The following is a 72,089-nucleotide window of genomic DNA, read 5'->3' as shown; positions in this document are numbered from 1 at the left end:
CTTACTGACAATATTCGTTTGAATGCGTGACTTCAAAAACTTGGAATACAAAAATTCAACTTTGGGAACCACTGAAATGTTGGGTATCACTAAATGAGAACAGTCATGGGTAGATATTTCAAGAGTGATCCAATAGGAGTTATTTGAGACCACAAGCACCCCTCTACCCCCTTTTGGTTAGGATTTATTGGCCAAAACAGATGACAACGGAGGTGCTCAAATAAATTTTCATCATTTTACCGAAAAGGTAAAAATACGCATTTTTTGAAAAGACATACCTAAATCCCTGAAAATGGTCGATTTTTGTTTTTTCAAAATTCACCAAAAATCGAAAAATTAATTTCCAAACCTAAAATTTTTGTCATGTGAAGGTTTCAGATTATGCTCTTTCTGAAAATCGCAATCCTGTTCAAATCGAAGGGGCATCACGAGCCGTTCCAGCTGATAAGGCGCAAAATAGTATGAAACAAATTAAGTACATATTTCATCATATGCACCTATCATATTTATCAATTCAATCATAATTTCTGAAACTTACTCGACCAAAACTCGGCAAAAAACTGCAATTTTTACCTCGAATCGCAGCAGACTGATGTTTTCGTGAACTTTGAGAACACATCTCGATATATATAGATTGGCTGCGATGCGGCTATCAAACGTCTCATACATATAGATAAAAGCGCGCTAAAATTTAATATCGGTTCGAGTACGAGCGTAGCAGAAAATGACGAAGTATTTTCCATTTATAACGCGGCGCTAGGTGTTTGCGTAAATAATGTAGACAAACGTGCGAAAACTGCAGGCTCGATTTTTATTCCAACTGTAACGCCGCAACCATTTGTAAACTCAAACACTTTTCGCAATTGCTTTCTTAAATTGTCAAATTTCGTACACATTTCCACCATATACCAGTACCAAGTAGGATAAGTAAGCGAGGTCTCTAGCACAAGGTGATGAAGAAAATACGACGACGACTACGAGTTGTGCCTCATCCACCAACGAGAGGGTTTGTATGTGTTGTGAGCTGCGAGAGAGAGAGTTCTAATCTTCTAATGTCGTTGGGGTAAAAGTTAAACGTAGTAAAAAAAAGCAAGGAAAAGGAAAAACACGACGACAAATAAGGAAAAATATACACCTTTCAACTGGACTCGTTATTTGCTCTTATAAATAAATCAGAACAAGCTTATTCTAACGAAGGAAAGGCAGACATCAAGACGAACGAAAGTATAGAAGAAAAAAGCGCAAAAGAAGAAAAAAAAAGGCACTGAGAAAAATACATAGAGAAAGAGAGAGGAAGAGGCATAAGCTCCGTTTTACTCTTGATTTATTTGTTCCAGAGAATTTCTCTATTCGAGACGAAATATTCAAATAAGCTTAATACCATCGTACTTATCTTTTTACCTTGATCCCCATGTATTCTCGGAGTCACCTTATTTTTCAGTGTTGCTTCCATCGTCGTCTCTCGTACACGTATAAAAAGCTTCAATTTTTTTCAGTTTGCATATGTTATATGCTACGCGAAGCAGAGAAGCAGAGACAGAGAGAGAGAGAGAGACGCATAATTCATGTATCGAATACAAATCATACCTATGTGTAGACCTACTACTGTATACTGCACATCGTAAAGTATGGAGATTTACACGAGGTTTGTTCTACTCTCGATGCATATTATCGATGAGAAGTCGAAGTTATAGCACGGATTTGGTGATACAGAAGGTGGTAGTGTTGGCAAAATAGGTAGGTAAACCACACCTGATGTGTATAATTATCGATGCATGGTGACTTGCACAGAAGACTAAACAAAGTCTCGGATTTATGGACGCTGCGTGACTAAATGACGAGAAAAATCTAAACTCAACTCGATAGCAAAAAAAATATACTATTCGACGAACGTCGTTTCGTATCTACGAAGCAGTCCTCATTGTCAGTGTAACCAAATACCTACGTTTAATTTTAAAAATACGCCGCCATCGTCGTCATCGAGTAGGTACCTAGTCTAGAGTGACTTTTTAAAGGCTATCGTGCACTTGTACGCATATTTTATCTTTTATAGGTACAGGTATACAGTAGATAGGTATCGAGCTCGTCGGATTCGCATTACAGTGAAAAAGAGAAGAGCAAAAATGCTGCTCTTTGTGAAGGGAAAACTGATGAATTTCGGTGTAAACTGATAATATACTTGGGGGGTTCTTTTGAAAGTTGACCTTTTTATTATTACTTTTCGCTGGATGCTAATATTTTTGTCTCGAATGGTGATATACGACGATGCGACTAGGATTAATGGAAATTTCATGTGCTTTTTTTTATCGTCCTCTGTGTCGTAATGTCGAAGCTGATATACTCCGGTGACGAAGGTCGTAATAGCATGTATGAAAATCTGCACTGCAATAATCGAATGACTCCGTAACAATGAAAATTTTATACAAGTATATCTCGATGGTTTTATTTTCATTTTCAGTTCACGTATAGTTTTCCATCTCTGTGTACCTACCTATCTACCTATGTGCAGGAATTATTAATAATTATAACTTTTTCGAGATACGATACGATAAATTGTTACCTAATCGATTACCATAATAGGTAAATAATTTGTACCGTCGCGAATATTGTAATTTGAAGAAATAACAAATGATCGAATAATATGTATTCGTTTTGTAAGTTCAACGACACGAACGACGACGAAGACGATGCCATTTGCTAAATGTACGAAAAAGTGTAGGTAGGTAAAGATATCTTTACCCTTAAATATCCTATGAAGTTAATTTCTCACCGATCAATCTATCTAGAGGGATGCCTTGTCTTGTGTCTTTGAAGCTGTTTAATATTTATAAATTTATAGGTTTCATCGAACGGATTAATTTCATAGCAATGAAAAGCTTATTCTTCGGAGTGGTATCGCCGCAAGCTCCAAATAAATTCCAAATTCAAACTTACATACCTAACATCTTGGAAATTTTTCAATTGATATAGATGACTCACTTTTATCGATATTTGATACCTAACCTGCAGTCTTCCACCAACTCTGTTTTTTGCAGGTAGCTTCTGTTTCAATTTAAAAATTCCCTATCATTTATTGGAGATTTTGAAGCTTATTGGGGTGTTTTCATATCTTCTTAAATGAATTTTGACATGGATTGTCATGTTTTTTTGGGCCGACGGTCTGTCCAAAATTTTATCACGCTGACCAGCGCTAAATTTTGAAAACTTGGAAAATATTTGGTCTGACTTTTACAAACTAGGAAAAAATGCCATTCAATTCCAAACATTATGCTAGTCTTTTGAAAAAAAATTACTAATCTCGGAAATTTTTACTCGTACATATTAAAGTGTACTCTTACATGCCAAGTCTGACTTACAAGTACATAAGTATTACAAGAACCTGAAACAAAATTATTAAATTGCTGAGAGGCTCAATAAATAAATAAGTCACCTTGAGAAACCAGCAGACAGGTCAATGTCCTTAAGAGGCCAGACAAAAAAAACAGACGACTGCGACATCAACATTGAGAAGAAGTTGAGGAGTCCGTCGGGAAGTTACACCAACAGATCAGTGACTTTGAGAGGCCATGCAGGCACGCAGACAACTTAGAGAGGTCAGGCAGGTCGACAGACGACCTTGAGAAATCACACCGAAGGGTCAATGACCTTCAGAAACCATACAGACGACTTTGAGAAGTCATAACAGATGGGTTAATGACCTTGAGGGGCTGAGCAGGCAGACAAATAAGCCAGAGCTAGGATTTTTTATGCGAAAATATGATGAAAATATGCAATATATTTCATGCAATTTCGTCAACCAAAATATGCAAAAAATATACCAAAATTTCAGTTTGAGTGACGTATTTCTGAAAAGAATTTTTCAAGCTAAAAAACATGAAAATTGTTAATTTAAAACAAAATGAACCCAGTGATCAAAACTTAATTTTTTTATGAAAAAATAACAAGTCATTTATGAATTCATAAATTAAATTATTTCGGGAAAAATTTTCTCGATGATATTTCAACAGTGCAGTGTTGCGATTTTTTAAACAAAAAAGGTTTTAGAAACTTTAATATTTCCAAAATTTCTGTAGGGGAGACTGGTACACACTACACAGTGAGTCAGTGCAAATAACTCAAAAAGTAATCAGAAAATACTGTAAAATGAACCTCCATCATCGAGCCAAATACGAACCTCCCTGGTTGATGGGAACCTTATGAAAAAAATAATCGAAAATTTTTTTTACCAAGACTAATTTTTTTCATAGGTTTTGACTCTTTTTTTTTAGGTGAAAAAAATATCCGAAAATTTTGAAAAGTGATTCAAAAAGTAAGCACTAAGCATCTATTTGCATAGATATCATTTTTAAAAAATCCACAATGCATAGAGTTTTCAATTTTTTTGGCTATCTTGAAAAAAAGTTCTGTGAAAGTACACAGTGAGACACTCGTTTTAATGTTGAAATAAATGATTTTTCAGATGATTTTACCAAAATTTGTCAAAATCTAAGAAATGTTCAGTGTCAACCAAAAATTCTGCTGAATGGTGTATGTGTAATTATGGATCATTTTTCGAGTTTCTCCCCTCAATTCAATTCATTTTTTGCTACCTATGAATTTCAATTGATAATTTTTTTTGCTAATATTGACACTTATGGAATTATTTTTAATAATATCATATTCCATTTATAGTAACAAAGACGTGTTTACAGCGAAAAACTGATATTTTTGTACAATTTCTAGCAACAGTTGGTAATTTCGACTCATCTTTCCTATTTCGGGAATGAAACTCATTAAAACAGCCCGACCAGAAAACCCACGCATGCTATAAAAACTACCATTTCTTTGCACGAGGAAATCCGAAAACTCACCTGAAACAAAAGAATAAAAAACATTTAGCGAAATTTCCGAACATCTTATACAGCTTACAATAGGTATATACTACACATTATATACTTGAGAAAAAAAAAGAAAAGAAAAAGAAAGAAGCCGAAAAAAAAGAAGAAAAAGAATGATAACCGATAACGTTACAGAGCTATATACACACAGAAGACGATGCGAGAAGAAAAACGAAGGTGGAGGCTAGCGGTTTCATAAATGTACAATAAAGATGTTAAATAAATCCAAATTCGAGATACACTTCGACGAAAATTTCTGCCGCCGAAGGATAACAACGATCTTCTCTCGATATTTTCCAAATGTTAGTATGAAAACTCTCCAAATCCTTCTTTAAATGTTCGTTACTACTTCTTTTTTCTTTTTTTTTTATCTTCTTCTTTCCCTCTCATCTAGTTTCAGCTTTAACTGTGGCAAACGTTTTCACATCACTATAAGTATCTCTCTTTTGCAACAGAGCGGTGAAATGGTTACATATTTTATACTTCGAAAATCCTATAAACTTTAAACCATTGACTTACAGAATTTGAAAAAAAAAAAACATACAAAAAGAGAATGAGAAGCGGAGACAGATATGTTTAATGATGGGAGGGAGAGGGAGGATACCACTTATTGGTATTTAATGCGGTAAGTACGCGAGTAAATTGCTCGAGAGGGAAGTGCTTCAAAAAGAGGGTAATTTTTTACAAGGGTCAATTTTTATTCACTGGCAAGATTCTGACGCATCATGCTGCGTTTCGAGTGGAGAAATTTTTAATTATCATTTACTCCTCTTTATTTCGTGTATTTTTACTCACTTTTTTCTAAATACTTAATCCCGAAGAAAAAAACTTTTTAGTAGCACTTCTATATACATTGAAAATAGGGAAGAAGGGTGGGGAGGTCGTTTGTTTCCTTTCTCGCTCGCAAACAAAATTAAAAATCAGCTTTAAAAACTTTTTTTTTTTTTTTTGATTCGTCGTTCTAGTATTTTCATTTTTTTCCACGAGTAGTGCCTCCGGTGGGAACAAACGTATACGAATGATAGTATATAAGAAGACAGGCGGAGGAGAGCGAGGGAAAAGCCTACCGCATAATGTCTACAATCCTATCGTTCGTACGAATATAAAAACGTCTTTAATTACCTTAATAACCCTTTTAACGTAATTAAAAAGAAAAAAAATGAGCGAAATTTATGTCGAATGTCAAAAACCACTCAATACTCGTTGAGATGTTCTTATTCGACGTTTCACATTGCCATCATCCTATGAACTCGGAAGCAGTTTGTGAATATACAGGGTGTCCCAATAAACGCATAACGGTGCTAAAAAAAAGTGAATATTTCTTGAGATTTTTTTTAAAAAAGTGGTAATGAAATTATTTTGATTTTTTTTTTTTTGAATTGGTGAGTCTATTTACAAAGGAACTTTTACAATTCATCAACACTGTAATCGAACTGAAATTTGGCTCACTGAAAGAGAATGTCATCAAGACCTCGGAACCCAATTTTCAACTGCCATAGTTGAATACAACGCCTTCTAGAGCAATTCGAAACTGCTAAATAAAGAGAAATCAACTTTTGCTGGAGGCTCCAGATCGGTCCAAAAATGGTGTAAATCGATTAAAGGGGTCGACTTTAGAAGGGTAGGTAAAGTTTTGAGCAAATAACTGCAAAAATTGACGATTTTGGAATTTTTTGAAAATTTGGGGTTTTTCAGATCGTAAAAAAATAGGTACAGTTTTCAACTCGTCACCTCCGATTTTAGATTCACCAACGCGAATGGATTTGGAATACCAAAGTTATGATAAAATTGAATTTTTAGCTTCCGAAAATGATTACAACATCTTCTGGAGCGATTTGAATTTGCTGGGAAAAAAGTCAACTTTCACTGGAGGCTCCATGTTGGGCCAAAAATGATAGCAATCGATTCAGGAAGTCAACTTTAGGGAATAGGTGAAGTTTTGATCAGTTTATTGCAAAATTTGACGATTTTGGAGTAGAAAAATACATACACTTTTCAATTCGTCAACTCAGATTTTCGATTCACTGACACTAATCGATTTAGAATACCAAACTTATGATCGGATTAAATTTTCAGCTTCCGAAAATGATCACAACGTGTTCTGGAGCGATTTTAATTGCTGGAAAAAAGTCAAATTTTGCTGGAGGCTCCAGATCGTTCCAAAAATGGTATAAATTTATCAGGGGAATGGGGGGGGGGTCGACTTTGAAGTGTAGGTGACATTTTGACCAATTTATTGCAAAAATTGACGATTTTGGATTTTTTGAAAATTTGGAGATTTTTTAACATGTAAAAAAGTCACTTTTCAACTCGTCACCTCGAATTTTCGATTCATCAACGTTGATTGATTTGGAATACCAAACAAATGATGTAATTAAATTTTCAGCTGTCCAAAATGATTATAACGTCTTCTGGAGCGATTTGAAATGGCTGGAGAAAAGTCGAATTTTGTTGGAGGCTCCAGATCGTTCCAAAAATGGTATAAATTAATCAGTGGAGGGGGGGGGTTGACTTTGAAGTGTAGGTGAAGTTTTGATGAATTTAGTGTAAAAATTTATGATTTTGGAATTTTTTGAGAATTTGAGATCTTTCAACAGGTAAAAAAGTCACTTTTCAACTCATCACCTCGAATTTTCGATTCATCAACGCTGATTGATTTGGAATACCAAACTTACGATGGGATTAAATTTTCAGCTGCCCAAAATGATTTTAACACCTTCTGGAGCGATTTGAAATTGCTGGAGAAAAGTAAAATTTTGCTGGAGGCTCCAAATCGATCCAAAAATGGTGACAAATTAATTCGGAGGTTCGACTTAAGGGACTTGGCGAAGATTTGACCAATTTATTGCAATAATTGACGATTTTGGAATTTTTAGAAAATCTGAGATTTTTAACTCGTAAAAACATTACTTTTTAAATCGTCACCTTGGATTTTAGATTCACCGACTCTAATCGATTTTGAATGCCAAGCTTATGATAGGATTGAATTTTGAGCTGCCGAAAATGATTACAACACTTTCTGGAGCGATTTGAAATTTGCTGGAAAAAAGTCAACTTCTGCTGGAGGCTCCAGATTTATCCGAAAATGGTGAGAATTGATTAGAGGGGTCGACTTTAGGGTGGTAGGTGAAGTTTCAAGCCATTTATTGCAAATTATAATTAACGATTTTGGTTTTTTTTTTAAATTTGAGATTTTTTTAACTCGTGAAAAAATGCACTTTTCACCTCGTCATCTCAGATTTTCGATTCATCGACTCTAATCGAATTGGAACACCAAACTTATGATAGGATTGAATTTTCAGCAGCCGAAAATGATTTCAACACCTTTTGGAGTAATTTGAAACTGCTGGAGAGAAGTCAACTCTTGCTGGAGGCTCCAGATCGGTTCAAAAGTCGTAGTTGGATTCGAAGGGGGCCGATTGGGGGCGGGAGGAGGTACAGTTTTGAACAATGTGTACCAAAAATTGACAATTTAGGAATTTTTTGAAAATTTTGAGATTTTTTATACCTTGTGAAAAAATTTACTTTTCAACTTGTCACCTCAGATTTTCGATTTATCGACTCTAATTGAATTGGAATATCGAACTTATGATAGGATTAGGTACATTTTCAGCTGCCGAAAATGATTTCAACACCTTCTGGAGCGATTTGAAATTTCTGGAGAGAAGTCAACTCTTGCTGGAGGCTCCAGATCGGTCCAAAAATCGTAGTTATATTCGGAGGGGGCCGATTTGGGGGGAGGAGGTGAAGTTTCGAACAATATATACCAAAAATTGACGATTTTGGAATTTTTTGAAAGTCTGAGATTTTTCAACTTGAAAAAAATACATTGAACTCAAGTAAACTATTTCCGAATAATTTTTTAATTTTTCTACGCAAAACTGAATTTTTTCTCAGCCTATAAACATGACTCCTTTGTTAGGAATATTTCGTACCTATTGCTGAATAATCGCAGAATCTGTCTTTGAAAAGGACACCCTGTATAACTCGCCTACACAACAGGCCTGATCTCGCAGGCATGAAAAAAAAAATCCTACGTGAAATTAATATAGCAAACAACGTATGTCGTTTTACATCTCCATATTATTTCAACATTTGCTCTTCGTGTTTTATATGTATGTTTACGAACGTAGAAGAGTCTCGCACTGACCGCCAGTTTTCTTTTGTATTTACATAAATTCCGAAACCGTTTCCAATCTGTTTAAAAATTTGAATATTTGATACTCTAATACGATACACACGTTTTGCTCGTAGTAAACGCTGCGATGTGTAAGTATGTTACATAAAAGTATAGGTAGGTAGTAGATACCTACCCTTCGGGAATACAGCTTAGATTTTGCCTTTTTGCACACGAATACTTACACGGTTTCTCTTTCTTCGACGAGAGAGGCGAATATGTCAAGAGATAAGCACGTGCGTGTATTTATACGTTTTGGTTCGTCGTCGTGCTCTTTTCGCATATATGTACGAATATGGTTGTTTTTCATCAAGGTACAGGAATTTACACCTTTCTGACGTGCGATCGAGCTTTATAGTCGTACAATCAGGCAATACAGAATCATTGAAAATTATACGAAAGAATTTATAAATCTTTACAGATTTGTTTACTTTGCTCAGAAAAAAATATTTTCGTGAAAAACTTTAAAAATCACTCATAAAACAATTTTTTTGGAATTTTAAAATTTTTTCAAAATCCTCCAAAAATTCAAAAATAAGCTTTACCAGTTATTTGAAATTTCAGCCACAAGGGTTTTAGGACATGGAGACGAACTCTCGCTCACTCGAGCAATCATTCTCGACGCCATGCCCTCTAATTCATTTCCAAAATCCACAATTTCACGACAACTAAGCTCTCTGTAATCTCTCGTATTTAAAATTTATCGTCGAATTCTACTCGATCGAGCCACATTATGAAAAAACATCTCCTACCTAGAGCCATTTTATACTCACGAGCTCACTCGTGCACCACGATTTTTACTCTCTCGAGCAAGATTTAGCCCTAAGCAGGGCACAAAGCGAGGGGTAAAATACCAAGATCATTAATTTAATTACCCGAGTAAATCACCAATTTAGGTCGAACCGCTGAGCCGTCGAACGAAAAGCTCAGCTCGACGGCGCAAGACGTCGACCACGTATAACGTCGTAGGTACACCTGAGTTGAAAAATCAGCGCCGTTAACGTTCTTTCGCAATAACTAATCGACACTCCCTCTCGCATACGCTTCCTTAATATAAAGCTGCTTAATTTCTTACCAGCGAAAAATAACAACCTTTTTGTACAGGTTTCGGGTTTTCTAAAATGGAAAACCAAAGAGCTAGAAAAAAAATACCCACCAGCGTCGAAATCAAAAAAAGATTATTGCTTCGTTTAACACCACCGTACCCAGAACCACCTCACACATTGATTTATTTGCCAACATTACGTAATTGTTTATACCTCAGCAATATCTATAAGGAAGAAACGAAGAATTGGAAACACGTCGGAAATTATTATTTCACCTATTCTTATACCTATCTAATAATTATTTGATGAAATCGAATCGTATAGTACGAAACAAGAGTACAGGTGGCTGCGATATCGATACAGCATCGAGTCCCAGGCAAAAGCCCACAAGTCGTAAATATCTTCTATCCGTTTGGTAATGATTTTTATAAGTAGTATTTCGACGAACTAAGAAATCAATTTTTAACCACGCGCCAACCATTCAGGTTATTTTTACACAAAAAATTGGTTTAACTTTCAATTTTTTCGCCACATGGGTAGATGAGACGAACCGTGCAGGAGATGAAACCACTTTATGGCGGAGGAAAAATAATAACTAGTCGAGGAAAAAAGTTCCAATCTAGAGGAGGGTCGCAGAAGAGGAAAGTTGCACACGTTACGACGATGCTGTCAGAGAAGGGGAGAGAAACAAAAAAGACGAGATATTTTTCGTTTTATTATTAGTTGATATATCGAAGTATAGCATCTACTATATCGAGACAGATGAAATAATAGATATAATATGAAGTTATTTACGACGAAGAACGAAAACGTTGATAGGTATAGGTAGGTTGGTAGGTACGTTCGAGATCACTCTAGCTGGTTCGCATGAAACATTGAATAGAAATATAAATGAATGATAAAGCAAAGAAAAATGCACACTGGACCATGGCTGAGAAATGTGATAAATTTATTCTTTACATACGCACGCGATTTACTTGCTTAAGCTTCGCAAACTTTCCTTTCGTTAGATTCTGGACACGGTTAGGTCTGAAATTTAACATCATTCATCGTATGTGATGGTTCATTCATGATATGTGAGATTTTCACGAAGCTTTATCGAGTTTATTCTCTCTGCACAGCAGAGGAAATGGTGCGACTTTGAGGTGGCATGTTGGGTTAATATTTGAAAACAGAGTGCACAACTTTCATGTTCAAAAGAACTGGAGTATTTTTCCATTTCACGAAAGCTCCCTCGGCTGCCAACCTTCAATGCTTTTCCGCACTTGTGGAAATCCAGCCATCGTATTAATTGTTTCGCTATAATGTATACCTACTTTCCAACCTTGTATTATTTACTCATATCGTGCAAAAGCTAGCATTTTTTGACATTTTAATCAACACGTCGTCTCTCGAAGCTACCAGCCATTTTTGACAGACAGCTTGGTAATAACTTGTCGCCGCTTCGGGGTGTTATATTGCCTTGGTTTTGTACCATATAGACTGAAATAGGACGTATAGAAGCATCCGGAATTTAAGAGGAGGGGGGGTAGAGTTTGAGCGAAACTGTTTCTAAAAAATAAATCTTGGTATAAGGTAAAGGAAATGATTCAGTAACGGGTTGGGGTAATTTTTGTTTCATTTTCTTAGATTTAATATGCAGCTCTCGATCCTCCTCAGAAAATTCAAAACTTCGACAAGATGTCGTCTGATTTGCTCTACACGATCTTCCGACTCGAAAATTTGACCTTTTTGGAGCCTCCGATGAGTTCTCAGATTTCTTAACAAAGGAGGAGTCCCGATAAGGCCACTATTTGGCCCCACCTAGTTTTCCACTCAATCACTCTAAAAATGTTGTAATAAATGTCCGAAATACAAATCGGTAGTTGATTAAATCAAAATGACCATTTTTTGGGCTCCAGGGGTTCCCAAAGTTGTGATTACAAAAATAATTTTAGGAACCACTGAGTATTATTTTCAAAAACTTTATAGGGTAAAATATGTGTTTGAACTCGATAAACGTTATGCGAGGTGATTTTCGTATTTTCGACCCTCGGGGGCAGAAATGGGGGAGGTTTGAGTTTTGGAAAATTTTGGAACCACCATATTGAACCTACCCCTTTGAGCCCCCCTAAAAAGCTTTTTACAGTTTATTAGTATCTGAAAGACCTTCATCCTACCAAATTTTGAGCTCAATAAAATTTTCCGCTGGTACTCAAAAATCCAGTTTTCCATTTTTTTCACAATTTTGAAGTTTTGGGAACCCCTGGAAAACTAGAAACCTGCAATTTGCACCGAACGTAACGTTCTGAGGCATATATTCAATTATTTAAGTGAAAAAGTTCAATTAAGCTTCCTGTATATTCGTAATTTTGAACCCTTTTTTAGAGCCCCCAATTTTGGGCACCCCTAAAATAGGCGTTTATGCATATTTTTTCAAATAAATTGAAGAATTTACATTTGAACCACACTGGCAAGTGCTCGATGATTTTTCATTTGATGTTTCCTGTAACATTCAAAATTAAGCTTTTTTGGGCCAAAATCTGAGATTTTACTTCGTTGAAATCGCGAAAATGTGATTTTGACGTTTTTTTAAAGAGTAAAATATCAAAATTTGACCCAAAAAAGCTTAATTTTGAAAGTAACAGGAAAAAAACAATGAAAAATCATCGAGCACTTGCCAGTGAGGTTCAAATGTGAATTCTTCAATTCATTTGACACAATGTGCTTAAACACTTTTTTAAGTGGTGCCCAAAGTGGGGGGCTCTAAAAAGAAGGGTTCAATATTAAGAATATACAGGGAGCCTAATTAAACGTTACGTTTGGCGCAAATCGTAGGTTTCTAGTTTTCCAGGGGTTCCCAAAATTTCAAAATTGTGAAAAAAATGGAAATCTGGATTTTTGGAAAAATTTATTGAGCTCAAAATTTGGTAGGACGAAGGTCTTTCAGATACTAATAAACTGTGAAAAGCTTTTTAGGGGGGGGCTGAAAGGGGTAGGTTCAAAATGGTGGTTCCAAAATTTTCCAAAACTCAAACCTCCCCCATTTCTGCCCCCGAGGGTCGAAAATACGAAAATCACCTCGCATAACGTTTATCGAGTTCAAACACATATTTTACCCCAAAAAAGTTTTTGAAAATAATACTCAGTGGTTCCTAAAATTCTTTTTGTAATCACAACTTTGGGAACCCCTGGAGCCCAAAAAATGGTCATCTTGGGTTAACCAACCACCGATTCGTATTTCGGACATTTATTACAACATTTTTAGAGTGATTGAGTGGAAAACTAGGTGGGGCCAAAAAGTGGCCTTATCGGGACTCCTCCTTTCAAATCGCTCTGAAGGATCTAAAAAGTGATGTGTGGGAGTTGAATTGAAGGAATTATTCACATTGGTTCATTTTTACAAAAAAAATTGTATCTCCCAAAAGAATTTTAAAATTGCACGTAAAACAGCATTTTTTGAATTCTTTAAATTTTCATAAATTAGTCAAAAATTCAAAAATGAACTTTGAAACTTAAAATTTTGTTCATGAGAGTTTCAGACATGCTCTTTGGCAGGCTCGAACTGAGTGGGTTGGGTGGCCTGGTGGATGCACCAAATGGAGCCCTCAAATGTTATCCCCTCCCCCTTAAAAATCTACCTCGTCCTGTTTTTTCTCAGGTTCGGATATTTGAATAAGAATTGTGCAATTGATTTTTGTTTTTATTTTTTTATTCAATTTCGCAAAAATTAGGTTAACTGACAGGAATAAAACTAGAGATTTTTTTTGGGGGGGGGGAGGGGTAAAAATTGTCCATGATAGAAAAATACCAATTCCGCGAAATAAAATGAACATTTTTCAAACTGAAATGAAAAATGAAATGAAAATTTTGCCAATTATTATAATTTGCATCAAGGCTTATAAAAAATTGTTACCTATTCTTCGTTTTTCAGAAATGGAATGTTTTTGGCTTAGAAAAGAGATGAAAATTGACTCGAGCGAAGCAAGGGCAAAAAATTTCAAAAATTCATAATTTTAGAGGCGAAAAACAATGTTTTTTTGTGATGAGTTTATTTTCTTAACAGCATCAATTTTAGAATTTAAATGTACTTAGTTTTAAGAATTTCTATTTTGAAATAAATGAAAAGCAATCTGGCCCAAGATCAAAATAAATGAAAATAGTATAATTATTTTTTAGCCCTTTGGTGTCTCGCTCTTTCAATTCATCTTGGTTCCATTCAAATGAGAAGTGTGCCAGTTCAAAAAGTTCTCTCGTGTACTATAAGACCCACAAAACAGCCAGCTGAGAATTAAGTAATGATTTATTCTAATCACTTACTTTTAAGGATGAAAAAAGTGATTTGGAATCTAGACTCTAGAAAGCAATTGAACTTATTTCTCACCATATTGTACATATTGTACGTATAATTTTTTGAATGGAAACACTCATCTGGCAATTAAATAGGCACATCTGAATTTGCTCACGTACCTTATCAGATACTGACAATTTTTCTGATTCGAAAAATACAAGTACATGCTGAATTATAAAATGATACAATTTTTAGGATCTACGTACGTATATCAATAAACGATTAATTTTTCCATATACATATACTCGTATTCGTTCCATTGATAACATAATACAACACACATACTTTCACGCTCGCGAATAAGTACCTACGTGATAAAAAATACCAAATGGTTTGTTTTTCTCAATGAGCGGGTAATTAATCGCTGAATCGTGCTGAAATGTCTACATTAAATTATTATTGAACGATTTCCATGAGCAGGAAAAGAAAATATTTCTACTAAATGGGAGTTTTTAGAATTTGGAAACAGCAATTTACTCAAATTCTCAGATATTTTTCATCTCAAGACTCACGTAGGCTAAACTTTTTTGAAATTGTTCCTCAACTATTTCACGACAAGCTCAAGTGAGAGCAGCCTGTGTGCAGGAGATGGATTATGAAATACAAAAAATCAAATTGAATAAAACAAATTTTTTTACTAATGACGTAATGACTTTGAATAAAAATTTCCTCAATTTTTCTCGCTCAAAAATACGTGCTCGATGGTGCAATTTTTCCAACTCGAGTATACTTTCTTTCAACTTCTAAAAAAGAGGTCAAAATGTTTAGTGAGAAAAGATAAAAAAAAATATTTTCATTCAAAAACAACATTAAAAATTTTCAACTTTTTTTTCAAAAAAACAAAAAATGCACTTTTTTTTGAAATTTTGTGATTTTTTTCAAATGATTAAATGAGATGAAAATTCAAATCCAATATGATTGACAGTTGATCTCCTCACAAAAACCATCCGAACATATTTTACAACTTTTTTTGATCGAACTCGTTTAAGAATAATTCAAAACATTCAAGTAGGTAGCAATTTTATAAAATTTTTCAACAAAAATCTAATTTATTTAATTCAATTTGTAGATTTTGTTGACGTAAGTGAAGCGAATTTCTCTCTGCTGCACACGCGATTCAACTTGTAAAAATTTGGCGAAAAAAGTTTGAAAAATTTCAGTCTCCCTACCCCCTCCCTCCCAAACGACACATCACTTTGTCAAGCCACTGATCCCACTTCTAAAATTAATCCTTTCTTGAACTTTTGAGAAAAAGTTGATTTTTATACAGCATATTAATTATACGAGAACTTGTCTAAATTTATTTTCGGTCAACTTCGAACATTTTCTGATGCAAAGATATTTCGTGCTCTCGTCCTCAAAAAAGACCTGTTTTTTTTCTAACGAGTATGAAAAAATCGACAGCCATCGAAATAATATATTACGATTTTTTCATTTTAAAAATCTCTGCCAATTCCATACATCGACACGACTTCTAGTTCTAGTTATCTGCGCAATGATTGATTTTGATTCCATTGATAACGTGTAACACACATTTTCGCGCGTGCCACGATGATAAGTACGAAATGTTATATTTTTTGCCAGGGTAATCGCCGAATCGTGCTTAAACTTCTGTATTCCATCGTAAAGTGATCTCCATAAGCAGGTAATGATTCCGAATCACTTCTACGAAACGTGGGTTTTTCAAAATTATCAATTGCCATTTATATATCTACCGGATAAACTCTCTATATGGATACAGAGAGTTTATAAGAAGTTATTCTCAGTGTTGAAAGTTAATTTGACGAGAAAACATATGCTCGAGTGACTTGTGACCACTATGGATACGTTTCATAGGGTGAGTAAATGGTTTTGTTTTTGTTTTTTTTGGTTATGGTATTTTTATCGAATAATTAGCCTTTCTTTTTTATATTTTATTCGTAATTGAAAAATAATGGGTGTTATTATAATTTGTCGTGATAGTTCTTTAAAAAAAAAAATAAATACCTATTTTAGTTGCACTTTTTGCAGACCAGAGATTTGATTTCCTAATTGAAAAAATTTCATTCTACAGTAAATTATGTCTCAAACCTGGCTTCCCCCTTTTTTTGTTTATTATTAGATAGGTACCTATTTTTTTTGTTTGTTGAAAATTTTGAAAAATTGAATTTTAAATAATACCTATAGTGTTTTAAAGAACCTATAAGTAAGTGATTCATAGAAAAAAAAATCATTTCTGGCCACATTTGTATTGAAACTGTGTTCAAAGAATCCAATTTTGAGACAAATGAGAAAAATAGTACCTTTTAGGAGAATTATTTCTCAAAAACTTGTCGAAATGAAAACATTCATCTCTTGTTTATGTTAAACGTGGCCTTTAAAACACGATGAACGAAAAAAAAAAAATACGTTGGTCCTAATTTTTTTACACCGATGTCGAATGTTGGTAGATAGAATATGACCAAAAAAGAAGATTGTAGCTGTGCAACCACACAATAATTTTGATACCTATTCTAGAATTTTTTTCATAAAAATATTTCAAAAATACGCTTTTTCGTAATAACGTTAAAATCAGCCCTCAAAACACCTTAGGGGTTAAAATATGATCAAGAAAACAACTTTGTACACTTTTAACCGCCAAATCAAAAATTTCGATATTTTGAAAATTTTTCATTTTTTTCATTTTTTTTTGAAATGGAGCCTCCAACGTGATTTTAATTTATACGTGACCAGAAAATGTGTTATTTTGACTTGATAACTAAAAATTTTCAGTTTTTTCATCAACTTATGAGATTCTAGAGCTGCGTATTTTGAAAAATTCAAAACCTCATGACGTCATGAGACTTTCAGATTTTTTTCGAGCTTTACTGTGCTCTCAATTTTTTTTCTGTTGGAAAATGATCAAAATTGGTATCTGAATGATTGAGAGGTTTCCCTGGGAAAAGTACTTTATGGTGAAAAAATCTCATATTAAAGTGGGAAAATTTTTAAAAATTTCGTGAGATCTTTCAATTTGAAAATCTGATTGGGAAAGGACAGTTTGCTGATTTTTTTGTTGGAATTTCTAGATTAATTCTCCCACTTCATAAATATGTACATGACTCGTAATAAAGTTAGGTACCCTAATTTTTGCTCAACTCCATATGCATAATGTTGAAATTGCCAGTTTGTAATTTGCGTTTCTAGGTACCTAGACCTAGGTACCTAATTTTCTTTCAATTTTTCAAAAAATAAAAAAAATAAAAATTGCTGTTGACGAGACGGAATGTACCTTCTAGATGGTAAAAAAATTAACCCTCAAATATGATCACAAAACTCCTTCAGCTCTTCTCCGTTCCAAAGAATTGAATGATTTTGTTTCTTCAAAAAAACGTGAAAGCAAGCATTAAATAAAGGTAAAAGCAAGATACGAGTAAGATTTTTTTCTCAACAAACTTCCACTTACTTGATGTTGATTTTTTGAAAAAAAATTTCTCTCAGTGAATTGTTTGGGTTCAAATTGCTGTACCTACCAAGTTTCTTCTGTGCCATTTTTCAACTCCTCTTCTTAAAGAAAAAAGAAACAGATATGTACGTGGGTACTTTAGGGTTCTTTCCAATCGTTACTTTTTAAAATTATTCAACGAGGGCTCATTGGCTCAAATTCTCAAATTCGTAGATGAATTTCATCGGCAAAAAAGAGACGAATAGCTATACCTATCTCCTCCCCTCTTTGTGTATACGATTTAGCTTCCGAGTTTGTCATTCGAGATTCGGCGAATCTTGCATTAAATTTTTTCAAGTATACTTGACCTTGTTGTAGATATTCTCTCATTTTGCAATCTGTTTCACTTTCAGGTATCACCAACATCGTATTGCGTTCTTTTCGCTGTGACCTGCCTACTCGGTAACATTCATTCTATTCAGATACTTAGAAATGGCCCAGTTTCCAATCAAAACGAACTAGTTAGATTTACCAGAGAGATTCCAAATGATCTTCAATTTCAAAACGATACAACTACCGATGACCGGAAAAATTCCTTCCCTGGTGAGAATTCTTTAGATAATTCATCTATCATTGTCTCAACAGAGATCGACAATGCGCAAGAAAACTCCACTAATCCGACAGAATATCTACAACACACTCAGGACCCAGAAAGAAATACAACGACAGACGTACAAAACTCATCTGCTCTGCGAACTTTTCTCGTTGACTCTTTTTCAAAAATCATTACAGATATTGAAAAAAAAGTAATGTACCTGTATATAGACTCAGTTGATGAAGTTTCTAGAGAAGAACTCTATAAATCACTCCCATCAACATTGGACCAAATCAAGTTGTCATTGAATAATGTACAGAAAGACGTTGATAAAAATATCACCGCTCTGGTAAACGATGCCATTGCGGATATTCTTGATAAGAAATCGTCAATATTCAAAATCATCAATCAAGCAAAATTATCATCCGGAGAAAACATTGTCAATTATAAACTGAATGATACCATTTCGGAAATCTTCGATAAAATTGAACAACCTTTGAACGAATTAGTCACTGAAAAACAAGAGCTTGGTAATTCTACTTTTGTGACTGAAGGGTTCAATCATATCTCAGCACAGACCAAATCTACAATTTATGATTCATTTCCTGATATGCATAAAACTGTCGATAATGTAATTGCTGATAGGTCTCAATTAAGAAATAATGCCACATTAGAAATGCTCAAAATAGTGGATAAATACTTGGACAACAAAAAACTCAATAATACAGAGTTGCTTTCCAGCAATGAGCTAATTAGCGACCTACTAAATTTTACTGTTGAGTTTCAACACAAAATGGTAGAGGGGATTGATTTTTTGGCAGTATATTATTTACTGGCAAAGCCAAAAGATTGGACACCACCATATGGTAAATTATGGCAATCCATTTCAAATACTTTAAAGGATTTGCAAAGAAGTACGATTGAAACTAAAATAAACGTATTGAAACGGGTAATAGATGTAGAAGAACCAAACCATTTTGAAAAATCATCAGTATTAAAAATTCGAGAAATCTTGATCTCAACTTTGAATGGGAATGAGACTAATCTTTTATCAGACCTTTCATATTCAATTAATGAATCATTACATGATTCTGTAAACATTGTCCAAGTATTGTTCAAAAGACTGGAAAATGAGTCTGAAAATGAAAATAATGAATTTGTGAAAACTGCTTACACTCAAGTTGAACAATCATTAAAAATGCTTCTATTCCCAAATGAAAGTGTCCCATTGATTAAACTACGGTTCCAAAATAAATCCAGTTCTCTTGACGTGGCTGGCTTGAATGAAGTATATGAAAATGTTCTGAAAAATGCCTCTGAGTATTTGTCCACCCCTCCAACAGATCATCACTCAGAAGTCACAAGCTTAGATGTAATTACTATTCTTCAGATAGCACCTTCATCACAAGGCATTGCCAACTTTTCTCAAGTAGATAACAATCCAGCCAATGAATTTGTATCAATTCCGAGGTCAACTCCAAGTAATGATAGCACCTCCATTCAGCATACCTATACAAATGTGTCACCCAATGGTTTAAATGCAGCTAGCACAATCAATCCATTGGAAACCAACACTTATCCACCTTCATCTACGCCAAGTTCAGAATATGATTCATCAACCTCAGATCCATCAACTGAAGACACTCCAACAGAAGTTCCGTCGCCTGATACTCTTGTAGCTGCCAATATTTCAACTGCCAATTTGATGGACAGCAACACCACTTCACTTTCAACTACATCGAGTCCAAAATATGATTCACTAGCAGAGGATCTAATTTCAACTCAAGATAATGGCAACTTACTTCCAGTAAATAACAATCCAGCCAATGAAATTGTATCAAGTCCAAAGTCAACTCCAAGTAATGATAGCACCTCTATTCAGAATACCCATTCCAATGAACCACCCAGTGGTTTAATTGCAACCAGCACAATCAATCCATTGGAAACCAACACTTATCCACCTTCATCTACACCAAGTCCAGAACACGATTCATCAACTGCAGATCCATCCACAGATAGTCCATCAACTGAAGACACTCCAACAGAAATTCCATCACCTGATACTCTTGTTGCTGCCAATATTTCAACTGTCAATGCAATGGACAACAACACCACTCCACTTCCAACTACATTGAGTCCAAAATATGATTTGCCAATAGAGGATCGATTAGATGCTGGTCCACCAATAGACAATCCATCAACACATAATCCATCAACTGAAGACCCTTCAACAGAAGTTTCACAACCTGAGACACTCAAGACACAAACTATTCATCCTACCAATATTTCAATTGCCAATCCAAATGAAAACAATAGCTCTGCACTTCCAACAACTCCAAATTCAATAGATCCATCAGCAGAGAATTCAAACAACCCATCAAACATCTCAGCTGCCATTGATTCAGATCACAAAACAAATCCTCCACTTCCTTTTCTGAATACAAAACTTGGCCAATCCACAATTGGAAATTCAGAACTAGTAACCCAAACATATGGAAGCTCACCAAATGAAATTCCTAGGCCAACATTGACTAATGATACCATCTCTCATCAGTATACCATTCCAAATGAACCTCCCAATGGGTTAAATGCAACCAGCACAATCAATCTATTAGAAAACAACACGTATCTGCTTTCAACTACACCAAGCCTAGAATATGATTCACCAACAGACAACCCATCAACAGATAGACCATTAATTAATGATCCACTCACTGATGTCCCTCCAACTGAAGTTTCACCTCTTGAGACTCTTGTTACACAAACTATTCATTCTGCTAATATCCCAATCTCCAATACAAACGAAAACAACACTTCTGCACTTCCAACTACCCCAAATTCAAAAGACCAATCAACAGGGAATTCAAATGATGCATTGAACATCACAGTGACCATTGATACAGATCCTAAAACAAATCCCCCAATCCCTTTTTTGAATACAAAATCTAGCCAATCAACAACTGAAATTTCAGAACCAGTAACCAAAGTAGATTATGACTCACGAGATGAACAAGAAACATTTCTGGATTATTTAGAGTACCTTAATGAGAAGATAGGTGACTCATTAACAGATAACGTGACCCTTCTTCAGAACACTGCTTCAAGCGAGTCTCACAATGACTCCAAACCAGTTATCCAAGAGAATGTCAATTCTTTGGATGAAAACGCATCAATAATAAGTTCAGAATCAGAAAATAACATCACCATTCTTCAGAACACTGTTCCGAGTGAGTCTCACATCTCACTACCCAACCAGACATCTCCATTTACAACTCCAAGTCCAAAAAATTCATCAGTAGACAATTTCACTAAAACTTCAAACATCATGGTCATACCAGTCAGGAAGGCAAACTCAAAAACAAATGGATCTTCAATAATTGTTGAAAACAAAGACCTTGGTGACAGCAATAAAACAAATGAAATGCACAAAACAAATGGATCAACAACAAGTGTTGAAAACAAAGACCACAGAGACAGCAATAAAACAAATAATTTTAAATGCCTAGAAGAACTAAAACGGCCTATAATTGATTCTTTTTCAATAATCATCACAGATATTAGTCAGAATATAATCGGTTTGTTTATAGATGCACTCAATAAAGCAGGCAATCAAGTACTGTATCAAATATTCCCATCAGTTATTGACAAAATCTCAGCATCATTGAATAGCCTACAAATATTTGTAGACCAAAAAACTACAATTTTGGTAAACAATGCTTTTGAGACTATCCTTGAGAAGAAATCATTAATATTTGAAACAATCAACCATGCTGAATTACCATTTGGACAAAATATCACCAACAACAGTTCGCAAACTATCGCAAAACACAAATTGAATGATACTATTTTGGAAATCTTCAAAGAAATTGAGCAACCTTCGATAGAACTGAGTCCCATGCTACAGAATTCCCACAATTCCACTTCATTCTCTGAAGAATTAAACTACATCTCTTCCTTAATAGTTTCTACAAATTTGAATTTATTCCACAGTATTAATGCAACAGCCAATGAGGAATTTGCTGATGCTGTAACAATCACCTCTGCATCGTTTGAAATGCTAACGCAAGTATATAATTATTTTGAAAAACATCAATGGGACTCCCAGAAATTCTCCACCAACAGTGAATCGTTTTCTGAGCTAATTGACAACTTGATTAAACTAACCATTCAGTACAAAAATAATTTTGTTAAAGATTTGGATAACTCTTTGGTTGATTTAATTCTCAAAGCAAATGGTGAGAAACAATTATATGATGCTTTATTGAAAAATATCTTCAACGTTGTAAAAAATTCAGAAAGCAAATTGCTCAAAAACAAAATAAATCAATTGAAAAATACAACAATTATAGAACAATCAAATGAATTTGAAAAATCATCGTTATTGAAAATTGAAAATATCTTAAACTCAACATCAGGAGAACGCAACCTTTCAATATCAAACCTTTCAGTTCCAATCGGAGAATCGTTACAGGATTCTATGATAATTGTTCGAGGGTTGTTCGAAGAATTGAATAATATGTCCGATGTTGGAGCTGTGATGAACGTCTACACTCAAATTGAAAGTTCATTGTTTGATGTAATACTTGGATTGCAAAAAGAAGTTCCTCCATTGTTTGTAGACGAATTCTATAATACATCCAGCTCTTTGAATATATCTAGGTTGGATAAAACGTACAAGAATATTTTGGAGAATGCATTTGAAAGTTTGTCCTTATGTGAAAATGGTGGAGTTGGTGATCACTCTGAAGAGAAATACACTGAAATTGAAGATTCCTCCGATAAATTTAGAAATTCTCTCAGTGAACTTGACAATATTACCGTCACAATTGATAATTCCACATCTGCTGGACTGTTTGTGTACCCTTTAAAATATTTATTTGTGTTAACTTTAGTGATGATTGGTTTAATGTAAGTAGGTAGCAATTTTTTTGAAAGCTGTGATGGTAGAATATAAATTAAATGTATTTTGTATTTATTTAATTTATTATTAGGTATCCTACGTACCAAATTTTGTTGTTATTGTTATTATACTTAGGTACCTATCTAATTTAAAGATTTCTCTAGCATGAGCATGCGATGTTCTCTTCGTACTTAGTATTAAAAATTAATTTTAAAAATGAAATCTGTGCAAATATACAAATATTTATTTAATAATTCATCGACATTCTTATAGGTACATACTTAGCTACAAATATCTACTCGAAACATGATCACTGATATTAAAATGGCGATTTATCACGTCTGACTACATTACAGCAATCGCCCAAGTTTCAGAAATTAAGAATTTCACATCAATTCCCCGAAGCTCAACGTACTTTTGAAAGACATTTCCCCCCAAAAACAAAACAAAACAACTGAACAATACCTGCATATTTACCAAGAATGGTTCAAGATTTAATGATTTCTCAATTTTATTTAACAAACAAATTTAAAGGTTGTTCTCTCCCTGCGATTAAAAACTGAAATTTTATATTTCCTTGCTTATTTTTCACTCTAAATGAACTCATACCTATGCATGATTTTCATTTTTCAGTCATGTTGAAAATAGATTTTTAAAAAATTATTAGGAGTCGAAAATTATGAGTAGAGCAACTCCATTGATTTGACTCAATATTTTTGCAAGCATCATCTTCAGAAACAGAAGTGCAATTCTTAAATTTTAATCGATTTTTTAAAATGAAATTCTAGCCAAAAACGGGGAAAAAATTAAATTTTTTTTCAAATTGACCGAACAATGTGATATTCAATATAATGCTCCATTTTTAACCCTCAAATTGATTTGGAAACGGTACCAGGCTTCGAGCAGTTATGGACTATGCACTCTTCAGTATATCAGGCTTGTTTTTTTTTTTTTTTTTTTTTCGAAATTCTTCCTCAACTTTTTCACAAGAAGCTCAAGTCAGAGCAGCCTATTAATGTGTGGGGGGGGGGGTGGGTGATAAAATACAAAAAGAGAAATGGAATGAAACAAATTTTTTTACTTCCTTCACAGATTAATAACTCAAGATGAAAATTTTCTCAATTTTTCGCCCAAAAATACGTACTTACTCGATGATGAAATTTTTCCAACTCGGGCACAATTTTATACAACTTCCAAAACAAAAGTCAAAATGTGTTGTGAGAAGAGATAAAAAAAACTATTTTCATTCGAAAATAACATTGATGATTTTTGTGATTTTGTTCAATTACCTACCTAACTACATGAATCTAAAATTTATTTGTTTAAAAGTCAGAAATACGAAAAATTCAATTTATTTGAATAAAAAAATAGATACATACATTATTTGCATTCAAAATAATAATAAGTATCTGCATAGCAATGTTTTTGAATTCATAAAAATATCAAATCGCCGAAGTGGAATAATGATAGAGGTAAGACGATTTCAAATATATGTACCTATTTGATTAGCAGTTGATATCCTCGCAATCACCTTGTCAAGCCATTTTACAACTTTTTTCGATCGGACTCCTTTAAGAATCCAAGAAATTCTAGTAGACACAACCTTTCCAAAATTTTACAATGAAAATCCAATTTATTTATTACCTAATTTAAATAAAGATTTCGTTGACATAAGTGAAGCGATCTTCTCTTTCCTGTATGTATCTACGCTCGAATGAACTTGAGAAAATCTGACGAAAAAAAGTTAGGGAAATTTTAGTCTTACTTACATATGTTACGATTCTTTTCATTATAAAAATCTCTGCCGATTTTATAAGTTCTGTGACACGACTTCTAGTCATCTATGCAATGATTCATTTATATTCCATTGATGACGTTTAACACACATGTTTTTGCACATGTCATCATAATGATAGGTAGGTCTAGGTACCTACGAAATGTTAATGTTGAGTATATTTTTTTTTGCCGGAGTATACGCGAACTCGTGCCTAAGCTTCTGTATTCGATCACAAAATGATCTCCATAAAAAGGTAATGAACTCTGATTGCTTCTACGAAACGTGGATTTTTCAAAATTATCAACTGCCATTTATACGTACGAGTAGGTATATCTACTTATCTGCCGGATATGCTCTCTACAAGGATACAGAGCGTTTATGAGAAGCCATGTTCAGTGTTGAAAGTTTATTTGACGAGAAAATATATGCTCGAGTAACTTGTGGTCACTATGGATAAGTTATACAGGGTGAGTAAATGTTTTTTTTTTGTCAGCATTTAAATTGAATAATCAGTCTTTTTTTATATTATACACAAATTAAAAAATAATGGGTGTGATAAATTGTCCCGATAGTTTTTAAAAACTTGTTTTTAAATATCCATTTTAGTTCCATGCACTTTTTACAGACTACAGCTTTGATTTCCTATTGAAAATATTTCATATTATGATAAATTTATGATAAATCATTCCTCAAACGTGACTTTTCCCTTTTTTAAAATTACTTATAGTCCGGCATATGACAATAGGAGTAATTGCACCCCACCCGCCGATCCTCCGGGACAACTTTTTTCTTAAAGGGGACATCCTAAGGAACATTTTAAAGCAAACTTGCCAAAAAAAAAGTTGGCCTTACTTACAAAATGGCGGCCATTTTGATTGACAGGTCAGCCGAAATCGCAGATTTTGCGTTTTAACATAGGACTTGCACGAACTTTTTCAAACTTTACAAAGGTAAATCGAAAGATCATGCAAAAATTTATCACCTGTCAAAATTTCAAGTGCTAAAGTGCGTTTTTCGATTTTTGGTGAATTTTTGAAAATCGAATTTAGGCCAAAAATGAGGCAAAAAATCAAAATTTTACCAAATTGACCAAGAAAGCTGAAATTTGGGATATACCCTATTTTCGACATGCCGAATCGATTGGAAACGGTTTCAAACCGCTTTGAGCAGTTCTGGAGCCTCCAGCAGATTTTTGAAACTCGAAATTCCCACAAAATTCCATCAAATTGGAGTTGTAAAGCTAAAATTTATTCTAAAAACTAATTTCAATACGCTACGAAATCGACTGCAGGTGGATTTCAAGTCGTTTTGGATCCTCCAGCGACTTTCTGAAAATTCCTGAAGCCTCCAGCAGAATTTTGAAACTTTAAATTTTCACAAAATTTCATCAAATCGAGATGGAAATCTGAAGTTTACTCTTCACTCCAATTTTAGCACCCTCTGAAGACGATTTCAGGTGGGCACAAGTAATTTTAGGCCCTCCAGCGACTTTTTTTGAAAATTACTGGAGCCTCCAGTAGATTTCTGAAGCTTGAAATTTCCCCAAAATATCATCAAACTATGATGGAGAGTCGAAATTTATTCTGCAAACTGATTTCAATACGTTACTAAGTTGACTGCTGGTGAATTTCAAGTCGTTATGGAGCCTCCAGCAACTTTTTGAAAGGTTGTATGACGTTTTGTTGGAAACTTGAAATTTCCTAAAAGTAGCTGGAAGCTTCAAAACCATTTGAAACCACCATGCAGTCTGCGAAGTAAATTTCAGCTTTCCAACTCCATTTGATAAATTAATGTTGGAGAAATTTCTAGTTTCAAAAATCTACTGGAGGCTCCAGTAATTTTCAAAAAAGTTGCTGGAGGCCCTAAAATGACTTGAACACACCTGAAGTCTTCTTCAGAGGGTGTTAAAATTGGAGTGTGGAGTAAATTTCAGATTTCCATCTCCATTTGATGAAATTTTGTGAAAATTTAAAGTTTCAAAAATCTGCTTGAGGCTCCAGTTTTTTTCAAAAAAAAGTCGCTGGAGGCCTAAAATTACTTGTGCCCACCTGAAGTCGTCTTCAGAGGGTGTTAAAATTGGAGTGAAGAGTAAATTTCAGATTTCCATCTCGATTTGATGAAATTTTGTGAAAATTTAAAGTTTCAAAAATCTGCTGGAGGCTTCAGGAATTTTCAGAAAGTCGCTGGATGATCCAAAACGACTTGAAATCCACCTGCAGTACTTCGTAGCGTATTGAAATTAGTTCTTAGAATAAATTTTAGCTTTACAACTCCAATTTGATGGAATTTTGTGGGAATTTCGAGTTTCAAAAATCTGCTGGAGGCTCCAGAACTGCTCAAAGCGGGTTGAAACCGTTTCCAATCGATTCGGCATGTCGAAAATAGGGTATATCCCAAATTTCAGCTTTCTTGGTCAATTTGGTAAAATTTTGATTTTTTTCCCTCATTTTTGGCCTAAATTCGATTTTCAAAAATTCACCAAAAATCGAAAAACGCACTTTAGCGCTTGAAATTTTGACAGGTGATGAATTTTTGCATGATCTTTCGATCTACCTTTGTAAAGTTTGAAAAAGTTCGTGCAAGTCCTATGTTAAAACGCAAAATCTGCGATTTCGGCTGACCTGTCAATGAAAATGGTCGCCATTTTGTAAGTAAGGCCAACTTTTTTTTTGGCAAGTTTGCTTTAAAATGTTCCTTAGGATGTCCCCTTTAAGAAAAAAGTTGTCCCGGAGGATCGGCGGGGGGCGGGGTGCAAATACTCCTGCTGTCATATGCCGGACTATATACCTATTTTTTTTTTTTTTTTTTTTCTTATTGAAAACTTCAAAAAATTTAATCCTCACAAGAAAACCTCTCGATATTTTTTTTAGTGGCTCTTTGAAAAATTTAGTTTCCCCCCCACACGCATAAGGTCGATTAATTTCGTCTATAAATAAGAGACTTATTTCTTGTAATCCCCTCCCCTCTTTGTAAACTATTCATCTTTGGAGTTTGTCATTTGGGATTTGATAAATCTTAGATTTAATTTTTTCAAGTTCTTCACTGGTTGTAGATATTCTCTCATTTCGAAATTTGCTCCATTTTTAGGTATCAAAAACACCATATTGCATTGTTTTAGCCATAACTTGCCTCAGTAACATTCATTCCATTCCAATACACAAAAATGACACAGTTTCCAATCAAAACACACCAGCTCGATTCACCAGAGAGATTCCAAGTGATCTTCAACTTCAAAACAACACAACTACTGATGATGGGAAAGATTCATCTAAACTGCAAACTTTTCTGGTTGACTCTTTTTCAAATATCATAAGAGATATTGATAAAAAAGTAATGTACCTGTTCGTAGACTCAGTGGATGAAGTTTTTAGAGAAGTACTCAATAAATTACTCCCATCAACATTGGACCGAATCAAGTCATCATTGAATAATCTACAGACAGACATTGATAAAAATATCACTGCTCTGGTAAAGGGTTGCATTGCGGATATTCTTGATAAGAAATCTTCAATAATCAAAATCATCAATCAAGCAAAATTAACATCCGGAGAAAACATTTTGAATTATAAACTGATTGATACCATTTCGGAAATCTTCAACGAAATCGAACAACCTTTGATGGAATTAGTCTTCGAAAAACAAGAGCTTGGTGATTCTACTTTTGTGACAAAAGGGTTAAATCGTATCTCAGCACAGACTAAATCAACAATTGATGATTCATTACCTGATATGCATAAAATTGTTGATAACATAATTGCTGATAGCTCTACATTAAGAAATCATGCCTCTTTACAAATGCTCAAAATAGTGAATAAATACTTGGACAACAAAAAACTCGATAATACCGAGTTGCTATCCGGCAATGCGCTAAGAGACCTACTGAATTTTACTGTTGAGTTTAAAAAGAAAATGGTAGAAGGAATTGATTTCTTGGTGATACGTTTACTAGAGAAGACAGAAGATTTGACACCACCATATGGTAATTTATGGAAATCTATTTCAAATATTTTAAAAGATTTGCAAAGAAATTTGATTGAAACTAAAATAACCTTATTGAAAAGGGCAATAGTTGTACAAGAACCAAACCAATTTGAAAAATCATCCGTATTAAAAATTCAAGAAATTTTGAACTCGACTTTGAAAGACACTAATCTTTTATCGAACCTTTCATATTCAATTAATGAATTATTACATGATTCTGTGAGCATTATCCAAGTATTGTCCAAAATACTGAAAAATGAGTCTGAAAATGAAAACAATGAATTTTTAAAAACTGCTTACACTCAAGTTGAAAAATCATTAAAAATGCTTCTGTTCTCAAATGAATGTGTCCCATTGATTAAACCTCGGTTCCAAAATAAATCCAGTTCTCTTGACATTTCTGGCTTGAATGAAGTTTATGAAAATATTTTGAAAAAAACCTCTGAGTATTAGTCCTGTCCTGTTTTTTTTTTGAATTTTTGCACCCTGATTTTCAAAAATTCCTTAAAAATTGACAAATGCATTTTGGCACTTGAAATTGAAGCATTGATATAATTATTTTGATCGTGAAAATCTGCAAATTTTAATCAAAATCAAAAAAGTTTTATAAGTAGCTAGAGTAATGTATTGAGAGTTAGTAATCTGATGGCTTTGAGTTCGAACATTTTTGTCCATTTTTTCGATTCAACTGCTCTAAACCCTCACTTTTTTATGATAAATTTTTTGCTAAATGAAAGATTCATTCGACAAATTTAGAAATTCTGACATCAAACCTGAGAACAAATTGACGATTCCACATCTGCTGGACTGTTTGTGTATAACTGTATAGCTACCATTTCAAATATTTATTGATGTTGACCTGTAATTCATTTATTCATTTATTTATTTATTTATTTATTATTAACCTATTTATGTATTAAAAGTTGTTGTTATTGTTATTATACTGAGGTAATCTAGGTACCTACCTGCAAGTAAAAATTTCTCCAGCATGCAATGTTCGCTTCATCGGTAAAAATTGAATTAAGAGTGATTTTAGTTTCAATTAAAAATTTTAAAAATGAAATCCATGCAAATATACAAATATTAATTGAAGCATAAGTTTCCAAAACGCACTAAGTCCAAAAAAATATTGATAAGAAATTCATGCTACTTAGTACAATTTGGAAACGTAGAAATTGCTTAAATTGGCTGATTTTTTGATATGTTGTAGCCAAAACCTTTGGGCACAACATATCAAAAAATCAGCCATTTTGAGCCGCAACTTTATGCCAGATGGCCTTGCAACTTCAGAATCTTTTAAAATGGACTTAGTGCGTTTTGGAAACGTATGCTTCAATTATTTATCAACTCATCAACATTCTTTATACCTACCTACTTAGCAATATACACTGAAACAAATGATTTTCAAGACAGTGTACCCCAAAAAATCTTTTAAAAGAATTCTTACCCCCACCCACCCACTTGAGGGATATTCATGATCTTAAAAATTAACAGAAAACATTTCAGTAAATACCTTTCTTCAAAAAAAAAAAAAAAAAAAAAAAATTGAAAAAAGATAAAAATTTCAATATAAAATTTACTGATATAAAGAGAGTGTGACCCCGCCATTTAAGGCATTACAAAATTATTTAATTATGAATATTTATTTTAATAATGTAAGTAATTCAGTAAAATAATGACTGCATAAATGATGAATTTAATGTCAAAGAAAATAAAACAATTTTTATAATTTGATTGATAAATATATATGATTCAAATTTGTTATGTGTAGAAAAATCTACATTAATATTTTCTAATAAAAAAAATTAAATTAAAAAAAGGTTGGACAAAAGCCGATTCCTCATTTTTTATACCTGTATATTAGATTGAATTTTATTATTTTGTCTCATGAATTAAGTTATACATAATAAACTGTTAAGGCTTTTGTCCGCCCTTTTTTTAATTTTATTTTTTTTATTAGAAAATATTAATGTAGATTTTTCTACACATAACAAATTTTGAATCATATATATTTATCAATCAAATTATAAAAATTGTTTTATTTTCTTTGACATTAAATTCATCATTTATGCAGTCATTATTTTACTGAATTACATTATTAAAATAAATATTCATAATTAAATAATTTTGTAATGCCTTAAATGGCGGGGTCACACTCTCTTTATATCAGTAAATTTTATATTGAAATTTTTATCTTTTTTCAATTTTTTTTTTTTTTTGAAGAAAGGTATTTACTGAAATGTTTTCTGTTAATTTTTAAGATCATGAATATCCCTCAAGTGGGTGGGCGGGGGTAAGAATTCTTTTAAAAGATTTTTTGGGGATATCATAAATTTTTTTCGTATTCAGAGTGAGATTTCAAGTTTCATCGAAATCAGTTCAGCCATTTCCTAGGTAATGAGTTTTGAAAAATTCTGAAAGAAAAGCACGTAACAAATCCTTGTCATTCCAAATTATTTCAAGATTTGAATAATTTTTTATTTATATTATCGAATAAGCAATCCAATACTGGTTAGGTACCTGAACAGTTGAGAAAATGGATCGAAATATTATCCGATCAAATTTTGGTATTCAGTTGGAACTGCACTTGGGAAGAAAATAGATCACCTAAATTTTTACAAATTGATGTATTTTTTCCACACAAAATGCCTAGCAATAATTATGGTCAGCTAGCAGTTGAATGTTTTTTGGTTCAATATAAGTCAACACTGATTTCATGATTCAATTGACAAAAAATTGAATCTTTAGACAAGGCTACAGCAAAAACTATAAATCAAAAAAATCTGAAATTTTAAATATATATGCTTTGAACATAGACCTAGGCCCTTTTGATATTTTCAAAACATTTTCACCATTTATAGGGGGCCAAAAGAGGGGGTAAAGGTTGAATTTTCAAGATTTTGACAATTTTTTTGTACCATTCACTAATGGGTAATGAATGGAATCTACATTTCAAATTTCATAAAATTTGGTTTGACCAATCTCTCGATATTGGTCTAAGTGTGCTGGAAAAAAATTACCAAAAAAACAGCGAAAATACTGCTTGACACTGCCAAAATGATGCTTGACACTTTGCAATTGTTTGTCGTATAACAATTGTTATATATATTTTCTGAAAGCTCTTTAAAAAATAAAAACATTGGTCTTCTTACTTTTTTAAATAAGTTCATATTTTTCGAGAAAATTGCATTGGCGTGATGTCCAAAACTGTCCAAATAGTTTGAGAATATTACTCTGCGGTGTTGCCGTACCGCCACCTACGGTTCGAAAACCGTGGGAGGGCGGGGGGGCAACACTACCGCGTCGCCTGATTCAGTATCGAAATTGATGCAATGGTTACTTTAAAGTTAGTTAGTTTTCAAATGATGTACTTCATTTTTATGTAGGTACCTAATGATTACCTGATTTAAATCAAAGAATGAATCAAATAATGGAATAAGTACACAACAATGATGGATCTATTGCATCACTTTTCAAAAATCATTTTTATGTTCTCATTACTTTTCTTTGGGGACTCAGTCCAGAAAACATGATATTCAAACCACCACTTGGTGGGTAATAATTACATCGTATATGTAGTAAGCTGGTATAAGATACAAGGTAAGTAAGTGAAATGATTCAGTGATGGGTTGGGGTGATTTTTATTTCGATTCAACATGAAGCTCTCCTCCCCCACTTCCGATTTGTATGAAAGTATTGTTGGGAAAATAGGAAGGGTGGTGTCTGCACTCAAAAATACGTATGTGGTTAGGCAGGTTCCTTTTTAAATTCTTGTATAATGATCCTATTTCCCTGAAATTCTCATGTGCTTCCTAATTTATTTACGCTAAATCTCATTAAAATTTGCCCTTTTGTAATTCCTACTTTTAAAACCTATACCTTACCACAACGTAATTTGTATGGTTCAAGATTCTAACATTTTACTTTTATGCAACGAAGAAATTTTGAAGTTGAAAATTTTTGTAACCTTCTCTCTTTACCTCACCTCCTCAATCATCATACCGCCAAGACAAAATGTTACTCCAGTCAGCGCAACTTATGGCGCCAAATTCGTGCAAATTTCTCATTCATAATCTATAAGCTTGATCTGAAAATAGACCATCAACTCTACGGATGAATTTCAGCCCAAAGTGAAAACCCCATCCGGCAGCCAATTCGTCTTAGGTGTTGTTTTGGAGAAAACTTTTCCATCAAGTACGATTTTATCGTCTAAAATGAAAAAAAGAAAGGAAATCTCAGACGAATACGAGAAGTTCGGGGTAATTCTTTTAACGCGTTTCAATATCTTGGCGGCGGATCATTTTCGAATCGTATTTCAATCGGAATCCATACTACTAAGGTAAGGTAGGTATCTGTGCGTAAATTGAAGACGTCGTCGTCGTAGGGGCAAAGGAAAGAAGCGAAACAACACCACGACGACGCTCTCGCGAGATAAAAAGCGAGGAGAAAGCTGCGAAAATGAAAGCTCCGCTGCTGTTGCCGGAGCTTTGAAAAATGAAATCATCGTATCGCCGTTGAAGTGTAAAGTGTAACATATTGTCGGCGATTATTTATAGTCGAAGTTGGAAAAATGCGAACAATCATAGATTATGCCGGACATTTGCGTTTTTGCGACGTCGACGCGCCCCAAATAGTACGAGTAGATTCTAAAGTGGAGATAGCGCAACGACGACTAGGTAAATTGGATGCTGGAGACGAGATGCATACGCTCGTTCTTCGTTCATTTTACCAGAATGTCTGAGAGACAGGGCTGGGTTAGCATACTATAGGGTCTCGTATGTGGTGGTATTTTATCTTTTTCGTATACGTATATAGATGTGGACTGTGATGCTTATTTTATTTTTTTTCCTCGTCGTTTCGCGTAGGTACGATACGGTCAAAGGTATAATGGCGTAAAAGCTGTGGAAAAAAACACCACGTCCGAATAACAAATTACCAATCTCGATAGCCATCTGGAATCGTATAAAAGGCGGATGTCAAAAAATCAAATATTTTTTTGGCAATAGCCGAACAAAACAAAATACATATAATTTGCTCGGTTAGGTACCTACACGTCTTACTATACAATGACCTGCATATGTAGATAGGATAAGAAAGAAAAAAAACATTCAAATAAGAATAAGACGAAAGGGAGCCAAACGAGAACATAAATTCGACAGCATACTACAAACATTCGATAAAAGAATGAAGAAGAAAAAAAAACAGATTATTCGACCGAGTATGCCAAAAAGAGACAGAAAGAGAAAAGCGATGCACGAGTAAAACCTCACGAAGAGAATTAAAATTATTTTCCATGTTCGCTCGTCTTAAACGTGTTAGCAGAATGACAATGAGACTCGCGAGCTATTCGTACTAGGGAGGGGTAAAAGACGATACCCGATTCGAAACCACGAAAAACGAAAGTCATAAAAAGCCCAAACGATAGGTAACATTTTTAAAATTAGTTTCGCTGCGAAAAGAATAGCTCAAGTTGAAAACATCGCGTCGTTTTTCAGGGATTATCAACTTATCAAAGGCGAGCTTTTGTGCTTTTAAGCCAGAAATTTGTTGTGCTATGTAGTGTCGACGATATTGAATCATTGGGTGATGAAATTAATTAAGGATTTATGTGATCAAAGGGTTAAAAGCGATTTTCAAGACTGATTTTTGTATGAGAAGGTAGGAGGAAATGGGAAGGAGAAGGTGCCTCAGTGAAAGAACTGAATTGGAGGCAATGGTGGAGTTTTTCTTTTCAGGGTTTCGATCACGAATCAAATTTTACATGAAAAGAGGAATTTTTATTTGGTCCTTTCAGGAAAAAAATTCTTCTTCAATTTCCACAGGGCGTTCAACAAATCGTGCAAATATGAAATTGATCAAAGTGAATTTAAAAGAGTTTTTTTTTGTTTTTTTTTGCTGAAAAATTCATGAATTTGGCTCAAAGGACCTCGTGCTCGTTTCATTAGAAATTCGTTGAAAATTCAACCAAAACTGATATTTTGATGAAAAATTGAAGCAAAAAAATACACTGAACGCCAAAAATCGAAAGTAAATAATATTTCAAAAAAACGAAAATTGAAAATAAAAATTGTGAAAATTGAAAATTGATAGTGAAAACTGAAATTGATGCTAAAAAATCCAAGTCGATGATTTGCGGAATCGAGGCCAATATTCTAAAACTTAAGAATATCAAAAGTAATAAGTTAAGTATTTTGAAAAGTCATTAGCTAAACAAAATGTGGGCTTTGTTTCGGGTTTTGATTTTGACCGTGGAGGAACGTTTGAAACTCACCCTTTCTGATTCAAAAGAAACCAAACTAGCTGAAAGATCATGTCTCGCCCCCTCTTCAATCAAAATTTCAGGAGGTAAAGTTATTTTTAGATTTTTGAAAATCTTCGAAAATTTTAAAAAAATTTTAAAAAAATTTAAAAAACTGTTTCAAGGGCAATTTTCAAACTTTTTCATAGAATATGAATTTTTTTGGAGCGAATTGGACAAATCTGAATGCACAACATAGACGTTTTGCATCATTCTAGAGCCTACAGTGATTTTTTATTTTCTCCAAAAATTGAAAATTGCTCTGGAAGGGTCAAAAATTAACTTTGGCGCCCATATTACTTCTCTTATTGGGCATCCTTTCGACCATTTTAGGTACTTAATGATAGAGAAATTCCAGGAGTAAGTATGAGTTCAAGGATGAATTTTTGACCAATTTGTGAAATCCGTAAAAAGTGAAAAAGTCACATTTTGATAAAATCTGGGTCAAGAAGGCGCCCAAATAAGTATCGATTAGGATTATAGAGGACCTAAACTTCATTTTTATAGCTTTCTCAGAATGATTCGAAGTGTCTCGAGAAAATTGAAAAATTGTTGGAGACTCCATGAATGGCCCAAAACTACTGGTTGTTGATACGTGAGAGTTGAATTGGAGGGATTGTTTAATGTTGGTTCACTTTGCTCAAAAAGTTTATTATTATTTCATGAAAAAGATTGAAAATTGACCTTAAAACAGCTTCTTGGAATTTTTCAACTTTTCAAAAATTCGCCAAAATTCCAAAAATGAACTTTAGCACTTGAAATTATAACAATGGAGGTTTTAAGGCATGTTCTTCAATCTAGCTTGGTTTCGTTCAAGTCAGAGAGTGTGAGTTCAAATGACTCCCTTGTTGGATTTTCAGTTTATTTTATTTTACTCATTGTTCGATTGTTCCAGGAAAGTTCTCGAGATACCTATCAAGGTTTCAGTCACCCTAAATTTCTGATTTTGGGTGCCTCTTCAGACTTTTAAAAAATGAATTTGATCAAAAAATTACCATTGGAGAGTGGTGGGGCAAAATTATCAGAAATTAAGGAAGAAACTGCTAACACAAATTATGAATCTTGGAGGTTAAATACTGAAAGTGTCTAAGTAATGAGATGCTATTTATCCAAGCAGATGTTTTGTTGTCAAAAAAGAGCTAAAAATTCAATTTTAAATTTACTTAATTTTAGTTCAAAATTTTTTTTCTGTCAATTTTATAACAATTTTTAAAGCTAGAAAGTGAAATTCTGGGCTTTGGTATTGAAAGATGTTCAACCTGAAAAACTATAAAATTTCAGAAATCGAAAGTCAAAATAATTGATACTTACTTACCTACTTTGTTTATTAAAATCCAATTCTTTGAGGACCTAATGTCAAAATTGACAAATCGAAAACAGAATTTTCAAATGGGCATTTCGTTTATCGAAACTAAAATTTCGCTACAATTTTGGAAATCAAATCAGGGTTCTGGGCGAATCAGATTCTCTGCATTAAGGTAGAAAAAAGGAGGGAAAGATAAGGAACGAAGATCTTGGAAAAAACACTCATGAGGTCAATTTACTCCAGGAGTATTCAAAACTGACATGATAAAGTATCCCCACATGCACAACAATTTTTGAATCGAACAAATTTACAGAGAAAGAGCATGAAGGATCCAAAATGCATTTTTCGATTTTTGGCGAAGTTTTGAAAATCAAATTTGAGCCAAAAATGCAAAAAAAAAAATAATAAATAAATAAAACACAAAATTTTGTCAAATCGAGTTGGAAAGCTTAAAGTTTATTATGTACCCTATTTTCGACTCAACCTCCTTTCTAAAACGATTGGAAACCATTTTTATTCGTTCTAAGCAAATCTAGAGTTTGCAGCAGATTTTTCAAATTTGAGATTTCCACAAAATTTACCCAGGAAAAGAAACTGGAAAATTTAAATTTACTCTGTACCCTAATTTTAACATTCCAAGTCAACTGGAGGTGGTTTCGGGCCCCTCCAGTGACATTTTCGAACCACCCTCTCTCCTCACTTATCATTTTCTTCACGATATCTCAGCAACTGTTATAAATGCTTGTTTTACATTCCATTCAATTCAGGAAAATCGTACATAACGTGGACAACCATTTAACGCATTCGAACGGCTTCGAGGTCGCTCTCTTAATTCAACGCACACTCCGACAAAATAATTAAAAATATAATTTTACCCTTTTATATCGCTTTTTATACGCTCAAAAAGCAAATATTACCGGCGATAAAATAGCAAAGAGGCATATCCGGGATACTATTTTTAATTGTCCCGTATACGTTTCCAATTTCCACGCTGTATTGATTTCGTTGTCGTGTTTTACCCCTCTTCTGTCCCTTGTGGGACTCCTGCAGCTCATCCCGGATGGTGTAAATTCACTCGATGACCAGCAAGCAGCAGCATGATATGTAAAAAATGAAATGTGATTTTTTTTTTTTGGTGTAGTGTGTTTCATTTATGAAGATGGGAGAATGGGGTGACACTATAGATAGAACCTAAAACCTACCTACATACGAGTGGAATTGGTTTGAGTTTATTTTTTCGAAATTCTACGTAGTATATATTGTACAAGTTTGCCAACCCCTGTTCTAAAGATCAGCTTTTTGATTCCAAATGACTACGATTTCAACCAACCAGTAAACATTTCCCTCATGTATAATTTTAAAAGTAAATCCGTTTCTTGCTAGAATATCAATCGCGTATAATATGTCTTCGTAAAATTTCTTTCCCTTTGCTTCTCGCCCCATCGCCAACCCAACTTCTATACCACGAGTAGTGGGTTAGGTATGCTTTCGTATCTCGTACCGATGTAACATCGTGAACGAGGAAAAAGTTTTTGATTTCTTCGAAATAAAAGTGTTACATTTTGGTTCAATGGTGTTGCTGTCACAGAATACCTATTTGAGTGTACCTAGGTACAATATTTTGCTCTTAGGTATAGGTTTTTTTTTTTTTTTAATAATTATTGTTATAAAATAGTAGGTACCTAATTATGCGATTCTTACAAATTAATAAAAGTGACAAACATTTTTGACAATTTTATATTTTTTATAACTTGACATCACACACGTCTTCTTAACGTAGATACTCAAGTACAATCCGTTTCTGGAATCCTGATTGCAAGAATTTTGCTTTTTTTGACATCAGCACTTGTACTACGTATCACTGGATCTATGATTTATAAAAAATCTAATCTGAATGTTGCTCTTCGTTAACACGCAAAGTTCCTGAAAAAATACAACATTCAAAATAAATTCAGCATTTCATAAATGAGGTGCCTATACAGGAATTTTTAGTTGATAAAATTCATCATTGATTTAAAATTTTTAATAAATTTTTTGACAGGTACTTTACACCTATAGAATGACAAAATAACTGTAATGTCAATAGTAAAAAATGTACAGCAAAGTCATCTCACCTTTTTCTGCAAGATGTTCCAACCACTTGACTGCAATTTCTCGATAATGATCTTGTTTATACACGTTACCAGATTCAGATTTCCCAGATGTGTGCGTCGAATCTTTGGTATCTGTAGAAAGATTTGGATCGCGTACTACATGAGGTAGAAAAATGCTCACTGCGAATAAAGCAAAGGGATACAAAGTATCCATTTGATTAAGAATACTCCGCATGTTAAAAGTCGGACACTCCAATCGATCGAGAACTTTATTTAATGTATTCAAATAAATGTTCATCAGCATAGAGAAATTTTCTCGATACACTTCGTAGTTGATACTTGTAATGAAGAAATACAACAAATCTTGAGCCGGACTATTCCAAGAAGTTATTTGAAAATCGATCAGCTTGGCCTTTCTAACTATTCCATATTTATCGTACTTGAACATAATGTTATTAAAGGTAAGATCCCCATGAATTAAAACGTTGAATTCGGAAGCTGAAGAATCATTAAGGGAATTTATTACATTTTCGATCGACATATTTTTTAAATAAGTAATTAAATTGGGATACTTTCTCTTGAGACTTTCAGGCACAGAGTCAATAAATTGAGGCATGTGTTGCTCGAGTAAAAAATCAAGATTTTTAGCAGCTTGCGCACTGCAGTACAAATTGCATTTAACCTGATCGGGAAGACCGACGGTCTTTTCCAATTTAACGGATAATGCGTGAAATTTAGCTACACATTTTAGAGCGTAAATACAATGCTCTATGTCTAATTTTTGAACACGATCGGCACATTTATATCCAGATCGCGTTAAATCTTTCAGCACCAGAGTCATATTATCGTCGAAATAGTAAAATCTCGGTGTAAAGCACTCCTTATCGATGGTGTACATTTGCGATAATACTTTTGTATACATAATAATTTCGTTGTTGTAACAACTCAGTGATTTGGGCAGTCCACTAAAAATACCATCAACAGGAACTTTGACGAAACAGAATTTTTCTTTTGGAACAGAATCATCCTCTTTAGGTGATCGATAACGTATGATTAATCGAGATATTTGAGTCATATAGTTGTTGCTGGTTGTTTCGATGTTGTCGATGCGCCAGTCAAGTACTTCGAATGAGGATTTTTCGCCATGTCCGCCGGTTAAAATAGCATTGACTATGTTGAAGTTGATGTTCATCTGCAGAATAACGTGAGTTATTGATAAAATGTGTTGAAAAAGTCAAAAAGACTTTTAGTGGTTTTCAACACGAATTGGAGGGGGGCAAGATGGTTTTTTCATGTTCCAGAAAATTAAAGTCATTACATGTACGTTCGAAGCAAGATCACTCCCTCTGAAAAATGAAGAAGGAATTGTGCTGGCAAATATAGAGGAAGTAAAACAAAGATGGCGTGATTACTGCGAAAAATTGATGGCAGATGATGCAGATGAAGGCGAGGATGACGGCACTGAACCTCCTGACGAAGATGAGCCAGATATACTGAGAGTAGAAGTAGAGGCAGCCATAAAAAAACTCAGGAGAAACAAATCAGCCGGAGCAGATGGTATTGTTGCAGAGATGGTAACAGCAGTGACAGATGAGAGTACCACAATATTACACCACATATGCAACAAAATATGGAAAGACCGCAAATGGCCACAGGACTGGACCACATCTGTGTACATACCACTGCACAAAAAAGGCTCAAAGCTGGAATGTTCAAACTATAGGACAATCTCCTTGATAACGCACGCCAGTAAAGTGCTTCTGAACATTATACACGAGCGTATTAAGTCATTCATACTCCCCCAAATACCTCCAGAGCAGGCGGGCTTTGTCCCAGGAAGAGGCACAAGAGAACAAATTCTCAACATCTGCCAGATCATTGAAAAAGCACGAGAATTCAACAAAACCGTCTACCTTTGCTTCATTGACTACAAAAAAGCCTTCAATAATGTCAAATGGAGGATACTGTGGGAAAATCTCAGAAGAATGGGAGTCCCAAAACACCTGATTGACCTGATGAGGAACCTGTACAAGAACAACATAGCGCAGGTGAAGGTAGAAGGGGAACTAACGGATCACTTCAAGACGTGCAAAGGAGTGAGGCAGGGATGTATCCTCAGTCCAATACTGTTTAACACGTATGGAGAATGGATAATGAGAGAAGCCCTGGATGGATGGAAAAAAGGAGTAATGCTAGGAGGCAGACAAATATCAAATTTGAGATACGCAGATGATACCACGATACTGACTGAAAACATCGACGATATGAAGGAGATTCTCGGCGAAATTGAGCGGGTGAGCTTGACCAAAGGCCTAAAGGTGAACAAGTCAAAGACCAAGATGATGGTAATAGACAGGGCAAACGACAACCAGCCTGAGCTGCGAGAAGTAGATGGAGTAGAAGTGGTACAAAGTTTCATAAATCTGGGCTTGTTGATAACCAACAGGGGAGGATCGGAAGATGAGATAAGGAGACGCGCAGCAATCGCTAAGACGGCTGTGGGAAAACTTAATCGAATCTGGAAAAGCCACAAAATCGCCAAGAAGACAAAATTAAAGATAGTAAAAACGCTCGTATTTTCCATATTCCTGTATGCGTCAGAAACATGGACAGTGAAGAAAGCGGATCAAGGTCGGATAGATGCGTTTGAGATGTATTGCTATAGGCAAATGCTCAGAATCTCGTGGACCAAGAAGAGAATGAACGTGTCAATACTAGGAGAACTAGGTGTGAAAGACAGACTCAGCACCATCATACGAAGAAGAATTCTGAGATATTTTGGACATGTAGTACGCCAGGATAACCTGGAGAAACTCACTGTTCAAGGACACGTGGGGGAGGAAAGAGGTCACGAGGAAGATCACCCACAAGGTACACAGACCTGATAAAGAAGGCTACAGGATCTCACCCTGGGAGAGTGTACCAGAGAAGCTGAAGACAGGGAAAGCTGGAGGGAGCTAGGATGCTCGGATTCGAGTGAACGACGAAGAAGAAGAAAAAAATGAGAAATTACAGGTAGGTAATTGCAATTTTTTTTGATTGATAAAAGATGTGACAAGAAATGAAAATTATGAAGTTTCATCCTTTTTGGTTAAGAACTCCACAAATATGTTTTTTTTGCTGTTTCTCAAACCATCTTGCCCCGCAAACTCGTTTCTTCACATTTTATGTAATTATGAAGTTGTCATCTGTTTACTAAAATAATCATTAAGTAGGTATTGTATTGAAATGTTCCGTTACCATCGCCATTCATAAAATAACACATTCTAATTCATCGGATTTTCGTTTATTTGAATTTCATTTAGCTTTTACGGGTATTAAAACATCTTGCCCCATCCAAAAACCATCTTGCCCCATTAGGGGGGGGGCAAGATGGTTTTTGGAAATTTTTCCTTAAAAATTTATTTGTGTCTTCATGGGAGGGTAATTTGGGTATGTTTTATGAACAAGCCACTCGTAAATCATGCAATTTCACCCTAAAATTTAAATTCTGACATTTGAGTAATAAATGTGAATGCCAGGGTTCGTCAAAGCTTAACCTCAACATCGTGCCCCCCCCCCTACTATTGTATCTCAAATTTTTCAAGTTTGATCAATGGTTTCTGAAAATTCCAACTTCGAAGACTAGAACCAAATTAACCCGAGCGAAGCAAGGCCAAAACTGTCTAAAAATTAGTTTCAAAATTTTGTGCTTACTTATTAATTTTTCACCAAAACCAAAATCTATGCAAGTGCTTACATTTTTTAGCCTATTTTGACCATCAGACAATAAGTTTTTTGTAAATCATGAGGAAATTTTCAAAAAATTTTGTACTTGACATGATACTGACAATGAATAGGCTAAGTATAGGCACATTTGATTATATTAACGATGGGGAAAATTTAGAATGGATTTTAACTTAATATTATGTACGCACACAAAATGACATTTTTCCTTACATGAATATGGTATTGGTATAAGTCGTATAAATAAATAAAACTGTCATTCTCAAGTGTAACAAAATCAAAGAAAATTTAAATTATTTTGAAAAAAACTTACTTACCTACTTTTTGTGTTGCTTTGAAAACTGAAAACAGAAGTATCTTGTGGCACAATCCAGCAGTAGGTAAAGATATCTGTTTAATGTTCTGCCGAAATATTTTATTACAGGTACATATTACGTACTAAATCAACCTAAGTACTAAAGCACTGTGGGTTATTATTCACTTATGCTACCGTTTAAGAGATAAGGCAAGTATAAACGTATTGACTTTCCCTCTTCACTGGCGCTATCAGCCTATCACTGCATTCTTATTCTTAGTTCTTACGTTATCTGCCTATGATACCTATTTCCCAATTCCCACCTGTTTTTTATTCTTTCATACTTACGTATCATCTTACAATACTCTAAATGATTCGTGATAAATTAAAGCTTATGTACTTGTAAACGTGCTATGAGGTATGAGGAGAAGAGTAGCACGTCACTCAGAATACAACTTTCGATTTATGTGTCATTGTACGTAATACGAGTAAGAGAAGAAAAATAGCTAAAAATTTATCAACTTTTTTCGATTTATTGAGACAAGAATAAGTTTACACAAAATTTAGCAATTCGCAGATTTCCAATTGCTCAGCAGAACTGTAAAAAGTGGTCTTGGATTTTGATGGCAATGACCTACCTATGGTAATAGGTCAACGCAGAATCTCAAAAACAATTTTTTAGAAACTGAGCCATTTTTCCTAAACAGGTTGGGGTTTGAGGGTTTGGACCTCCTCCCCCTTTTTGCTCAGGGAAAACTTTAAATTTGAACTTGCGGAAACAGATTTTGGGAAATTGTGCTTAAATCGACCGAGAAAGTCACAAAGATAGTAAACGATCAAAGTTTAAAAATGCTGAATTTCATTTTGAACCTAGTTATACCTTATTTTATAAATTTTTACATCGAGAAATTTTTTCAAATGAGTAGATCAGATATAGGTACTCCCTTATCTACGAGGCGGAATTTTTCTTCAAATAAGGAAATTTGAGCTTTATTGTGAAATTTTTTTAATGTGTGTGTGTGTGTCTTTTTACTGAAAAATTGAAAAAAATGAGTTTTTTGAACACTAAAGTAAATTAAACAAAAAATTATGCTATTGTTGAAAAAAAACTTTGTTGTAATTTTAAAAATGGAGCCGTAAATTTAATTGATTTTACTTTTCAGAATAAGATGTGAATAATTTATGATTCAGTGCCAATGAAGAAAAACTTTAAAATAAGTTTATCTACGAGTACGTATTAAAAATTGATAAAATTTGTTGAATTTCCGAAATTCTCATCGAGGATCATCTTCTTGAGGCAGCAAATCATTCCAAAAACGTGTATTGTCACGATTCTCAATATCTTCCATCCTTTGATACGTACTTGAGTAAATTACCAGGCAATTCATTGTACCATTCTTATAGATTGGTTCCCATCGGATTTTCTGAGTCCTTGGATTTCTGCAAACAAAAATTAATGCATTGTTGTTTATAGAATGTTAGTATGCGGAAATTAGACACAAGATACATAGGACAGATATGGTATATAGAATTGCCAACTGTACCCTTGTTTCATGAAAGCGATGATGCTTGAACATAGCAACTTGGACATATCCTTATCATTCTTATTTTTTTTATTTCCATTGTAGGATTTCAAAACGTAAACGATGTCGTCGGTGTGACAAACTCCTTTAATTATATAAATGAACGGAATCGTTAATGAGTGCTACAGAACATAATTTAAAATTATTTTCTTACCAACCGTAATTTTTTCCATTGTTGTTTGGATAAAAATCAGAGACGCTTTCTGTTCCTCTGTAAAAAAGCTTGAAGCAATAGGTATTTTCATATGAAGCTGAAGAATGTAACTTGGTGGTTTCAATTACTCCACTGTAAAAGTAACGATCTCCTAAAGCCTTTGTAAAAAAAAAAATTATACCACATTTACACTTTTTTAGCATGAGATTTTTCGTAGGTAGTTTCAGAAGCTTACTTGCAGAAATTCACTGGTAGTTTGATTAGATAAATTTTCGCCTCCAAAATAATGCTTTTTTATGGAGGAACTGATGTAATTTTGTTTAGACTTTGAACGTAAATGACTATAGAAAAATAATTTGGGAGCCATTACATCCCAATAGTGATTCCATTGCTCCATTAATTTATCATTGGATACTATTTCTGAATTGTGAAAAATCCAAGCATAAATTTTATTACCTCATCTGCGATGATGCAAGTGGAGAGTATCACAGTGGCTCTTATTTTTATTTCTCAAAACTGTACAATATTTTTAGATTCTTTTTTAATTGGCAATTTGAAGGTGTGGTAGTAAAAATCAACAGAATAAAAATAAGAACCACTCTATTCAGTATTATCGAACCTAATCCAACAACTGATCCTTCAGTTTCTACTAGACTGGTCAGAAATGGTACTTGCTTCACTTTGCCATCTTTCAACAAACGATAGGGATTTTCGGTTAAAAATGCTCCACGATGTTTAGGCTCGATCACTGGGCCGAAAAACAGAGCTCCCCTGTAAACTCCATTCTAAAATCAATGACCAAAGACTTCAATCAAGATCTGTGCAAGTTTATAAATTAGGTACCTACCTATAATACGACTACTCTGCAAACTGGAAAAACTTACCTTGAATGGTGATCCTTCCTCGATCAATTCGTTAGCAGGTTTGTTTCTCAAACATGCCATCATTCTTTCGACGTTTTCATAACTGCAGTTGAATGCTGAAGCTACTTTTTCTGAGTTCTCCACCGTGTATGTGGGTAATGACCAAGGAAGTGAAACCGAACCACTAGATGAGATTGCACTTTGAAAATGGTCTGTCAGGATCATGAAAATTAGACCATAGCAATATTGAATGTGTGTATCTTATACCTAACTATATAGTACCCTATAGCCTAAGCTTATACGTAATACTTTGAATGCTTCATGTATTTTTACCTTTATTTAGTGGAGAAAGTAAATGATAGTGGACACTAGCTCCTCCTGCTGAATTTCCATATATGGTTACTTTGTTGGGATCTCCTCCAAAAGCACGAATATTACGTTTGACCCATCGTAAAGCTTCGACTTGGTCTTTCAACCCATAATTTCCGGGTGCTGAAGGATGATTAGCGCTGAAGAAACCTGTTGTAATGAAAAATTTCAGTGTTTGGTTTTCGATTTTTGCACCTCATCTGAAGATTTAGTTCGCTACATTACCTAATATTCCAAGTCTGTAATTTAAACTGACGTAAACGATATCGTCATCTTGTAAAATATAATCTGGATAGGCTTTGTTACCAGTTCCCATCATGAATCCTCCTCCATGAAAATAAACCAGAACGTTCATCAACTCATCCTCTCCTTTATTCTTCGGAAGCTTTATCAACATAAGGGATTTTGATGTTATCAAAAAGGAGAGAAAATTCCTTGCTTGAAAATTAAAAAATTGAATAATCATGTAAAAAATGGGTGTTTGAGTAATTGTTTCAATGAAACAGAAAGAGTCTTTCGTTTTGCATCAAAACAATAATTCAAAAGCACATTTTTTCGATTGTTATACAATTTTTTAATTTTTATTTGGGGGATTTCCCCCCCCCATTTTGGCTTATCAGAACGTATCAAACCCCCCTTATTCTTGCACATCCGGCACGGTAATAGATAAACTCTGCAGTAGACGTCACCTGAAGTATTTTGTTAGGTATGTAAATAGTGGAACTCACTCTAGGTGTAAAAACATTCAAAAATAGGCAGTCCTCGTCACCAGTCACTTCAGTGTTACGTTGTCCTGGTAGGTGTCGTATTTGCAAGCAGGCATTGCCCTCTGACGTTGCATTTCTCGATCCAGTCCATGGTTTCGGTGGTTTTGGATCCTCAAAAAGATAAAAAAAATTAAAAAATAATCCATTGTTGTTTTTTCCATACGAAAAGTTCATTTGAGAATTTTTCTCCGGTCTCAAATCTGAGTTCGGTTAAAAAAGAAAAGCAAAGTTGAATTTTTCCCAACAAATCTTTCTGGCTGGAAAAATTGGGCCCCAGCTAGGAATTTTCAAGTGATGATTTAAAGTTTTTTTTTTAATAAATAAAAAAAAATACACATGAATTTTCAGATACAAAAAAAAAAGAATTTTGAACTGGAATTCCATGACTTATCCCTTAATTGCATGACATTTTAAAATTCAGTGAAAAAAATTTTTTTTGTTAGTTTTGGTGGTCTGTAACATGGGAAAAATAATGAAAAAAATCATCCCCCCAAAACAACCCCCGAAAAGGGTGAAATAAAGTGTGTTCCACATATGGCACATTATGTATTCAATGATAGAAGTAATGTTCCATTTTCGGAACATCTGTGCCGAAATTCAACTAAAAATGATTGAAACAAGTACACAGCCGGTATGAAAAGTAAAGCTATGATTATACTGAACTTAGCAGTAAACTTATTCCTTATATTTATCACTCAGGGCCAGTCGCAGAATGCGGATTTGAACTCAGTTTAACATAAACTCGGTTTAAATGCGAAAAAAAATTGTTCGCTATCCAAAATTATGTGAATAAGTTGACGGTCAAGTTTACAGCTAAGTTCAGTATAATCATAGCTTAATAAAACAGTATTTGAGTACTCGAGTGAAAAGAAGGAGTTTGTGATAAGAGAAAGTTATCACCTTTTTGGAAAAATTTGTTCACTGAACCCATGATGTTCCAGATTTGGAACACTCTTTTGGAAAACTTTGTTCACTGAACTCATAATGTGCCAGATTTGGAACACTCATATTTTCGGTCACCAAGGTAATATATTTGCAGGTCGGTCGTTTTTCGTTCATTCTACATCAACTAGAGACCGCCAACTACCTAGAAAAAATTTTTTCAGGTCATTTACGGTAGATTACAGCGCTTCCACAGAGTTTTGAAAACGTGAGAAATCAGCTGTTTTTGAAATTCTCGCCTGGCTGAATGTGAATGTTTGTATTTTTTTTTTATATGGAGGGAATTCAATATAACTTTTTCTGTAGAATGTAGAAACGTTCCGAAAATGGAACATTATGTTTCCGAGCAAAAAAAATATTTTTTTAACACTTGTAGAATTTTTCAAAATGAACGTTCCATATTTGACCCATTATGCAATTAAGGGTTATAGGTAGTTGATGAACGATGATTTTCACTAGTTTCTGTCAAGATACAAGTAAAAAAAGTTGTAAATATTATTCAACAATTTGAATCAACATGACACTAAGAAAACAATACAAAAAATTGTCTGAGGTAGGCAAATGAAAGATGCGAAAGTTTTTCTAAAAATGCATGATTGATGAGCCATTCTGAAGAAAGCAAAAATTTCTCACTCAAATTTAAGAATTTTTCTTGATTTTCTTTCAAAATTGAGCGATTTTTTCTGGACAAAGGGAGAGATGGTGGATGAATTTATGTTGTTAAAAATGATGTTTGCATTTTGAAAAATTGCTCAGAAATTGATTTAAAACAAAAAAAAACTTACCTTGAATCTATCATTTCCAATTGGCGGAGCAGTATAAGGTATCCCAAGAAATGCGTATACTTTTCGATCATTTGGTAAAGTATATGTGGTCCCGACTAGACCACCTTCTTTTATTCGTACACGAGGAGAAGAGCCATAAACTGATGTTAAAACACAAGCTATCAAGAGTAACTTCATTTTAATCATTACGAATGCACTTAGATATTAATTTATTGTTTCAATAAAGAAAAAAAAGTTTTGATTATTTGTGGTTTTATGAACTACCTGTGCATTTATGCGACCGTATGACCCGAAATAGTAAAATTTATATTTAGATTTGCGTTGATGCGTGGTATGTTTTATTGACAGGTAAGTAGGTATACTTGAAGTTATTAACTATGTAGTTAGATAAGATTGTTCAATTCATGCCTATCAAAATTCAACTCCTGTAAACGTTGTATGGATATGAAAACCACTTCTGTTTTTTTTTTTTTTTTTTTAGAGAAAAGCAAACTTTCATGCAAAAAAAAAAATATAAATGTAATTTATGTACATTCGATATTCTGTAATAAAAAATGTAAGTATCACTTAAAATTATTCGTCAATGTGAAATTCTTTATCTTTTCAATTTTCTCATCGTTTTAGTGAATCAGAATTGATAAATAAACAGTTGAAATCATCGTATTTTATTTAAAGAATGATGAGTGTTGTGTATTTTAGGTTCAGTTCGTATTAAAAGTCTTCGTTTATTCACATATTCTATTTTTAAAATTATAACGACATTAAAACATGACAAAGCAATATTCACAGCTTAAAAACTATCAATTCAGGGTGTCTAACAGGTAGGTAATGTAAGTAATAATGTAAAAGTACATACTTATAGGTACCTACCTAAGTAATGCATTTTGCCTGAAAAGTAATGTATTTTTTCTCAAATTCATTTCAGTTTTTGGCAAAAATTGTGTTTAAAAATTGTTATAAAAACTACTATTTTTCAAACAAAATTCCACAAAATTTTCTCCCTCGCTTCGCTTGGGCAACACTTTGAACTTCTTTTCATATTTCTGAATTTCGAAAAATTCATCAAAATCACGTTAAGTACCTATGTTTAATAATTTTTCATATAAATCTTTCAATTTTTCCAACTTCTTGATAAAAAAATTAGTTGAATCGGGGATGAAGACCATCCCACCCAAAGTTGTCAAGGAAAATATTTAGTCTTAACATGGAGGCTCAATCGCCGACTTTTATGAAACTTGAATAGCACATTTTAAAATGTTTTTGCCCTCGCTTTGCTCAATACTTACCTGGAAAATAACCATCCGTTCTACGTAGAGGTATGTACCTGACTTTTAAAGAAATTGACTTTGTGTAAGAAAGTAACAATTTACTAGGTAGTAGGTAGGTAACTAGAATTATAAATTTTCAGAATTCAGCTTTTGCATCACTCAGGTCTGTTCGTTTTGCTTTTTCAAAATCAATCTTTCTACAAATCCATCACTCAAACTCAAAAACTGATTGTGAGTATGTTTTAATCCAAAAATAAACTCCTCACATGACATTTTTTTTATACTGCTCGAAATACAAAAATTTTGAGAGTTTAAGCCCTCACTTCCTTTGAGCTTCTTTGTTTTTCTTTTTCAAAACCAAACTTTCTAAAAAAAAATGTTCAAATTGCTGAAATTTTTAAGACCAGAAAAATCAATCTCTTCCCATAAAAAGCAGCATTCTTTCATTCATCCAAACAGGTGCGATTTTGTAGGTGAAATTTTCAATGTCGTTGTCCCCCTCCCTCCAAGTAGTATTGGTTTGCTTTGCCCCTGAATATCAAGTTTATTTCAGTGATCTGTGCTTTGAATTTAATCATTTATTTCCAAAAAATATAAATTCAACATTATTAGAATTTCTTCATAATTTTAGCGTTTGAAATCTCAAGTTTTTGCTGCCAAGTGGCGAATTAGAGTTCGAAAACTCTTCAAATAAATAGGATTCATCTTTTTTATTTTTTTCAATAAAGTTATTGTGTGGGTAGGGAGGGGGGTAGGCTGAATGAAAATGTTTACATGATAATGCAAAAAATAATGTAAAAGTAATGCATTTCTTCGAAAAAAATTTGTTATACACCCTGAATTCATATCTATCAACGAATACAACACTACATATTTACAAATTGTGTCTGGCAAAACAAACAAATAAAACAAGATTAAATCAAGTGCTGCTGTCTACAGACACCAACACCACACTCTCCCCCTTAGGGTTTTTTTTTGAATCAAGACGATCGACAGGTTTCTTCGTTTGGCTGGCACGCCACAACTCCGAATCAGCTTCAGGTTTTAGGAGCTGCGACCTAACTCGGATTTTTGTCTTGAGCTGGGGTACTTGGTGGAACAATTTGAACGGTGTGTTTACACAAGATCTCATAGTTCACAGCACCCTGACGATCAGCAATTACTCCATCGTTCCATCTTGACTCTAGATTCTAATATTTGCAAACAGATACTTCGTCACCAACATTGTAATTAGGCTCTTGAGTACCAGTGTTATTTTCTTCTTTCGTAGGTCGCGGTCGGAGGAAATCGAGGCTACAGGCTAGTGCGAATTTCGTGACCATAAACAACTTTGCCGGAATTTACCCCATTGTGCTGTTCATTTTTTTAGGTAACTTGTGCTTGAAAGTTAAATTTTGAAAATAAAATCTGTTTTTTTGCTCAATTTCATGACCGTTACTTGGATTCTAAATGAATAGGTAATATCGCATTTTTTGTTCAGTTTTTGCGTTTCCATTCTGAATTGAATTTTTAAAAAACATGAAAAACAATCCATCAGCTAACTGCTGATTGCAAGAGAGTTTTTGCGTTTTTTAAATAATTGATTTATGATTTGTATATTAGTAGGTATTTGTTTTTTTAAATTCTGCTATACAGTTTCCAATAAAATAAACTTTGGCTGTATGATCAAAAAATTGCAATAAGGTGCACCGGGGCAAGTCAAAATGATTTTTCGCAATTTCAACTTTGACCAGCTGTTACTCCCCTTCTAATGAACCAAGTATGGTTTTGGGCCCAAAAATGGATTTCGACGTGGGTCACCCCAAAGGTTACCCATGATGAGAAGATACGCTGAAAAAATTTTCGGATCCCCAGACCTTTTTTCAGTGGGGAGGGGCCAAAATGTGTTTTTTAAACTTTATTTTCCAGTTTTTCGCCAAATGTAGATAAAAATTTCGCGTTTTTTTGTATCAATTCTTAGGGGTGAGGGGAAGCCCCAGAAATTTTTTCAAAATTTTTTGGACCATTTTTCACCAAATTGTGGCATTTTGAAAATTTTGAACGGCCATTTTGTAAAGAAGTTGCGGAGGTACAGTCAACATTTTTTTCCTAAAATACGTTTTTTAGTCAACATTACACCATAAAAGTTTCAACGAGTTTGAGTTGGTGCAACATTGTCAAAAAAAAAATAAAAACTGACCATGCGTCATGTTTGCCGGGGGTTGAGCATGATAGTCCACGGCGCTACCGTGGGAAGTTACGTAGCGTTCGCGCGCGTTACTGTCGTTCGTGGTTATCTAGTAGTCCATGGGTGAACCACATACTTACTCGTTATTCCGATCAACGATTTTTTGGTGAATACATATTGTCAAGAATAGTGTGGTGAACAACATATTAAAATCCCCCCAACCCCTACTGCTAACCACCCCTCCCACAGTGGATCACACCCCTTAAAAATCAGTTTTTCGTCAAAAACTTCTAAAATATCAACTTTCGAGTAGAATGAGCTTTGTGATCATTTTATGTCCTCTCAAATACCTATCGAATGATCTATCGACCAACTCCCTAGCCCCAAGGGGGTGGCGCAACGATCCCTCGAAGTGACGTAATTTTTTGAAATGGCCTCCGAGAGCTTTTGGGTTGATATTTGCATGGTAGGTACTAGGTATGTAGGTAGGTAGAGAGGTACTAACGAGAAACTTCCGCATGGAAAGTTTCAGATCTCCAGATCCTCCCATCCCATTTTTGAAAAGCACCGTTTTTCTGAAATTGGAATAAAAATTATTTTCTCAGCCCCATGTGAACCGATTTTTCAATTTTTTTAGTATGTTGTAAACATTTGTAAGGGGTGTACCCATAAGAAATTTCCACCCCCTCCTTTCATATTTACCCCTTCATAATGAGTTAATGACATTATGATACTGGTGTCGTTTTCATATGGTTCGAACCTCCCGAGCACGAATGTTGTGTCAGATTTTGTTTTACACTTACCCGGCCGCTGTAGAAGCTCCGGAGGGGCTGGGTGCGAGTAAAACGAAATCTGACGTCTATATTTCCATTCAGGTAGTTCGGTTCACTTGAAAAGTACACCAATATTGTAAAAGTAGTTCCGTTTCAAAAACAGTAGAAATTGAGGAGGGGGCTGAGGCTCTGGAGAAGCCAGGTTGGTGCAAAACAAAATCTGACATAAAATTTGTGCTCGGTAGGTTTGAAACATATGAAAACAACACCAATATCATCAAAATAACTATATTTCAAAAATATTAAAAATTGAGGTGGAGGCTGGAGGAGTGAAGGCACTTGGGGGGGGGCTAGATGAGTGCAGCAGAAAATCTGACGTCATATTCCTACTTAGTGGTATCGAATCATGCGGAAACGACACCTCACTCATTAATAGTTAATTCTCCCAAAATTCTCATTTTACCCCCTCTATGACACGTTTTTTCAAATTTTCAACATGACGGAATCACCAAAACAAAAATTTCGAAAAAATATATGATATTGAGGGGTCATAAATACATCCAAAAAACGTGTTTAGAAAATTGTTCCTCGCAATTTTCATTGTTAAAAAACATGAAATAAGATGAAAAAACGTCATTTTTTAGGGGTATAGGGTAAATGTGCCTAAGTTCGCGCACCTAATTTTCAAACAGTCACTACTTTTTATGAAAAGGAGCTAGAATATTGAAATTTGTACAGAAGGTTCTTCAAACATTTGGCTATGATTTGCCCTAGAAATAAAATTTTTAATCGATTTAGTTTTTGATATTTTGACCAAAAACCAAAAAAAGTCAAGGGCTACAATATTTTGTGGGTAACTTTCAACTCAAAATGAAGGTCTCCATTGAATTTGGTCGCAATCTTTCAACATGTTTCTTTCTTTTTCCCCCTTCAATCCACTGTAATTTTACATCTGCAGGTAAGAGCTAAATTGTGTGCTTAGTTAACACAATTTTGCCTTACATGAATATGACTCAATTAAAATCTCATTCCATGTGCTATTTGCTAGCAAAAAACACATCCTAAAGCGATGAAAAAACAAAAGAGTTAAACTTCCTCCGAGCTTCATTAGCCAGTCGACAGAAACCCAACAGTACATTACTAGTGTAATACGTAATGGGTATTTACATGAGAAAATGTTCATCCTCGAACAGATTGAGACGTTCATTTTTTTCAACTTTCTTTTTTGAATGAGTAAACAGCGAAAATTCCTCGCAGGTGTTCCAAACGAACGAAAATTTCGACATTGATACGAGGTTATCGACTATACACCAAGATAGAAGAGCAAAAAAAAGAGAGAGAGAGAAAAAACGCAGCAAAAGCATACACAACTGGGAAAAAATCGAGTAAAATGAACTGTTTTTAATGCTATTTACTATTTAACAAGCAGTAGAGGAAATGTGTGTATGTATCAAACAAAAAGAACACCATGCTAGAGTTTCGTTAAAGTTCAAAGAGCGCAGCAGCGTACGCTTCATTAGCCATTATCGTTTGTCCCGCTTGTTTTTCAGTCTTCGGGTTGTGTATTTGCTGTACATCTCTGCGAATGTGCTAGGTAACTAGTCTTTTTCGATGTCGTGTACCTTTACACTTGCATGAGGGTGTGTGAGTGTCTAGATTACAGCTACTTATACGCGTCCTTTTGTTCTTGTCTGAATTTCGCTAACGCAGCATTTTTCACAATACCTACCTCTCGTACTCGTAATACGGCGCCTGGCACCCTGCACCCATCGTCTCCTCATCTACATACGTACAATGTACCTACCATCGCAATACCACTACCCATTTTCCATATGATATAATTTTTCCATGCAAGATATCACTTCTCTTGCTCCTTGCCCCTCTCGGACCAATTCTCTTGCTCTCAATCTTCTCGCGAGATGTTTTTCAAAAATGAGTATTACGATGTGCATTCTATCTCTCCTCGTTCGTGTTTTTCTGCCGCCAAAATTCCTATCTATATATACCTACTGCATGTGTATGGTGTTCGTACCCATATATACCTACTACATTGAATAAATGTAAGTCTTGGGGTTTTATTTAATAAACTTGAGTACAACGATACGTGTACCTACCTATATCGGTATAGGTACTCACGGTACTCATATCTCTCTGTTTCTCACTCTTCGTAGTGTATGTTATGTACATGGCGCACCATCATTTTCCAGCCTCTCTACCTCTTTCCCTCGCATAGGTTTCCAGTTTCCACGTACATCTCGCGTGCACCTTTGACAAATTACCTTATTCGTACAGTACAGAGCTAATATACCAATCATTTTCGAAGCGTAAAGCCCGCCAAATTACACATGGGAAATGCTCCATCATATAGTACGCTGCGATGCTCGTTTTCGCGCCAGCAGAATGCGAAAAATTTTTCATCGTAAATCGTCCTTTATACGTTTACAATAGCGGAGTGTGTATCTTTTTGAGCCCCATAAGGTACGAGTATGATGTGAAAGCCAAGTTTTTGCAGGTCTTAAGAGGCAGACGAGGTATAAGCACAATTTAAGAGGTCCGATTTCAAAATACCATAAAATGCCTCTTAAAAGGAATCGGTTTTTTTTTTAGATCACTTTTTTTGGCTATTTTGAGTGAAATTGGGAACGATAAAGTGTAATTTTACAAAAATTACGTGAAATATCATAAGGACTAAAAAATTGGTAGGTACTGTTATTGAAATCATGTAGGTAATTTAAAAAAAATGTACCAATTGAATACAGGTTCGTAAAGATGGTCAAAGGTGCTGAAAAATCTATGAAACATTTGTAATGTTTTAGTTCAAATTCTGTAAAAAGGAATGTTCTAAAATTCGAAAAAAAAAAACATAATTGATGAAAAGCTACAAAATTTTAACAAAACGTAATGAAAAATTGTTAAAATGGCCACAAATAGGGAAACATTGAATAAAAATTATCAAAATAAAGACAAGTGGAATCTAGCAAAAGTTATGTAGGTAAGTGTAAAGTAACACAAAAGCTATGAAACTAGTATTATAAATTTACAGAAATTAACCTTGAAATTGAGGAAGAAATTGGTGAATTAAGTATGTACATTCTTGCAAAAATTACAATTTTTTTGACATATTTATTAATATTACAATCTTAAGATACTTCTTAAATAAGTAATACATTTAACTTTAATTTTATTTGGGAACATGTGCAGATTTGTTCCAGTGAACCACTCTGCTATATACATAACATGTTATATTACATCACTAGGTCATGAGGCTTTTGAAGTTTAAGACACCTAACCATCATACTAGTATCTATTAGCTGAAAAGCCTCTGGGTTGATGTGCCTGTGAAGTCGTTTCTCATGCTTTGTTGCATATTCTCTAATGACTTCATCCACCCACTTTATCTTAAGATCTTTATGTAGTGCTTCGTTGGTCTAAAATCATCCGGCACCCGTGATTCAAAAAAAAAATACAATTTGAGAAAAATTCTGTAGAAAGCCGAAAATGGATGAAAAGAATTACTAAAATTTTTCCAAAGTACAATGAGAATATCTTATATGTAATAGATAAAAAAAATTAATAAAATATACACCATTGTGCCTGCACTGTGGTTGTTCAGTCATTTGTGATATGATAATGAGGTTTTGCGATTTCCTTTTCCGTGCTTGTTCAGTATTCTTTCATATGAACTATACGCTATACTTGCTATACTTACATCTTTAAACATGGCAATTGAGGGCAGACTCGGCAAAGTTGTGATCTTCACAGATTCACTAAATTCCATCTCTCAACTAAGATCTAAATCTAAGCAACATCCAGATACCTCAGATATCTCATCTCTCCAATGTGACATTGATGTTACCATATAGCCTGGATTCCAGCCCACTCAGGAATTTTGAGAAATGAAACAGCAGACTTAGCAGCAAAGCAGTCACTAAGGATTTCACTTGTACCAAAAACACCTCCCCTGTGTCTGATGTGATGAAAGCTATATGTTTGCAGTTACTTTCTAGCCAAAGTCACACCACCAACATTCAAGATTTGTCCAGGAGGCAGGCTGGGCCATTGCCTTATGCATGCTGTGCAAGTACCCCATTGGGTGAGAATCTGCCAATGATATGCGACAAAAAATGCGGTAGGAATTGCAACACTTTCCGCCAATACTTTTCTGCCCATTAATCAGTGCGGGTACTTTTTCACGCGATGAATTATGCCAATGTCCTATACTAATGAAACATTTTTTGGCTCTGCCAGGGATTGAACCTGGGTCTCTGAGTTTGAGAGTGACTTTCCTACTTCCCCAACCATGGGAAATGTGATGGAATAAACGGAAATATTTCTATACTATGCTAAAACATTTGTGTAAAATACAGCATTTACACGTGTTATTTAGCAAAGATGCAAAAGAATATGCCAAAACACAGGTTAGTGGCATATTTTGTATTTGGTTTCTTTCAGCGTGAAGAAACACGCCACATAATTTGAAAGCGCCATGTCCTTATGCGAGAAAAATACGCTATAAAATGTTCACATAGCATATTTTTTAGCATAAGTATTTATTTTTTTGATGCACCAATTTGCCTTCCGAACAGCTCTTCTTCATGCGTATATTCGAAATACCATCAATAAACCAGCTGGTTTTGGCAAATTTTTCAGCATATGGGCAAATTTTCCCCTAATGGGGTACAATTGGCATTTTTTGTTAAATTAGTGCTACTGGTAATTTATGATGAAATACCTACAAGTGATTATATGTGACGTGACGTGACAAAATCGACCTTCGGACCTAAAAAATTATTTTTCACTTTTTGACGGATTTTTGGTACTCGGACATTCAAAAATCATTTAAAACCACCCAGAAGTCCCTATGATTTGCATAGCTCCATATACATGGTAATCTAGTCAGAAGTGTGCTCATTTTTTTGATTTTTTTGATTTTTTTTGATTTTTTCATTATTTTAACTTTTAAATCGATCTGGAGGCGAAACAAAGCGTTCTACGAGAAAAATACATCGAGCAAAGTTGTAGAGAATTAAATTTCCAAAAACCTATAAGAGGTTTATTTTTCTCCTAAATGCATAGTTTTACCGTTTTTCTCAAAAAACAAAAACCTCATGATGATTACCATAAAATTTTTGTTTTTTGAGAAAAACGGAAAAACTATGCATTTAGGAGAAAAATAAACCTGTTATAGGTTTTTGGAAATTTAATTCTCTACAACTTTGCTCGATGTATTTTTCTCGTAGAACGCTTTGTTTCGCCTCCAGATCGATTTCAAAATTGAAATAATGAAAAAATAAAATAAAAAATTGAAAAAATGAGCGCAATCACGACTGAGCCCCCTGTATCAATGTAAATAACCATTTTACCCAGTGATATTCACACAAGACAGGCAAGAAACGTTATCCAAGACTATGTTTAGCTCAGTTTAGCCGGAGAACCTGATTAGAACGCAAGCGCTTCCGCTAAACGAGCAGAACTGGACTGAAAACTTTAACCCCCCATAACTCAAAAACTTATTTTCGGCTCGAAGGTCGATTTTGTCGCGTCGCGTCACATATGGTACATAATTTTTTGTTAATTACAGGTACAGTGGAAATCGCTTATAATGAGATCGGTTAGTAAGAGATTTCAGATACAACAAGCAAAATGCTTGGTCCTGAGCACAACGCCATTTAAACATGTACAATATGGTACCTGTTAGAACGAGCTCATTTATAACGAGGAATGCGGATAGTACAAGCTGAAATTCTTGAAATTTGGTTCGTTTTATTGTTTTTTTTTCTGCTTATAACGAGTGTTCACGCAGAAAACATTTATTAAATCCCATTTCAGCTTCATAGATTAATTTGGGTTGGAGACTCTAGAACTACTCAAAACGATTTAAAACCGCTTCCAATCTATTTGACAAGTCAAAAATAGTAGTAAAATTGGCAATTTTTTTTGCTACATGTGTTATAACAAGAAGCTCTTTATATCCGGTTATTACAAGATACTCGTTATAAATGCAAAACATTTTAGTACGAGAGACCAGATACAACGAGCAAAAAGTCGGGTCCCTTGAATCTTGTTGTAAGCGATTTCCACAGTAGTTCTTTTTCAGAAAACTGCAAGTATTTCTAGGTAAATTACTCAAAATCTTTGGTAATTTACCAATGATTTTTGGTAAGTAAATTACTCGTCATTTTTTGTACTTTGGCTGGTAATTTTTAAAAAAAGGGTAACTTTTGGTAAATTATGGTAGTTTTTGGTAGATTACAATCATTTTTTGCAAAATATGGTAATGTTTGATAAGTTACAACAACTTTTGGTAAATTACAATAATTTTTGGTAACTTGGTAATTTTTGATAAAATGACAACTATTGGAAAAGTAGGTACCAACCGTAAGGTTTGGTAAATTATACTATTTTTTGGTAAATTACAGTAATTGTTGGTAAGTTACGGTAATTTTCTGTAAATTACAGTAATTTTTGGTAAATTATGGTATGTTAGGTGAATTATCGTATTTTTTTGGTAAATTACAGTAATATTTGGTGAGTTTCCTGTAGTAAGTTTTCTGTAAATTGTGGTATTTTTTGCAAATTACGGCAATTTTTGATGAATTATACAGTAAGTTTTGTAAATTGGTATTTTTTGGCAAATTACAGTAATTTTTGGTAAATACGACACTTTTTTGTAAATAACGGTAATTCATGGTAAATTACAGTATTTTTGGGTAGATTACAGTATGTTTTGGTAAGTTACATAAAGTTCTGGTAAGTTACTTTTTTTTTTTTTTTTTTTTTTTTTGTAAATTACGGTAATGTTTGGCAGATTGCCGTAATTTTTGGTAAATTATTGGATCTTCGAAAAATGTTGAATCATTTACAAAATGAATGTGTTATGAATGAATAAAATGATTCTACAATATTTTTTCTGACTTTTAGGTGCTTTGAAAAATCCCCAATTTTTTGCACTTGAAATTACACTAAAAAAGGTACCTACCAAAGCTTTTAGATAATGGAGTCCGATTTGTCAGAACTCGGAGAAAATCGTATAGAGTTCCCATGAATGACGCTTCTTGATTATTTTTGAGTGAAAAACTTCGAAACTTTCCTTATGGGAAGAGACTTTCCCCTCATTTTTTGGAGGCTCTCATTATCACAGAATGAATTTTTGTTTTGAGGTGTTATGGACAGCATCTGCAGAAAGGCTCAACTGAAAAATCGTTCCCACCTCTTATCTCAATCGTAGGTGAATGCTTTTCCTACAAATTTGTGTGATTAAATCTCACCAAAAATTTATAATTTGCTAAAAAAAAAAAAAAAAAAAAAATGTAAAACAAAATGATGAAATATCGTGACGAGAGCAATGCCTCATCTATTCGTAATACCACGTAGTACATCCAACTCTTGCAGACTATTTCATTTGACGACGCTGTATAAGTTGCATAACCGATGCGCCTTGCCAAATTATCCCAAACACCGATACGCGAAGACAATTTACTCGGGCGTATTCGCGAAATTGGATAATAAAACAGTTAGGAACTTTATTAGCTTTGTACACGGGGACACGTTACTCGTACCTATCTACCTACAATACACAGTAGCATAAGCGCAGCATTCCAGTCGTTTTTTTGCGCTTTTTTTCATTTTATTTTATTTTACATTCTTTTTCAACTGCTGCGTTCATTGACGCCGCCAACGTATGATAAATTCACACCAAATTGAGTTGCGTTCTTTTGTCGAACGTTTTATGGGTTATTGAGAGACGCGTTTTGGATAAAGCAAAGGGTAGAAGGGCACAGGCACGATACGGGTAATTTTTGTGTTCGCGTATTAAATTGCTTTGTTCGATTTCTCTGTGTTGTTATGGTCGATGGAGCCAGTACTCTATGTACATATATACAGGAGGCGATAAATCGAAAATGACCAATAACAGTTTGTGAGCTAGTACTCTCTTTTTTTTCATGTTTACTTAGTTGGCGTAGAGTAGGTACTTTTGTGCCTTGTGTGGGCCAATCTAGTTGATATTTAAAAAGTCCTCTATGTATGGTATATGGCCCGTATTTTTTTCGGCGAAATTGAAATAGCCCTTTTAAAATATGGTAACTTAAAGAGCGTCGAAATAAAAAAAATTGGAATATCGTCTGGTAAAAAACATCAATCAATTTCCATGAATAATGTATACGTTTTTATACGCATTTCAAGTCGGCGTTGCGTTGGTTGGTTGGATGTACCTTTGTATACTGTCATTTTACCGTGTGCAGAATTTTTCGGCTCTTTTGGGCTCAGTTTCAATAAAGAAAGCTATTTTCAAAAATTACAATTACCTGGTAAAAATTGCCGCAACGAATATAAATTGCTTGTTATAGTATGAGGAACCTTTTGGTTTTTTCCCCATGTGTTTATGTAGACAGCAGACAGGTTGAATTCGCGGTGGAAAAAAATCCATAAAAAATTTCTGTTCTTGGAACAAAATTCATAATTGGTAATTTACCGTGAAATGTTTCTCTTATATGTATGTGAAGTTGTCTGTATCCTGGCTAAAATTTTGTCTAGAGTAGGTAAGATACCTACAGAAGTTTGTAACATTTAACAAATTTCTTTTCAATTTTTATTCATTAAGAAGAAAGTTTCGCTTGTGTTCCAATAATTTATGGTACAAAAAAATTATGAATAATCCACTGAAATTCCTTAAAAGTCGCGAAATATGCACGACTCATAAAAACGCTATCAATTCAATTTAATGTAGGTATTTTTAATAAAATTTTGTCAATTGCAAAAAACGGGTGAAAATTGCTACAAGAAAATTGAATTTTTCATGTTGGAAATGATCGAAATCCATTTTTTTTTTTAAATTAAAAAACCAGCAATCTCTCCCTATACTGGCTCAAATCGCAGCCCTCTGGTCCATTTTTAAAGGCAGCCAAGGAGTGTCAAAGTTTTCAGTAACCTTGAAATATCATCCATTTCATCGGTGGATTACTCGATAACCGCGATACCTACCAAAATGGAACATTTTCCCATAGTTAGAGGTTTTGAAAGTCTTTTTGGTGATATCATAGAAATCAGTGTTGCCACTTTTTTTCGTACAAAAAATTAACTCAAAAAGTTTCGAAACGTAGTTTTTATATCGTTCCGACTCTCAAAAATTCTGAAAAAAATATATTATGGACAACTTTTTATGCTGAACAACATATTAAAAAATTGGGATGGTAACATGTTGCAAAGTTGATTTAAAAAAATTCAAAGTTTGCGAAAAAAATACGATTTTTTGATTTAAAACATGAAGAAAGTTTTGATAGGTGAAGTTGACCCATTTGACCCCTATTTTTACGTATCGGTTGAAAAAGTTGAAAAAACCCTTTAACTCAATGAAATGAACTCCTCACAAAAAAATCAAAATTCGAAAAAATTCAATTTTCAATTACAAACATCAAAAAAAGTTTAAATTTATTCAGTTGTCTTATTTTGATCTCTTTCTGACGTATTTCATGAAAAAGTTGATAAAAATTACACTCAAAACAAAAAAAATAAAAATTCGTTCATTATTTGAATCTTTTTGAATTTTAATTTTTTTTGTGAGGAGTTCATTTCATTGAGTGAAAGGATTCTTTCAACTTTTTCAACAGATACGTAAAAATAGGGATCAAATGGGTCAACTTCACCTATCAAAACTTTCTTCATGTTTTAAATCAAAAAATCGTATTTTTTTCGCAAACTTTGAATTTTTTTTAATCAACTTTGCAACATGTTACCATCCCAATTTTTTAATATTATGTTGTTCAGCATAAAAAGTTGCCCATAAGATATTTTTTTCAGAATTTTTGAGAGTCGGAACGATATAAAAACTACGTTTTGAAATTTTTCGAGCTAATTTTTCGTACGAAAAAAAGTGGCAACACTGATTTCTATGATATCACCAAAAAGCTTTTCAAAACCCCTAACTATGGGAAAATGTTCCATTTTGGTAGGTATCGCGGTTATCGAGTAATCCACTGCTGAAATGGATGATATCTTAGGTTCACTGAAAACGTTTACACCCCCTGGCTGCCTTTAAAAATGGGCTAGAGGGCTTCGATTTGCGCCACTGGTCATCCCTTCGGAAGGTCTTTCCACAGGAAAAGTTTCAAAAAAATCGCCGAACCCCCCTACCACTTCTTGGTTCAATTGACGTGGAATGACCCTCAAGTTATCTCGTTTTCAGCACTTTAGGGTTTTGGTTTCTCCTCTTTCATCCAGCAAGTTTGCTTCGCACTTCATATTAACAACATGAGGAGCCGCCGCCCAAATTACATGAGCTAATATCGCAGAGGAGGTAATAAGAAGCGGTAGTTGGATAAAAGGATCTGGAGTCCTTTTTAATCGGTTTATTTTAGTTTCAATCGGATTTCTTTGCAAATAGATTCGCGAAACGTTATCATTCAGTTTATAATTCACAATGTTTTGTCCGGATGATAATTCTGTTTGATTGATGATTTTGAATATTGACGATTTCTTATCAGGAATATCTTCAATGACATCGCTTGCCAGAACAGTGATACTTTTATCAAGGTCTGTCCGTAGATTATTCAATTCTCCAAAAGTATTTGCATCCAAATTGTCGATCTCTGTTATGATATCAATAGATGTATTTCCTGAAGATTTCTCACCAGTGAAAGAATTTTTCTGATCACCAGTTGTGTTGTTTTGAAGTTGAAGATCACTTGGAATCTCTCTGGTGAATAGAGCAAGTATGTTTTGACTGGAAACTGGGTCATTTCTGTGCATCGGAATGGAATGAATGTTACTGAGTAGGCAGGTTACAGCTAAAAGAACGCAATATGATTTTGGTGATACCTAAAAAGGAAACAAATTGCAAAATGAGAGAATATCCACAACAAGCGAAGAACATGAAAAAATTTAATGTAAGATTGGTCAAATCCCGAATGACAAAATTCGATAGCTGAATAGTAAGTATACAAAGACAGGAGAGTGAAGCTAAAAAGTAAAAAAGTTGTCCCTCATTCATCGATAAAACTTATCTTTGAATTGTAAAAAATATGAAGTCCTCGTTGAGAAGTTGAACCTTCAATTTTCTGTTTAATGGGCAGCTAAATTTTTTCAAAGAGCTACCTTATTTTAAAAAAATATTGAGATGTTTTCCTGAAGATTAATTTTTTTGAAGTTTTCAATGAAAAAAATAATAGGTTAGTATATGTATGGGTACCTAATTAAAAAAAAAAAAAAAAAAAATGAGTAAAAGTCATGTTTAGGGCATAATTCATCATAAATATTTATGAAATATTTTTAATAGGAAATCAAAGCTTTAGTCTGTGAAAACTGCATAGAACTAAAATAAATATTGAAAAAAAAGAACTAGGTATTAAAAACAACACATTATAACACCCGTTATTTTTCGATTTCAGTATACCGGTAATACATATATAAAAAGGAAAGACTGATTATATTCAATAAAAATGCTGACAAAAAATGCATAAACATTTACTCACCCATTGAAACGTAGGATCCATAGTGATCACAAGTCACTCGAGCATATGTTTTCACTTCTAATAAATTTTCAACCCTGAGAAATGGCTTCTTATAAACGCTCTTTGTATCCATGTATAGAGTTTATCCGGCAGATAAGTAGATATATAAATGGCAGTTGATAATTTTGAAAAATTCACGTTCTGTAAAAGCAATCAGGGATCATTACCCGCTTTGTGATCGAATACAGAAGCTGAAGCACGATTCCACCAATACCCAGGAAAAAAATACATATAAACATCAACTTATTTTCTTACCTATCGTTATGGCATGTGCGAAAACATGTGTAATACACGTTATCAATGGAATCTGAATTAATCATTGTACAGATAAAAAGAAGTCGTGTCAATGAATTTATGGAATTCGCAGCGATTTTTAAAATGAAATCGTTTCTTTAAACTCGTATGGAAGAAAAAACGTATCTTTTTGAGGGAGAGAGCACGAAATTTCTTTATATCAGAAATTTTTCCTAGCTGACTGAAAATAAATTTAGACAAGTTCTGCATAATATATAATAATTAACATGCTTGAGAAAAACCAACTCTTTCTAAAAAGGTCATTAGGAGGTTTGATCAAATTTTCAGTTTCTTGTAAAAAATAGACCACATTCAAATGTCTAGAAAATCGCCAAAATCTGAGAAAATTTTGTGCAAAGTGGTGTAGTCTTAGATGTTCTTTTGATTTCTCTCTGTGCGAGCTAGAATATTTTCAGTCAGATTCTTGCGATCAAAAAATGTTTTCTTGCAAAATTCTCTCAAGGAATTCAAAGAAATTGTACATTTTCGAAGTCTTAGGTAATAAATTTTTAAAGATGATACGCAAAAATTTATCACCTGTCAAAATTTCAAGTGCTAAAGTGCGTTTTTCGATTTTTGGTGAATTTTTGAAAATCAAATTTAAAAAGAAAGAAAAAATCAAAATTTTACCAAATTGACCAAGGAAGCTGAAATTTGGGATAAACCCTATTTTCGAATTGCCAAATCGATTGGAAACTGTTTCAAACCGTTTTGAGCAGTTCTGGAGCCTCCAGCAGATTTTTGAAACTCGAAATTCCCACAAAATTTTATCAAATGGAGTTGGATAGCCGAAATTTACTCTGCAAACTAACTTCAATACGGTACGAAGTCAACTGCAGGGGGATTTCAAGTCGTTTTGGAGCATCCAGTGATTTATTGAAAATTACTGGAGCCTCCAGTAGATTTTTGAAACTTGAAATTTCCTAAAAATTTCATCAAAATGGTGTTGGAAAGCTAAAATTTATTCTATACAAACAAATTTCAATGAGCTACGAAGTACCACATAGCTGTAGGTGAATTTCAAGTCGTTTTGGAGCCTCCGGAGGCTTTTTGAAAATTCCTGGAGCCTTCATCAGATTTTTGAAACTTTAAATTTCCTAAAAATTTCATCAAATGGAGATGGAAAGCTGAAATTTACTCTACACTCTAATTTTAACACCCTCTGAAGACGACTTCAGGTGGTTTCAAATCATTTTGGAGCCTCCAGCGACTTTTTGAAAAGTACTGGAGCCTCCAGTAGATTTTTGAAACTTGAAATTCCCGCAACATTTTACCAAATGGAGTTGGCAAGCTGAAATTTACTTCGCAAACTAATTTCAATACAATATGAAGTCGACTACATGGTGGTTTCAAATGGTTTTAAATGATTTGATGCTTCCAACTACATTTTGGAAATTTCAATTTTCCCAAAAGCACCATACGACCTCTCAAAAAGTCGCTGGAGGCTCCAAAAGGACTTGAAATCTACCAGCAGACGACTTCGTAGCGTATTGAAATTAGTTTTCAGAATGAATTTTGACTTTTCCATTTCTGTTTGATGAAATTTTTAGGAAATTTATACTTTCAAAAATCTACTGGAGGCTCCAGTAATTTTCAATAAATTGCTGGATGCTCCAAAACGACTTGAAATTCGCATGCAGTTGACTTCGTAGCGTATTGAAATCAGTTTGCAGAGTAAATTTCGACTATCCAACTCCAGTTGATAAAATTTTGTGAGAATTTCGTGTTCAAAAATCTGCTGGAGGCTCCAGAACTGCTCAAAACGGTTTGAAACAGTTTCCAATCGATTTGGCAAGTCGAAAATGGGTATATCCCAAATTTCAGCTTTCTTGGACAATTTGGTAAAATTTTGATTTTTTCCCTCATTTTTGGCATAAATTTGATTTTCAAAAATTCAACAAAACTCGAAAAACGCACTTTAGCACTTGAAATTTTTACAGGTGATGAAATTTTGCTTGATCTTTTGATCTACCTTTGTACAGTTTAAAAAATTTTGTGCAAGTCCTATGTTGGAACACAAAATCTGCGATTTCGGCTGACCTGTCGTCAAAATGGCCGCCATTTTGTAAGTAGGGCTACTTTTTTTTTGAGTACAAATGCTAGAAATGTTCCATAGGACTCCCTCATTAAGAAAAAACTTGTCTAGAAGGATCGACTGGGGGGGGGGCGGTCCAATAGATCCTTAAGCGGGCTCCCCGACTATTATTATAATTTTTCATGGAGGGGGGGGGGTACACAAACATACCTTTCTCCTTCAAAAACAATCTAATTATGTATTTTTTGGCTTGATTTTTCAAATTGGCAGGTGTCTAATATCTGCAAAATTTTCTTGCCTGTTTACGAGTTTGCCTGCCTACAACGTTTGCCTGTTTGCACGACTGCACGTTTGCACGACTGCACGTTTGCACGACTGCACATTTGCGCAACTGCAAGTTTGCACGACTGCACGATGTCACTGCATGTTAGCACGACTGCACGACGTCACTGCACGTTTGCACGACTGCACGTTTGCACGACTGCACGTTTGCACGACTGCACGTTTGCACGACTGCACGTTTGCACGACTGCACGTTTGCACGACTGCACGTTTGCACGACTGCACGTTTGCACGACTGCACGTTTGCACGACTGCACGTTTGCACGACTGCACATTTACATGTTTACACTGCTTGCCCATCACTTGGCGAGTTAGATATGGTTATTATACAGGGGTAGGCATAAGTTAGTATTCCGATTTGCATAAACAAAAAAGTTGATCAGAAAAATATCTTTATTTTGGAACAATAATCATTTTTCAAGTTCTGTTTGGTGATTCTGGTGGTTGAAGGTCTCCTCTTTCACGTCGCGTGGTCAAAAATCGCCTAAAATGAATTGTTGACTGCTCAATTTTAATTTAGAGCTGATTATACAGGTCCGAATTTTCGTGTTTTTCAACATTAACATTGATTTTACGAGGAAAGTATGCATCCTATGAAAAAAATGCCATGAAGGAAATTGTAGAGCATAAAATTTCCTTTCTGCCCAGAGCTGGTTATTTTTTTGTAGGATGCTTTGTTAAAAAGCTATTTGCGAAAAACAGAGATGTATGGGACTTTTAAAAAGGTTCTTTCTTGCTGAGAAAACCTATGGCGAGGTTGCGCCATTTCTAAGTTTTTTTTACGAAAAATGAGACGAAAAATAAAGCAATAACCTCTCGCATGCACGACTGAAGTGACACTGAACACTATCGAGGTCATTTGCCCCATCACCATGGCAACGCGCCCACCAACACCCACGCAGTAGACAATTAGGAGCGCGCGCGCGTAATTTTTCGATAGCGAATACTAACTTATGCCTACCCCTGTATAGGTATGAGTGTTTTTAAATATTATTTATAGTACAATGAGTGCATTTTTGAATCGTTTTCAATTTAAATTCTTATCATTGGTGTTTACAGGCTTTTGTCAGAATGACTTTGTATTTGCAGTGATAAGCTGAATAAAATAAGTGGATCAAGTGCATACCTAATGAGTGAGCAAGTGTTTTATATTATGTATTTATTACTTGTTTGTTTTATGTTTAGTTTCAGAGAGTGGATGTGTGATTTTATTTGTATTTTTTCTTTAGGAAATAAGCTCGAGTATATTAATATCGAGGGGTACATTTTTTCACCATTTGGTTCTTGTTATTGTTGTGTTTTATTTTAATTTTGGTTTACTGTTATTTTTAGCTTTTAAAATCAAGAACCAATAAATAGTGGCAAGGTTAGACCATGTACCATATAAATATAGGCAAAATGATGCAGGCCAGTAGGTAATGGGAAGTCTAGCTTATAGGTGGGTAGTAATCTACCTTCCAGAAGATGATATTTTGCTTACTCATAGGTGTGTTTTTGAATGGTTAATTTGTTCAATATTACATAGATCATTAGTTGACTTCCAAAAGGTCTGGAAATTTAAATTTTGATTACTAAACTACTTTTACTTCATTTCTTGCTACATATTCATTGGCTTGATTTTTCAAATTGACAGGTGTCTAAAATCTGCAAAATTTTCTTGCCTGTTTACAAGTTTGCCTGCCCTTATGTTTTCCCATTTACACGTTTGCCTGTTTGCACGACTGCACGTTTGCACGACTGCACGTTTGCACGACTGCACGTTTGCACGACTGCACGTTTGCACGACTGCACGTTTGCACGACTGCACGTTTGCAAGACTGCACGTTTGCACGACTGCACGTTTGCACGACTGCACGTTTGCACGACTGCACGTTTGCACGACTGCACGTTTGCACGACTGCACGTTTGCACGACTGCACGTTTGCACGACTGCACGTTTGCACGACTGCACGTTTGCACGACTGCACGTTTGCACGACTGCACGTTTGCACGACTGCACATTTGCACGACTGCACGTTTGCACGACTGCACGTTTGCACGACTGCACGTTTGCACGACTGCACGTTTGCACTACTGCACGTTTGCACGACCGCACATTTGCACGACTGCACGTTTGCACGACTGCACGTTTGCACGACTGCACGTTTGCACGACTGCACGTTTGCACGACTGCACGTTTGCACGACCGCACGTTTGCACAACCGCACGTTTGCACGACCGCACGTTTGCACAACTGCACGTTTACACGACCGCACGTTTACACGACCGCACGTTTACACGACCGCACGTTTGCACGACTGCACATTTGCACGACTGCACGTTTGCACGACTGCACGTTTGCACGACTGCACATTTACATGTTTACACTACTTGCCCATCACTTGGCGAGTTAGATATGGTTATTATATAGGTATGAGTGTTTTTAAAAATTATTTATAGTACAATGAGTGCATTTTTGAATCGTTTTCAATTTTAATTCTTATCATTGGTGTTTACAGGCTTTTGTCAGAATGACTCTGTATTTGCAGTGATAAGCTGAATAAAATAAGTGGATCAAGTGCATACCTAATGAGTGAGCAAGTGTTTTATATTATGTATTTATTACTTGTTTGTTTTATCTTTAGTTTCAGAGATTGGATGTGTGATTTTATTTGTATTTTTTCTTTAGGAAATAAGCTCGGGTATATTAATATCGAGGGGTACATTTTTTCACCATTTGGTTCTTGTTATTGTTGTGTTTTATTTTAATTTTGGTTTACTGTTATTTTTAGCTTTTAAAATCAAGAACCAATAAATAGTGGCAAGTTTAGACCATGTACATAATTATATGCATATAAATATAGGCAAAATGATGCAGGCCAGAAGGTAATGGGAAGTCTAGCTTATTGGTGGGTAGTAATCTACCTTCCAGAAGATGAAATTTTGCTTACTCATAGGTGTGTTTTTGTATGGTTAATTTGTTCAATATTACATAGATCATTAGTTGACTTCCAAAAGGTCTGGAAATTTAAATTTTGATTACTAAGCTACTTTTACTTCATTTCTTGCTACATATTCATTGGCTTGATTTTTCAAATTGACAGGTGTCTAAAATCTGCAAAATTTTCTTGCCTGTTTACAAGTTTGCCTGCCCATATGTTTTCCCATTTGCATGACTGCACGTTTGCACGACTGCACGTTTGCACGACTGCACATTTGCACGACTGCACGTTTGCACGACTGCACGTTTGCACGACTGCACGTTTGCACGACTGCACGTTTGCACGACTGCACGTTTGCACGACTGCATGTTTGCACGACTGCATGTTTGCACGACTGCACATTTACATGTTTACACTACTTGCCCATCACTTGGCGAGTTAGATATGGTTATTATATAGGTATGAGTGTTTTTAAATATTATTTATAGTACAATGAGTGCATTTTTGAATCGTTTTCAATTTAAATTCTTATCATTGGTGTTTACAGGCTTTTGTCAGAATGACTTTGTATTTGCAGTGATAAGCTGAATAAAATAAGTGGATCAAGTGCATACCTAATGAGTGAGCAAGTGTTTTATATTATGTATTTATTACTTGTTTGTTTTATGTTTAGTTTCAGAGAGTGGATGTGTGATTTTATTTGTATTTTTTCTTTAGGAAATAAGCTCGAGTATATTAATATCGAGGGGTACATTTTTTCACCATTTGGTTCTTATTATTGTTGTGTTTTATTTTAATTTTGGTTTACTGTTATTTTTAGCTTTTAAAATCAAGAACCAATAAATAGTGGCAAGGTTAGACCATGTACCATATAAATATAGGCAAAATGATGCAGGCCAGTAGGTAATGGGAAGTCTAGCTTATAGGTGGGTAGTAATCTACCTTCCAGAAGATGATATTTTGCTTACTCATTGGTGTGTTTTTGAATGGTTAATATGTTCAATATTACATAGATCATTAGTTGACTTCCAAAAGGTCTGGAAATTTAAATTTTGATTACTAAACTACTTTTACTTCATTTCTTGCTACATATTCATTGGCTTGATTTTTCAAATTGACAGGTGTCTAAAATCTGCAAAATTTTCTTGCCTGTTTACAAGTTTGCCTGCCCATATGTTTTCCCATTTACACGTTTGCCTGTTTGCACGACTGCACATTTGCACAACTGCACGTTTGCACGACTGCACGTTTGCACGACTGCACGTTTGCCCATCACTTGACGAGTTAGATATGGTTATTATATAGGTATGAGTGTTTTTAAATATTATTTATAGTACAATGAGTGCATTTTTGAATCGTTTTCAATTTAAATTCTTATCATTGGTGTTTACAGGCTTTTGTCAGAATGACTTTGTATTTGCAGTGATAAGCTGAATAAAATAAGTGGATCAAGTGCATACCTAATGAGTGAGCAAGTGTTTTATATTATGTATTTATTACTTGTTTGTTTTATGGTTAGTTTCAGAGAGTGGATGTGTGATTTTATTTGTATTTTTTCTTTAGGAAATAAGCTCGAGTATATTAATATCGAGGGGTACATTTTTTCACCATTTGGTTCTTATTATTGTTGTGTTTTATTTTAATTTTGGTTTACTGTTATTTTTAGCTTTTAAAATCAAGAACCAATAAATAGTGGCAAGGTTAGACCATGTACCATATAAATATAGGCAAAATGATGCAGGCCAGTAGGTAATGGGAAGTCTAGCTTATAGGTGGGTAGTAATCTACCTTCCAGAAGATGATATTTTGCTTACTCATAGGTGTGTTTTTGAATGGTTAATTTGTTCAATATTACATAGATCATTAGTTGACTTCCAAAAGGTCTGGAAATTTAAATTTTGATTACTAAACTACTTTTACTTCATTTCTTGCTACATATTCATTGGCTTGATTTTTCAAATTGACAGGTGTCTAAAATCTGCAAAATTTTCTTGCCTGTTTACAAGTTTGCCTGCCCATATGTTTTCCCATTTGCATGACTGCACGTTTGCATGACTGCACGTTTGCACAACTGCACGTTTGCACGACTGCACGTTTGCACGACTGCACGTTTGCACGACTGCACGTTTGCACGACTGCACGTTTGCACGACTGCACGTTTGCACGACTGCACGTTTGCACGACTGCACGTTTGCACGACCGCACGTTTGCACGACCGCACGTTTGCACGACCGCACGTTTGCACAACAGCATGTTTGCACGACTGCACGTTTGCACGACTGCACGTTTGCACGACTGCGCGTTCACATGACCGCACGTTTACACGACCGCACGTTTACACGACCGCACGTTTACACGACCGCACGTTTGCAACGACTGCACATTTGCACGACTGCACGTTTGCACGACTGCACGTTTCCACGACTGCACGTTTGCACGACTGCACGTTTCCACGACTGCACGTTTGCACGACTGCACGTTTGCACGACTGCACATTTACATGTTTACACTACTT

The 72,089-nt window shown here is 34.4% G+C and overlaps 4 protein-coding genes across 5 annotated transcripts; 2 read left to right on the top strand and 2 right to left on the bottom strand.

The window, feature by feature from the left end:
- Nucleotides 1–16,117: 16,117 nt before the first annotated feature.
- On the top strand, nucleotides 16,118–23,582 carry LOC135846621 (protein PF3D7_1417600-like). Its single transcript, XM_065365822.1, has 2 exons — nucleotides 16,118–16,267; nucleotides 18,247–23,582. Exons 1-2 carry the CDS (start codon nucleotides 16,250–16,252, stop codon nucleotides 23,338–23,340), a joined length of 5,112 nt encoding a protein of 1,703 aa, XP_065221894.1. The 5' UTR covers nucleotides 16,118–16,249; the 3' UTR covers nucleotides 23,341–23,582.
- A 1,849-nt stretch (nucleotides 23,583–25,431) lies between these two features.
- LOC135848159 (uncharacterized) lies at nucleotides 25,432–30,647 on the top strand. Of its 2 annotated transcripts, none has more exons than XM_065367963.1 (2): nucleotides 25,432–25,572; nucleotides 28,193–30,647. In XM_065367963.1, exons 1-2 carry the CDS (start codon nucleotides 25,555–25,557, stop codon nucleotides 29,537–29,539), a joined length of 1,365 nt encoding a protein of 454 aa, XP_065224035.1. In that variant the 5' UTR covers nucleotides 25,432–25,554; the 3' UTR covers nucleotides 29,540–30,647. The 2 variants fall into 2 exon arrangements, with proteins under 2 accessions (XP_065224035.1, XP_065224036.1); XM_065367964.1 differs by having other exon boundaries at nucleotides 25,465–25,572; nucleotides 28,224–30,647.
- A 7,766-nt stretch (nucleotides 30,648–38,413) lies between these two features.
- LOC135848211 (uncharacterized) lies at nucleotides 38,414–40,068 on the bottom strand. Its single transcript, XM_065368044.1, has 2 exons — nucleotides 38,805–40,068; nucleotides 38,414–38,613 (listed from the first exon to the last, which is right to left on the bottom strand). Exons 1-2 carry the CDS (start codon nucleotides 39,973–39,975, stop codon nucleotides 38,576–38,578), a joined length of 1,209 nt encoding a protein of 402 aa, XP_065224116.1. The 5' UTR covers nucleotides 39,976–40,068; the 3' UTR covers nucleotides 38,414–38,575.
- A 4,120-nt stretch (nucleotides 40,069–44,188) lies between these two features.
- LOC135848330 (venom carboxylesterase-6-like) lies at nucleotides 44,189–46,129 on the bottom strand. Its single transcript, XM_065368227.1, has 8 exons — nucleotides 45,999–46,129; nucleotides 45,738–45,923; nucleotides 45,426–45,616; nucleotides 45,161–45,326; nucleotides 44,777–44,961; nucleotides 44,546–44,699; nucleotides 44,344–44,472; nucleotides 44,189–44,244 (listed from the first exon to the last, which is right to left on the bottom strand). The coding sequence occupies exons 1-8, from the start codon at nucleotides 46,126–46,128 to the stop codon at nucleotides 44,189–44,191; spliced, it is 1,197 nt and encodes a 398-aa protein (XP_065224299.1). The 5' UTR covers nucleotide 46,129.
- Between the last annotated feature and the right edge of the window lie 25,960 nt (nucleotides 46,130–72,089).

This window comes from Planococcus citri, chromosome 5 (genome assembly GCF_950023065.1).
Source record: "Planococcus citri chromosome 5, ihPlaCitr1.1, whole genome shotgun sequence".
NCBI classification, from domain to species: Eukaryota; Metazoa; Arthropoda; class Insecta; order Hemiptera; family Pseudococcidae; genus Planococcus; species Planococcus citri.
This window is presented reverse-complemented; position numbering and strand designations above follow the sequence as displayed.

Coding starts and splice junctions, on each gene's coding strand:
- LOC135848211 (XM_065368044.1), bottom strand. CDS start 39,975: ATGAACATCAACTTCAACATAGTCAATGCTATTTTAACCGGCGGACAT. Junction 38,614..38,804: donor GGAACATCTTGCAGAAAAAG/GTGAGATGACTT, acceptor GTATTTTTTCAG/GAACTTTGCGTGTTAACGAA.
- LOC135848330 (XM_065368227.1), bottom strand. CDS start 46,128: ATGAACGTTCTGGTTTATTTTCATGGAGGAGGATTCATGATGGGAACT. Junction 45,924..45,998: donor TTACAGACTTGGAATATTAG/GTAATGTAGCGA, acceptor TCATTACAACAG/GTTTCTTCAGCGCTAATCAT. Junction 44,245..44,343: donor TTTCATGAAACAAGGGTACA/GTTGGCAATTCT, acceptor TTTTGTTTGCAG/AAATCCAAGGACTCAGAAAA.